The following is a 51,623-nucleotide window of genomic DNA, read 5'->3' on the forward strand; positions in this document are numbered from 1 at the left end:
AGCTTAGTGCCGTTCAGTGGGTTTGGTGGGTGATGCAAGCACCGCACTGGCATCGCTGACCGCGTGGCGCACAGTTAAATTTAGTAACGGGCATCCCGGGACACACCTTTTTTCTGCAATTCTGATTGGTTGTTGTGAAAAAAACCTGGGGATCCCTAATCATGACCTTGTCCTGGTCAGCACAATTCAAGGTTTGCTTGTTGGCAATTTGGATGTGTACTGTGTTCATTTTACAGCTTCGTACTTCTCTGAAATAGGTCTATGTACCTTAGTTCCAGTTTGTTACGTATGCGGGAGTGTATATGGGCCAACTGGTTCTAACTGGTTCTCTCTGAAAACACGCTTGGTGGTCATGTGACGTGCAGGCAGAGTTATGGTGGAGGCCGAGTGTAGCTCATGGCTCAGATTGCCGCGAAACGTTTCAACTGATCTTCTTTGGTTTTTCGCAGGCTGTGGGAAAATACAGCAAGTGGTTGAGAAGAGGATCCTGCATCGAACGACATCATTCTTCGTTCGTGCCTTTCCTCCAACATCTGTGAAAATGGGTGTGAAGGGCTAAGTGGCAGCTTCGAATATCGAGCTGTCATTGAAAACACGCTGCCTGCCCTAGTAGTCAACAAACCCAAGGCCAAGTTAGTAGTACATGTTTTACATGCTGGCTGATCGGAAAACGGTGATGCAAATGAAGGAATTACCTTCAACGCCTTCCTCTGATTCTGACCTGAAACTTCGAAAAGATCTGAAAAAAAGGATGGAGGCTGCTCTTTCGGTAAGTTGAGTGCGAGTGTGGTGTGCCAGGTCACTGACTTGTAGTTTGCATTTGTATAGATGTGTTATTGAAGTGATTGCTAAAGATAAAAAGTAAGACAAGGTCTTGAGCGCTTCTTCCTGAGTGTTAAATTTGTCTGACACTCACAATATCTTCTTCTTGTCGTTCGCTGTTAGATCGTCACACAATATGAACAGTGAGGAAATTGACGGTAATTACTATATAGTTAGGCCTGAATTATGTGAGTGTGAGATCGAATGTAGGAATGAATTAAATCAAATAAATGTCAATATTTAACTAATTTAGTAATTAACCATATTTTTGTGTACATATTTCAGCACAATAATACATGGGGATGTGGGATCGCATTTAAAGGCACACTCAGCTTCACGTAAACCATCAGTTCAGTCTGGTCACAGACACTGTCAGGCTTTTACACACAGTACAAACACCCTTTGGTGTAAACATTCATCGCTTGAGAACATCCTAGGTGCCCTCCGTAAAAAGCATTTTTCAAAGAATTATTTTTGCGTGGCCAGTACAATTCGGAGGTTTGAAAGTTTTAAAAAAGGGAGCCCGGAAGCAGGTCACGCCATTCAGGCAGCATACGCCGATTTCATTCACTGATTCAGTTATTGTGTGTTGTTATTATGGTGAACTGTAGTGATGCACAGATAAATATGGCATTATTTTATTAAGGCATTATTTCTTTACGCCCTAAATTTTTTTTTTCGCCATAAAGATGCAAGCAAGGCCTTATTTTAAAAAGGTCTTATTTTTGTAAGTTCTTATTTTTCGGATTTTTCACCCTTTGTGCCAAAGATAGTTCTTAGAACAGCTAGGCTAAATCAAACTTCGTTTCATATACTGTTTAGTATTGGTAATATATACTGTACCAATAGTGGCGGGCTCAAATGACCTGGTGGACAAGGCGTCAGTTGGCCTCCTATGCGCAAGGTTGAGTGTTCGAATCCCGACCGCACTTGGTGGGTTAAGGGTGGAGATTTTCTTATCTCCCAGGTCAAGTTATGTGCAGGTCTGCTAGTGCCTTATTAATTATAGTGCCTTCATGTGTACACGCAAGCACGGGAAAGAACCTGTAATCCATGCTAGAGTTCAGATGGTTAATAAAAAACGAAAATACCAAGCATGCATCCCCAGAAATTGCCTAAATGGCGGATTAAAATTGGTCATACGCATAGAAACCCACTTGTGCAAAAATAGTGTATGTGGGAATTTCAGCCCATGAACGCAGAAGAAGTAAGAATGAGAAGTTTGGTCTTTGATGACAGTTTCTCACATTCTGCAGCCGTATGGACTTCTGATTTGTGTGTTGCAGTTGCACATACACCATTTATATGTTATATTGATTTAATGCTGTTGTGTTTACAAATTACATGGGTTATCTCACTTTCAGCTTGCATACATTTAACTTCTGAAGCAGTAATTTTGGGTCGTATGTTATGCTCTTCAATAAAGTATTTGTTTTTCAGTCACCAGTAGCAAAGTCATTCATGGCAGGAGCATTGAGTGGGTCCATCTCCACACTGCTGCTCCAGCCCCTTGACCTGGTCAAAACTCGACTTCAAATGTCAGTCAATATTGGGTGAGTGTTCTCCGTTACCTCTAAAATGGCACAACTCCTGTCCTTATACTAGCTCCCAGGATATTGAAGTTTTATTGATTTAACTTTGGGACTAAAAACAATGGACACAGTATTGTGTTGAATTTATTAGTATTACATCAAAGTACATGTAATGAAATTTCACTTTAAATTCTTTTTTAACCTCCTAACAGTTTTTGTCAATTCAAATTTGATATAATGGAACATGAAATGGAAGACAAATGGACTTTGCAATACATTTAGTTAGTATTGTTCCCCTTTGCCTACAGTATGATTGCTAACTTAAATTATACAATCTGCTTTACCAGATTTCAGGTTCTTAACTTTTGACCTGATGGTCCTGCCATGCATATTTGTAGATAGATGTTTGGCTGAAATTTAAATAGGGTAGATATAAAGATAGATTTACAGCAGTAAGTACAGTGTTGTTTTGTATTTCAGCATAGCCCTGATTACCCTTCATTGTTATTCCAATCCCAGCCACTGGCTGCAATAAAGTTAGAAAGAATACATATGTATGTACACTTAAAGTCACAGTGCGCCTCCCGTAAACCATCACAGATACTGTCAGGCTTTTACACACAGTACAAACACCCTTCCATTTGAACGCTCACCGAACGGGAACATCCTAGGTGCCCTACGTAAAGAGCGAGCAATTTTCAAAGAATTAATTTTGCGGATTGTGTCAGAGACAATCGGACCGTGGTGCGTTTTGGCGCAAGACTTAACTTTTAAAATCTAAATAATATAATTGACAACTTGTTACACAAACATTATTAAATCATGAAAGAATTATTTTTTCTTCCAAGACAAGATCAGTACAATTCGAAGTTTTAAAAGTTAGAAAAAAGAAACGCCCGGAAGCAGGGTCACGCAAGGTCGTGGTTCTTGTAGCAGACGACGGTTTATGTCTATCGCCAGTTCCTCTGATCAGTCAAAAGCCATCGCGAGAGTTCTTGTGAACCACAGCCATTTGTTTCGTGCATAGTCAGAGGTACATAATAACGTGCTATTGCAGATAAGCTCACAGCGAGTCGCATTCAAATTACTAACTGATGACTGCATTGTGAAAAGGGGAAACTGTATCACACGGGTTCACAATTGCTCTGGGGTAAGATAAACCACGCAAAAATAAATTCTTTGAAAATTGCTCGCTCTTTACGGAGGGCACCTAGGATGTTCTCAAGCAGTGAGTGTTTAAATGAAAGGGTGTTTGTACTGTGTGTAAAAGCCTGACAGTATCTGTGATGGTTTACGGGAGGCTTACTGTGCCAGGCATGGGAATTGTCCGCCGAAAGGCAAATTTCCGCCGAATTGTTTTTTTTGTTCCGCCAAAAAAAGCAGAAGTTTCCGCCGAAAAAAAATGAGGGGGGCAAAAATGGTTCTAAATACTGAATTAAATGGCAAACTTGGAGCTAAGATGACACCAAATTGCACCATTTGGGTTCTTTGGAGAGAAAACATTTCCGGGGGGGCATGCCCCTGGACCCCCCTAGTAAGGCTAGGTGCTTCGCGCCGTCAACTTTGTTATTACTTAAAAATTTTCATCCTTTTTTACAATTTTTAATTCCCATGCCTGTGTGCCTTTAAGGTAAGGAAACCCCATGGATTTCGCGCAACATTGCGGTTTTTTGTGTTCGCGCTACACACCAGAATACAAACTGATTTGCACAAAACTTGCACGGTACATACTTGAATTATTAAAGGCACAGTAAGCCTCCCGTAAACCATCACAGAGCTCCCCGAGCGTCTACATACAGTACAAGCATACTTCCATTTGAACGCTCACCGAACGGGAACATCCTGGCTGCTTTCTGTCGAGCGTGAGAAATTTTCAAAGAATTTATTTTCGTGGACTTGGGCTGCTACAACAATGGCGCCTCGTTTTGGTGCTGGACGGCTGTTATGATACCGGAAATCACGCCCGGACAGTAAGCCTCCCGTAAACCATCACAGATACTGTCAGGCTTTTACACACAGTACAAACACGCTTCCATTTGAACACTCACCGAACGGGAACATCCTAGATGCCCTACGTAAAGAGCGAGCAATTTTCAAACAAATTTTTTTCGGATTGTCTCCATCTCAATCGGACCCATCCTGAACTCAGGTCAAAAATGAGTTACTTCCCTTCAACTGGCGATAGCCGTGGAGCGATGATTATCAGAATGATTCGGACCGTGGTGCGTTTTGGCGCTAGACCTAACTTTTAAAATCTAAATAATAAATTCTCAGCTTGTTACACAAACATTCTTAAATCATAAAAGAATTCTTTTTTCATCAAGACAAGATCAGTACAATTCGAAGTTATTGAAAGTTTGAAAAGCCCGAAAGCAGGGTCACGCAAGGTCGTGATTTTCATAGCAGACGACGGTTTATAGGCAGTCAAAAGCCATCGCTAGAGTTCTTATGAATCACATTCGTTTTTTTCGTGAAAAGTCAGAGGTACATAACGTGCTATTGCAGATAAGCTCACAGCGAGCCCCATTCAAATTACAAACTGACGACTGCATTGTGAAAAAGGGAAACTGGATCACACGGGTTCACGATGGCTCAGGGGTAAGATAAACCACGCAAAAATAAATTCTTTGAAAATTGCTCGCTCTTAACGTAGGGCACCTAGGATGTTCCCGTTTGGTGAGCGTTCAAATGGAAGGGTGTTTGTACTGTGTGTAAAAGCCTGACAGTATCTGTGATGGTTTACGGGAGGCTTACTGTGCCTTTAAGGAACGCAGGGTGCACATTTTCTTTATGATATCTGCAGAAACAATTTCATAACATCAGATTTTTAGGACCAAGTGTTGTGGCGTCAACGTTAATGGTCGGAGTAGCGTTACACACATGTGATCAAAACTATTCTTCCGATTGTCACCACATTTGGCTGAAGTGTTAAAAAATGACTCCTCTGCGTTTTGTTCCTCCAGCTTTCTGACAAATGCACAAAAAGGTTGTTTTTGACCAGCCCAAACAAGTACCAAATAGAAAAACCGTAACAAAAATGACAACTTTCTTCAGAATTCTTATTCAGAGGAACAAAATGTAAAACAATACATGAACAAACATCGTGCCAAATTTTATGACAATCGGTTGAATAGTTTTGAAAATATCCATGTAACCGCAACGCATGCTACGAAAAACGTGATTCTGAGAAAATCGCGCTTGAAGTTGAACGTAAGTTATCGGTGGTGTATTTTCAGTGATTGATAGCATATCGTCATCGCACAACACTGTGACTTGTCTGAGATCCTTATCACCTCGTCATCAGCTTGCTCAAAACTAGCAACAGGAACTGTTTGTGTTACTTTGTTATTTTCTTCTTGTGATTTGTCCAACTTTTCGTATTCGATTGGGAGGTGGCGGCATGTAGATTCCCGATGTTGTCTGTGTTGTGTCTTCCGAGAGCAAACATAGCAATCCGTAAACTTGACGCTGCGAACACTTTTTAGACCTACTCATACGGAACTACTGTAATCGTAGCACAACAAGTTTTCAGATCTAAAACTGTACAAGATATGCACATGGAATATTTAGATTCAGCCCGCAAATGTACTATGTAAGACACGCTCTGTTTTGCAAGTGGGGCTTCATACCCTTTCACACATCAGCCAGTCAAAAACAAGGTTACCCACTTACGGGCGACAGCAGACGAACACAAGCAGCGTATGTAGATCTACAATTTCATACTTGAATCATCTTCCAGAGTGGTTTTAAACGAAAGTTATGGCGATTTGAAAATAATGAATATATAATGAGGCCAGAAATGATCCCAAAGCAATCGGTACAACAACAACAAAAAGTTTTAAAAAAGTGCCTTTTTTGCCAACAATTCACATTTTGGTTATGCTCAACTGAAAGAAGTGTGTCATAGTATCATAGTGTCAAAACCCCCCCAAAAAAACTATCAACAATTTTTGGTTAATTTCCATGGGGTTTCCTTACCTTATTAATTCATCTATCTAGCCACCTGTAAATGCATGTCATGATTTAAACTGATCAAGCTACGTTTTTATACTCTGGCAGTTGATCCAACTTGATGTAAACTGTGCGCAGGTGCTCATTATTCAAAGATGTCCTCTCGCCAGAGAGGCCTGATGTTTCATGGGCGGCTGTATGCTTTGGTAGATTCTCATTAGCTTTGGTGTGGAAAGTTTGATTGTTTGAAGTGGGTAACATCATCAACATATATATTTATATATATATATATATTATGTATGTTTTTTTTAATGTTCAGGTCCAACATGGGCATGATGAATGTGGCCATCAGTGTTGTCCGACAGGACACGTTTTTTGGACTCTGGCATGGAGTCTGGCCGGTAATTGAGAGTTATATTTTTGTTAATTGTGTAAACAGTTACCTTTAGCTGTTAATGTTAGCTGTGTGACATTCTCAACCTCAGTAACAAATGGCTCTGAAGTGCAATATTCTCAGAAAACTACACTTAATCACAATCACATGTTCCCTATGTTGTTTGAAAGTTTGTCTCTTTTGTTTCAACTGGCTGCATCCTTAAGACCCTGTTTATGTGCTGGGCCCACCTTGCATTTACGTTTTTCTTTAGGTCAGATGTCTCGTTATGGAATGTTGAGTTTCATTGTCTGCAAAACATTGAACTGCGTCGTGTATTGACACAATATTTGTTGGAAAAAATGAACGTTGAAACTTCTCTCCGTGGTATGGACTCCTTTTGTTTTTGCTTGATGCTGTTTTAACATTTGCAGAATTTGCTACAACTATCAATGCTTTTTCTTACAGATCTTTTCTATTATTATGAGGCTTTCCTAATTTGCACATGGGAATTGTTTCTATGAGTGTGTGTTTTTTAAATATTGATTGCAGTCTCTAACCAGATGTGCCCCCGGAGTTGGAATTTACTTTGCCACTCTTCATTATCTGAGGTCAAATTTTGGGTAAGTAGTATGACTAGTAGTGGGAGAGCATTTTTCTTTTACCTTTGAAAAGAAATATTAAAAAGGTGTTGAACTTGAAAGATAATTTGTCATCTCTGTGTATGAATGGTATCGTAAAAGCAAAATGTACTTGAATATATTAAACTACTGAACTGTTGGTATTTGAAATCATTCAGTAGTAGTCACTAGTTGAGTGTTCTGCTTGAGTTTTAAATCTCGGCTGTTCCTGTTCTGTGTTCAGTAAGCTGTATGCCATCCTATGATTGCAGGAGTTCAAATCCCAGAGCCCTGGAGTCACTGTGCATGGGAATGACTGCTCGTTGTATCGCAGGCTTCCTCATCTTGCCAGTCACTGTCATCAAAACTCGTTACGAGGTGAGCAACTGCACAAATTGCCACGCTGTTATGCAAAGCTAATAATTGCTATGCCAAAACAAATATTAGGGTTTTTCTTGGGGGGGGGGGGGGGGGTCCTTAATTTTAGTGACTAGTCCAGTATATCTTGGCCATATTTCCAAGTCACAGTTGGGTCGAGTTTGGGTCAAAAAGTATACAATTGTCGCTTGCTTCAAGTTTTTTTTTTCAATCTAGAGCATTTTGTATCTGATTCATATCATTTGCTTTTCTTGTTGTTGGAAAGCTGCCAAATTTGTTTGAGCTTACATCTTGATCTTGATATATTACGCCAACAGGTCCCAAACTTGGGAATATTCGTTGGCGGGAAATTGGGGAGAGCACTTGGTGTTTTAATCAGCGGTTGGCAGTTTTCCTCTGAATTCGTTGACCGTTGACGACTGGATCGTGTTGTCATCAAGGTTGTTCCAGTCAATAACTGTTCTTGTGAAAAAAGAGTACCTGTACACTGGTGTTTTAGTACACTCCACAGTAAAGCACTGGCTGTTGTTTCTTGTAATATTTCTGACTGTGGCTGATGATGTAAAGTCTTTGTTCACTCGTTGTTTCACTTGTCTTTTTGGCTCACGTAAGTGTAGCCTATGCGATGCTAACTTTTGTCTGTCTGTGCGTGCGTATGTATGTATGTCTGTGGTAGAAACTTTAACATTTGACTGAACACCGAAATACTAATTTTACCTGGTTATTATTCAAGCAACAGCTTCAAAGTATTGAAGCAATGATCAACATTTCGTTGGCACGTATGTAGTTAAAGTGTGTATCCAAAGAAAACGGGTGGTGGGGGGTTTTGGGGGGGTAAAAACAGCTGACTGGTTTGTGTCGTGTGTGGTATGTAGTCAGGGGTCAAGGTTAGGTCAGATCGCGTGAAGGATTGTGGTATAGAATTAGATACAGTTATCACCGAGCTGCAGTTCGCCGATTAGGAGAAGACGATTTCACATTCGGTTTCGTAGCTCCAGAAAAATAGATAAAGAAGATGCCAAAGGAGATTTCTTACATGTTAATCTGCACAGCGTGTTTCCAGTGTCTGCGCGAGGAAGCGCTGTCGAAAGCGCAGTGTCGATCTGGCAGTCGTGTCGCCGTAAGTAGGCTACAGACAGACAGATCTAGATCTAGTGTCTGTCTCGCACTCTTGCACCGTGTCACCTATGCTTACTGTGTGTGTGTATGTGTGACGGAGTGATTGAGTTTGTGTTACTGTTTGTCGATTTCTTACGTGAGCCTTGAAGGCTTCACCTCTTGTTGATTTTTGTTGCTGGAGAAATTTCTCAGGGGGTACTGCGGGGACCAGCCCTCTGACCACTTTGAACAGAAATGTGAGTCTCTGTTGTTTCAGGCGTTCCTGGAGTGGGGGAAGCTGTAGTCTGCTGAGCATCTCTGAGACACATCCTGGGTTTCGGTCCCTGTAGTTTTGGGTAATAAATCTGGCTGCTCGTCTCTGTACATTTTCCAGGCTGTCTATATCGCCTTGTTTGTACGGATCCCAGACGAGACAGCTGTACTCCAGGGTTGAGCGGATGAGGGACACATAGGCAGTACGTCTACAGCTTTGGGGGCAGGAACGGAGGTTTCTTCTAAGTAGGCCGAGGGTGGAATTGGCCTTTTTGACGATTTTGTTAATGTGTGTGGTCCAGCTGAGGTCATCAGTAAAGGTGATGCCTAAGTAGGGGTTGCTATTGACTTTCTCAAGAATGTGGTTGTCCAGGTTGTAGAAGAAGCTGGACTTGTTTCTGATGCTAAGGATATAGCATTTCTTTGCGTTAAAGCGCATGCCCCAGGTGTTCATGTTCATTTTTTCAATTTTCCTTTCCTTTATTTGTTCCGTCTATTACTTATCAGTGCTGACAACTTGTGTGCAGAGTGGAACATTCCATTACCGTGGAATGGCAAATGCATTAGCATTGACATACAAGAATGAAGGATTGAGAGGTAAGTTCAGAATAGCCCTTCAAGATTTACTACGTCTGACATTGTGCATGTTTTGGTTTCATTTGATTTAAAGCAAAGCAATCCTATTTCCTGTAACTGTTAGTGAACAAAGATCATAAAATGTGACATGTCATTGAAGGGTAAAAAGTGTGCACTTAGCTCATTTGATATTGATACTTGCTTGGTTTTGAGATTGAAATTCATTGTTAGCATTGGCATAATTTTGGTATGCTTTGGCTTGGAATACAGTGGACACACTTGAGGCTTTACTGGCAGATTGAAAATACCTGATGACATATAAGGATACTAGATGAATACCCGGCTTCGCCGGGAAGAAGTAGAGCCGAATACCCGGCTTTGCCGGGTGAGTGGCGCACCGTACGCGATTGACGCCACACGAAGGAAGGGAGATAAACGCGCAAAACACTGGAGAAGATAAGGAAGAGTTACTGGGAATGGATGTACAGAAAAACCATAAAAACCAAAATTGGTTGTTCAGAGCACGTGTTGAAAATTTTCATCGACCAGATTGTGTCCGGGGTGTACCTGAATATGCCCACCAAATGTGAAGCAGATCCATCGAGAACTTTGGCCGTGCATCGCGAAGTGACAGACAGACACACACAAGCCGTATATAGATATAGATATGGGTCGTTTTCAAAAAATGTCGCCAAATGGGTCCAACTTTTTTCAAAAATTTTAGGTCTGGAATGTGCATTCATTTATTAGTTAAAAACTGAAGTAAGCCACCTTAATGACGAGTATTAAGAACAATATCTTCAAAATGGTAGAGCTACTGTTGACGCGTTTCACAAAAAATGTCGTATGCATGGAAGTTACATGATGTCTGCAATTAGCGTATATTCTGCGTATTACTTGACACTGTCTTCATTTATGTGGCTGCATGCTGCCCCTGAATGTAGTTGAATGTAAAATGTCTAATAAGCATATCTTTTCTTTAAAATGTCACCCAATCTTTTCCCTGCCTAGCTCGTTAGGGGGATATTGCGCGCCCTTGAACTTGTCTCTCGAGGAACGTGGGACGCATTCTTACGATACAACAACAAAATCGCTTTCTCCGGGATGAACGGAGAAGAAACATTCTGAAAAGAAAATTAAAAGCCCGCAGATAAACTACAGAGACAGGCAAATAATTGTCTACTGCTGCCAAAGACGCTTTTATATTTGAAGCAATAACAACGTCACGAAGCTATTCTGAGTTTCGTGGTGAGCGGGAACGCTCATTCACTGATCCTGTCATAACAATAGTCAGATTCAGAAAACAAAACCAATATGACTTACAGTCAATGAACTATTTTATTCAGCTGCTAGTTGCGATTGATGTTTTCGCAGCAATGTTAGGTGCTGACCAGAGAAATCAGCTTAAAATCTCGACGAAAACGAGCACTTGCGACAGAGCAAAGTATGTTCTCTTTCATAATAAGCTTAGAGGATAAGCTTATATTTAACCGTCGCGCAGACAATAAAATAGATCTAAAACTGATCAGATTTGTTAAAAAGTACCCACTGTGTAACCCAATTCAGTCTGGAAAATCCAAAGATGTGTCACTGAAATATGCAGTTTAAGACATGACCTATACACAAGTACGTGTTCAGTGCGCACAGTGGAAACTGGCCCCAGAATCGTAACAGCAAGGACCGTAACAGCAAGGACATTTTGGGTGTTTTTTGTGTCGCAATTTCCAAAGCGACGTCGCTTTGAAATAAACTTGTGTGATTCTTGATCTGGATCAAAATCTCTACAAACTGTGAGATTTTCAGAGTTTGAATCGAACTCTTTCAATTTGAAAGTACCGTAACAGCAAGGACAACATTTTGAGGGACATCTCACCTTAGTTGAAAGGCAGCAATATTTTGATGTTTTTCATGTCGTCTGCAACTGTATATCTGTAGTTAATCAATTGATGAAAGAATTGTCTTTCTTTAGATCTAATTAGATCTGAGTTTGGCGATCCACATTTTTTAGTGTTATCAATTTTCTTCAGTCGTAACAGCAAGGACATTTTTTGTGGGACAAAAGTTTTTTTCGTATTATGCACCCCTAAGACCAAGTTTTAATGAAAATTTTAACTTTAGCAAAAAGAAACCAATAAAGACTATAATGTGACCAAATTTCATGATTATCCGATACTGAAAAACAGAAAAAATTGATCTGAAAGACTGGTTGGCGACCGTGAGACACTCGTTTTTCGGCACCCTTGCGTCAGATAACTCACGCTCTACAAACCATATTAACATAAAATTGTATTTTTGATACAGGAAGTTAATGACCCTTGGACAACGAACAAAATGATACAAAATGTTGTCTAGTTTGTTTTAAGATGGGACGACTGTGCAGAGCCAAAGTCCGGGGACAGCTTTCGCGACATTTTTTTAAAACGACCCTTATCAAAGACATGAGTTCAACACTTATTTGTCTTCTGTGGAATAACTAACTGATGAGTTCTGTGTTAGGATTTGCTCTATACAGTAAACAAAATTGTCATCATTTTCACGAGTTTTCATTCACAAACACCTGGGAAATAAATCTCATGTTCCCCATGCAATAAATCGAGGTGGTGAATGGGTTTGAGCTTTCAGGTGAAACGTGGATTGTCAAAGTAAAAGCCAATCAGGCTGATTGTTTGATGTATGAAACCATCGCGGCTTTGGTTTTGTGTTTCCGAGGACAACGATTGTAAGCATTCACTCTCAAAGACCCAATCAATGTTGATAATTACCACGGTGACTCATGGTCAATTTGCAACTTATCTCTGTAATCGCAAAATCCACAACGAAAAGTCATAAACACTTAAAAAGAAAAGAAATATGCTCAACACTTACTGAACTCACACGTATGATCGCAGCTCTGTACATTTTCAGCCTGGAAGAAAAGCGTCAACAAGCTACGTTTGACGTCACATACAAGGTTGACGTGTTATCTCGAGCTACTGTGACGATGCTTTGTGGCCCGGAGTTGGATTCTAAAAATTCGTCTCCCTGTGGGTTATTGTGCATTTTGTTGCACAACCAAAATGATGACAAAAACGATGTTTGGTGGCTTGTCGTCAGACCAGCATTTTGTTGTTGGTCCTCGGGGAGCATATCGCCTTTTGTCTCATATTTATCAACCGCGGCCTTCGGCCTTGGTCGATAAAGATGAAACAAAAGACGATATGGTCCCCTTGGACCAACAAAAAAGCTGGTCTGTCAACAAGCCACCAAGCATCTTATAATACCCCCTCCCCCCCCCCCCCCCCCCCATTTTAAGATGTCCAAATGACTGAAATGATCAGGTCATTAAAAAGGAGTCTTAAAATTGGGGTCAATTTGCAGGGTTAATGAGCAAACATTTGTTGGAATTGGGGTTGTCTTAACACTTTCTACCCCACCTATGTTGACCAATTTTTTTTTAGCCGAGACCAGCTGTGCTGCAGCAGGTCACTCATAATTGTAGTAACTGTGTATCAACACGCTGGAATGCAGGCGTTAGATGGACGTTACAGGAAGAGACTGAAGCTAACAGTCTGAGCGGATATATCCGTACCTGGTCAGATAGAGCCATATAAGTGGGTAAGATAATATCCGTACCTGGGAGACAATGAGTTAAAGGGGGTTTGACTGTGCAGGTTTGAGTGCAGAATTTATTCATGCATGACAGTAAAAATATTCAACTCGTAGACTTGATTTGGTGCTCACTTTCAATTGTCGCATATAGCTGGGAAATGGATGTTGGAGATATACAGTGTTTTAGTCTTTTACTGAGCGTAGTTTACTGGAGGGGAGGGATTTATTTTAACAAAATTTATATTTATATCATTGCATTAAGTTTCACATACTCAACCAATAGGATGTCAAAAATGTATAGGTATATAGTGAATGCTTTTTGTCTTATTGCAGGTTTATACAGTGGCCTAGCACCCACCTTGTTGCGTGACGTTCCTTTTTCTGGTATCTACCTCATGTTCTACACCTATCTCAAGACCTACAACCAGCCTTGTAAGATCTCCTTTGTTCTTAATTTCGTTTTACAGAGGGGGGACAAAAGTCATGCATAGTCGAGGTCGACAAACTACAAACTAAATTTTGGGGCGTAAAACTTAGTTTGGTCAGAACTAAACAACAGAGCGTCACAAAATTTTACATAGTTGTAGTACATACATTTCTTGTGTTTTGACAGTACATGGTATGACCATTTCGTCTTAGAAGTTTCTATCTGTCGTTTCTCATTTGTTTGCTGTGTACTTGATGGGTTAACCTGTATGAACATGACCAGGAAAAGTAAATAAGCTGACAATGAGTTGTTAACAACTTAGTGTACAGGTGAAATAAGCTTAATAATCTCAATCTAAGAGAAACTTAGGGAATATCAATAACTGTTCAAACAGCTTGAGTTGCGCGCAAGATTGAATAACAACCCTTGATGTAAAAAGTCTTATTCTTAAAAATGATCTCTTCCTGAAGCTTAAAAATATATAGTTGTGTTAAGTTTGGATCAAAAACAAGCTGAGAACTTTATAAAGATAAGGGCGCTTTCTTGCTAAACATTAGCGCTATTGTGCTATACTAGGCTTGTCACTTCCCTCAAGACATTGTATAGGCCATGCCGTTTTTGTTTTTTTCTAATTGCTAAGGCTTTAAAATCTTGAACTCTTTTTCTGTGTTTCTCTTTTATTTCTCTCTCTTTTTCTCGCTCTCTCTCTCCCACTCTATTATTTTTGTCACTTCGTTCCACTGCAAGAAGCTTGTGCTCAGTATGCTTGTGAGCACTTGCTGGCGCCTTAGTGTCTGTTAGTAGTTGGGGAATCACCTGGCCTAGGCAATTAGACTGACACAATGCCTAAAATGGACTGCACAGCCGACACTGATGGCAATAAAGGTTGATCACCCACTATCCAAAGGTTGCGAGCAGGACCTGCTTTGGTAGCATAGTGCCTAAAGGGTGTCAAGTTTGATGTGCGATGGGGTGTGAAGGTTGAGGCGTGCTGTACAAGTCCATGAGAAAAAACGTGCTTCACAAAGCAAAACCGGGATAGCAGACGACATTTTTACATTTAGTCAAGTTATGACTAAATGTTTTAACATCGAGGGGGGAATCGAGACGAGGGTCGTGGTGTATGTGTGTGTGTGTGCGTGCGTGCGTGTAGAGCGATTCAGACCAAACTACTGGACCGATCTTTATGAAATTTGACATGAGAGTTCCTGGGTATGATATCCTCAGACGTTTTTTTCATTTTTTTGATAAATGTCTTTGATGACGTCATATCCGGCTTTTCGTGAAAGTTGAGGCGGCACTGTCACGCCCTCATTTTTCAACCAAATTGGTTGAAATTTTGGTCAAGTAATCTTCGACGAAGCCCGGACTTCGGTATTGCATTTCAGCGTGGTGGCTTAAAAATTAATTAATGACTTTGGTCATTAAAAATCTGAAAATTGTAAAAAAAAATATTTTTTTATAAAACGATCCAAATTTACGTTCATCTTATTCTCCATCGTTTGCTGATTCCAAAAACATATAAATATGTTATATTTGGATTAACAACAAGCTCTGAAAATTAAATATATAACAATTATTATCAAAATTAAATTTTCGAAATCAATTTAAAAACACTTTCATCTTATTCCTTGTCGGTTCCTGATTCCAAAAACATATAGATATGATATGTTTGGATTAAAAACACGCTCAGAAAGTTAAAACGAAGAGAGGTACAGAAAAGCGTGCTATCGTTCTCAGCGCAACTACTACCCCGCTCTTCTTGTCAATTTCACTGCCTTTGCCGTGAGCGGTGGACTGACGATGCTACGAGTATACGGTCTTGCTGCGTTGCATTGCGTTCAGTTTCATTCTGTGAGTTCGACAGCTACTTGACTAAATGTTGTATTTTCGCCTTACGCGACTTGTTAAAATATTATCTTTAGAAAGGTGTGTCGATTTTTGAGCACTCTTTTGTGTACGCATGTGCACGATATAGATCCTGAGTTCAAAGCCTCCAGGCTTGGAAACATGAACACGTCCATGCGGACAAAGAAAAAAAATGGATATTGCCATACTGTATGGCAGTTCTCTATCCCAGGGAGAGAACAACGCGAATTTCCCTGAGAGTAACATCACAGGACAAATAGATAAGATAAGTTATCCTTATCCTTGCAGCAGCTGCTCACTGTGGGTTTGACCAAGGGCTTCATGGAACTAAGGGATATGTGATAAAAACAGGGTCTCAATCAAAGGTACCCATTTTGAGTGTATGCAAGGGTATTAAAGTAATTGACTGTTGTTATTTATCATGTTCTGCTTGTCAACAGGTAGGTGTTGCACAATGTTTTCAATGTATGACAGGGTGTATGTTTAACTCGTGTTTCATCATGTCCTTTCTGTTAACAGACAAAAGTCACAATGGAACACTGTAGTTTATGAGGATGTTGAACGTTTGATTGCATGTTTCATGTTCTTTTTGTTAACAGGTAGGTTTGGGGCTGGGCTGGAACCACTGGTAGACTTCTGCAATGGGTTGTTGGGGGGTGCCCTGGCTTCCTTTGTCACGCAGCCAGCTGATGTCATCAAAACCACCATGCAGCTCAACCCAGAGAAATATCGCCACTTCAGGACGGTCCTCCCCTACATATATCAGGTAAGTTGGTGTTTTTAAATGACTGGGTTATGCTGAATGCAGCATTGAATTTGGCTTGAGGGGAGGAGTTGGAAGGAGGCATCATTGTAGCTTTCATGCTTTCAGGTTCAGGTCAAGTTTGCCTGGGCAAGGGAGGGGTGGGGGTAACAGAATGCAAATAGCTGCAGTTTACCTATACGTGTCGCTTTGACGTATCCTGTATGTATAACATCATCACATAAAGCTTTTTTTACTTCACACATTTTCCAAGTTCAACATGTTGCACAATAGCCATTGCGACGTATAAATGGATTCCGGAGAGTGGTTGTGCTGAAGACAGATGTGTTTGATTCTAAATTTTCTCCGTTTGTACAATTTCAGCATTGTAAACTAACATGAAAAGGCGTAGGCTAAGCATTATTGTAATTCAATCAAGTTTGCGTTTTAATGAAACAGATCCTGTGATTGGTCAGAATGCCCCAACTCATTAAAAATTACCGGTGACTAATTGTCGATAGCCACTCGCTAAAAAATCCATTAACAACCTGCTGGCGAGGCGCATTGATACAGCCTCAACTAGTCTCGGTTAGCTTTGAGGGTCATTTTACAAGTAGGAAATATGAAGGCCAACGAAATACCGAGACCATAAGGTATGCGAAGTGATGACGTCGAATACGTGACGTAAGTTGATGCATGAATTCTTCCGGACTACGTCAGTCAATTCCAAAGATCGCTTTTGTGATGAAAAGAATTTGTTTTAGAGTTTGCTGTCCAGAAACCCGTCAAAAAAGAAGGGAAAATGTGTGTGAAAGAAAACAAAACAGGAGCAGAGTGATACGATAGGAATACAGAGACATATTTCTTGGGACTTGACCCTTGCAGGTAGGTGGACTGAAAGTAGTGTGTGAACAGAACAGAACCAATTCTGTCTGTTTACAACCGCATGAAAGCAGGAAAGAGATCGTCGTCAGATTGAATTACAATAACATTAACATGCTTCCATTTGAAACTTCGAGGTCTTCATCGTGGATTGACGCCCTCCCAAAGTCTAATTGAAGCCCTCCGTCGCTTCGCTCCGTCGGGCTTCAATTAGCTTTTGTCGGGCGTCAATCCCCGATGAAGACCTCGAAGTTTCAAATGGAAGCATGTTAATGTGTAAGTAATAAGTTATTTTTTTTCCTTTCTGTGGGATGGTAAGAAGGATAGAATAAAGAGAATAACAGCGTATCAGTCGTTCAAAGATGGGGGGCTCAAAATGGTGGATTTTAAAGGTTTTTTTTCAACTCTGAAGATTTCCTGGTTATAGCGAGTCCTTTTGTAGTGAAGGAAAAGTAACAAAACTTTTACAAGCTCTGTGTCCACTTGTGCATAATATTCACAAGAGAGGAGGTGAGTTTGGAAACATATTGATGCAAAGAGTTCAGAATCCTTTCTGGAGAGATGTTTTCAAACATAAGTATTTTGCGTGTAAATGTGTCCCCATCTCCTTGAGTGATTTTGCCTCAGAGTCAGAGCGGCTGTATTATAATGTACATATTTGCATAGATGAAAAGTTTATTAAACAGGAATTGGATGGAAAACAGCATTACTACAGTCGGTCACTTGATAGGAGCCGATGGCTTTTTTTTCATATAATGATTTTAAATTGAAACATCCAAATTTACATCTGAATGTTGTTTTTTTAGAGCGTTATATGCTCGGTTAAGGATTACCGTATTTGATGGACTACAAGCCGCGACTTTTTAAAAAAAAAATCGCATTGCGGCTTATAAAAAGATGCGGCTAAAACGTTACCTAAACTTGAATAGCATTCACCTAATGGAAGTCGCCGCGGATTTTCATTTCGCTCGATTAGTGATTACCGGTACTTTATTAGCTCTCTACTCAAGACTCGGCGCTTTTCTCTTTCTTTCGCGAATCTTCGTTTGTCAACAAGTCGTCGTGACAAGATAGCGTACAGAGAAACACCGGATGTATCAGGATCTCGCGCGCGCGAGATTTCGTTTTTTTGTGTCTCACGATAGTTGGAGGAGCGAGAGAAGCCATGTTGTGTTTTCGTCTGCTCGAAATGTGCGCACAAGTCGTAAATCATCCCAAAAAAGCTTATTCCGGGCGGGATTACATGTGTGTGTTGGTTACAAATTGTGTGTGGGATTTTTTCTTCAAACTTTTTCACTTTTCTTCTTTGTTTCACTTGTTTATTCTCGGAGCCGATTTCGCCAAATACCGTACTTTCGTTTGCCTGGTTGTTTTGATTGATTGACACGATCTGATTGTATTTTTTTCGACGGCGGCTAATATAGTGACGCGGCCTATACGTGGCTCGTCCCAATTTTTTTTTAAAGTCGGGGGTGCGGCTTATAAAACGGTGCGTCTTGTAATCCGTCAAATACGGTATCAGAAAAGATTAAAGCTGGATGCAGAATCTATTGTGGCCCATTTTACATACAGAGGGAAAAGATCTTTCTTTGTGCCTTATCCCATGGTTTTTTTTAATTTTTAATTTTTATTGGCTTACTTTTCATTACTTCTGCCTGTTTTGCTTTTTACTCAGCTGAAGTGTTTTGTTGGACAGGTGGGGGGCATACAAGGGTTCTGGCGAGGCATAGTCCCACGAACACTGCGCCGAACACTCATGACGGCCTTGGCGTGGACAGTTTTTGAAGAGGTTGGGTTTTATTATACTTGTTTGACACCTGTTTGATCTACTGTAGTACATATATACATGTATCATATTTTGTGGACTACATGTAAACCCCCCCACGCACACACACACACACTTCTTCCATAAAAATTAGGGATCAATGGATATTCTTGATATATAATATGACAAGCCTGCTCATTGATATGTAAAGGTTGCCTGCTCACGTTCTTTTAACTTTTATAAGCGTCATTACATCATACAGACAGAATTGTTCTCACAGGTATTCAGTGAATAGTGACTGCAGCAGGGAAACTTTTCATTGGCATAAAGGCAGATTTGATTTTCATTATCCCATGACCTGATACTTACTGTTTAAATAATTGTTCTTGCATTAAAGTTAGAACGTTTTCTTTTTCTTAAAAAAAAGAAAAAGTTTTCCCTTCTTCTTTTTAAACGAGCAGTACTTGCTAATGCAGAGGCTAGAAACCTCTATGGAGGCTAGTTCTCTGATTAGAAGTGTAAAGAACCTTTGCTTTGTGGTGTATGATACACACTTTTTAGGTCTTTTGTATTTAAAGATTTTTTTTATGTGGCTTTCAGATAATGAGACGCTGCAGTCTGAAGTAAAGATCATCAGGAGGCCCTCTTCAAGTCTGCATTTGACCATACCTAGTCCGAATGACCATCTCATCTGGTCGTCTCATTCACACACACACCTCTTGCTTTAGCAGCTTTTTATACCAGCCCTTCTAGTGTTTTGCATTAGACTTGACACTTCAGTGATGTGTAACATTACAAGCTTTGCTGCTTCGGTCATCCTTGTGTCTTTACACAAGTGTGGCATTACGTGGAATTTGTTTGTCATCAACTGCAATTGGAGTACTTAATAGTACAGCCGTACCATGTACAAGCAGATCATATGACATTTTAAAATGCAGTGTAAGAATAGCCACACATAATAAAATTCTCACCTTTTCCCCTGTTTTGCAGGGAACACATGTCTTCATCTTAGATCTGAGTAGAATGAATTAAACCTAGCATGATGAGTGCAGGCAATGTATGCAAGATGAATGGGATCAGTTCGAATTAAAACAAGGGCAGAGATCTTGCAGTGATATAAACCAAGAATGAGTGAGTTCAGTCTGAACAAACTGGCTACAGCAGACTGGTCCAGAGTTGCATTTGAAAGCTGCACATCTCTGGAAATGTGGCTGCAGAGACGTGTTGTGCGTGTATAGGAGAATTTTTCCGGTGGTGACATGGAAGAGAGGCGTCTGTGTTAAATATGTGTGGTGATGCTGATACTGTTGAGTAAAGACATACATTTTGGTGGCATCTTTGAGCATATTCTGCACTTTGGGTTATTTGTGTGTTGACTCCCACTTCCATGATAGTTTTGTTTTTTTATTTCTGAGCAACTACAAGCCATAAATGTCACAGATTTATTTGCATGTTTACTCAGATGTTTTGATTACCTGTTGCCAGTAAATACATATTGTTTGTCTGTCTCCGAGAGTTTTGGTTTATATTTTCTTGACTTTCAGAAAACAGTCTTAAATAGTTCCCTCCAGAATTTGGGAGAAGTGTTTAGTACCATTTTACAAAGTGGTAATTCTGGCTGCATAATTGTTCAATCTTTTCCATCATTAAGCATGGTTTTGCTTCATTCCCTTTTATTATAAACCTGATTTTTTTTAAACATGATGGCTGGCCAAAATTGTGCGCAAGTGCTATACACACAGCGTACAATCGACCAATGTTGTCAGTTGTAGGTTCCTTCAACCATCTTCCATCAGATCGCTCTATATGTTTGTGTTTAGCTTGGAATTTATTGGTGAAAAAGATGCGAGATTGTGACTGTTCAAAATCATTGCTACAGTTTTGTTGTCTTCTTTGTAGTTTTTGGCTCACGTAAGTGTAGCCTATGCGATGCTAACTTTTGTCTGTCTGTGCGTGCGTGCGTGCGTATGTATGTATGTCTGTGGTAGAAACTTTAACATTTGACTGAACACCGAAACACTAATTTTACCTGGTTATTATCCAAGCAACAGCTTCAAAATATTGAAGCAATGATCAACATTTCGTCGGCACATATGTAGTTAAAGTGTGTATCCAAAGAAAACGGGTGGTGGGGGGTTTTGGGGGGGTAAAAACAGGTGACTGGTTTGTGTCGTGTGTGGTATGTAGACCAGGTCAGGGGTCAAGGTTAGGTCAGATCGCGTGAAGGATTGTGGTATAGATACAGTTATCACCGAGCTGCAGTTCGCCGATTCGGAGAAGACGATTTCACATTGTTCGGTTTCGTAGCTCCAGAAAAATAGATAAAGAAGATACCAAAGGAGATTTCCTACAGGTTAATCTGCACAGCGTGTTTCCCAGTGTCTGCACGAGGAAGCGCGGTCGAAAGCGCAGAGTCGATCTGGCCATCTGGCAGTCGTGTCCCCGTAAGTAAAGTAGGCTACAGACAGACAGATCTAGATCTAGTGTCTCACACTCTTGCACCGTGTCACCTATGCTTACTGTGTGTGTGTATGTGTGACGGAGTGATTGAGTTTGTGTTAATGTTTGTCGATTTCTTACGTGAGCCTTGAAGGCTTCGCCTCTTGTCTTGTTAAGTGTTGCTCGTTTTGTGTTCTGTAAATGTATGTTGTGGTTTGTTCTAAACACATTCTCTCTTGATCTTGTTTAGGGTTTGCATTAATGAACTGTTCAGACATTTTACTATTCCCATGATGAGCAGGCTTGTCATGTTTTTCAGTGTTCATTATTTTCTGACATTGTCACATCTGGTGAATTTCATTCAGAGTGAAAAGTAAGATCAATATTGATCTTGTTTGTTTGCAAATTATGTGAAACTATGGATGATTTTAAGGATGTGTGAGTTCTCATTGAACTCTGCTGTCAACTTTGTTTTTTTTGTAAAAAAAAATATGTTAAGTAAACCATTTCCAAATAGATGCTTTCTCCTGTCCCATGTCTTTCCAGCTATTTTGCTTATATCAGGAGGTATCTGAACCATATTGGGTCTGCAGCTTCTACATTTATGGTTGTACATTTCTTATTCATTTGTACATAAAATTGAAAAGATTGAACTGCGTATGCATTTGTACATTAAATTTTAAGAGTATACAATGTAATGTGCAATCTGTGCAGTCATTTCACTTATCCCTGCCGGTGCAAGTTTATTTTTTTTCTCGGCTGAATCATGTGCTTCTATTAGTGGTACTGCTGCTCAGTTTTCAGAGCTATGCAATTACAGTTGAGAATATTATGGATTAGATTCTGTTATGTTGTTGGAGTCACTGCGTGCGGTGAGTGTGTGTGTGTGGGTGCAGCTGTACAACCATGTGCTTCTATGGTATAAAAAAAAGTACAGAATTATTTGTTTCATGGTACCCCTCATAATGGACGCAAAACCTCCCCTTTTCGACTGCTCATGCGATGGACACCTGTATCAGTAGAAATGACATAACACAAGATATACTCAAGATAGCAAAACAAAACAACCTGTTCTGCATAGATAGTTGATTTGGCTTTCTCCTCGTATGCAAAAGTTGCAAGTTGTGCCTATTCTGAATTTTGGTTGATCTTTAATCGTACCATACGTTTTAGTCAGGTCGATTTTGCAGTTACATGTACCCTTCTTTGGGCGGCGGTCACATGCCCCCTGTAATAGAAATCTTTATCCGAAACATGTACCATATAACCAAGTGGAGGGCTTTTCATGGCAGTGAAAGTTTGAATGATTTGACACAGGAATGAATGATTTAGTTGGGGTACAAAAATGGGTGCAATAATTGGTTTGCCAAGTTTAGATTACAGATACAGAAGATCAGCAAGATACACAGATGTTTGAGAATAATAAAACAAATTTTTATTTGAAACTTTAAAGCATTCCTTCGCTTTCTGCAATAAAATGAAACTGAAAGCCAAGAAAATTTGTCATGAAACTTGCGCTGTGCTAGTGCTCCAACTCACGAACCTAGTCAAGTGATCCTTATGATTACAAACCTGAATTCACTGTAAAACCATTTGGTGATCTTCACATTCAGGCAACCCAGTGTTGTGTTCAAGATCCCTTATTGGACATGATTTATCAACAGTTCATTGTCCTATTTACCAAGACAGACTTCTGTGTCTCACTTCTGGCCAGCAGCTTATGTAATTGATGGCCTCAGGGTTGGGAGAGGTGACATGACTCGTTTGTTACCGTTCTCACGAGATCATTTACCGGACAGGGTGTCCGTTCATGAGAGGGACTGCTGTAGCAGTAAAACTAGTGTGATACATAAGTAATTAAATTATCCACTTGACTATATTCACAACAGGGACTTATCACTCTTCCTTGCATGTTTTTATGCCTACGTATTTTCAAATACTCTGCAACACATGTAACCCAAATACAACATGTGCCCGTACAATACCGCTTCTTTTATGAAAACATTGCTTTAGCCATGTTGATTTTAATCGACCAATTTTCTTGTGTATGCTGCTAATAGCATAGCATTAGCAACCTGAAAAGTTCTCAAGTCTTGGTTAAGAGCAAACTTGGCAAAGTAGATAATGCAGACATGACTAGCATGTTGAGTCCATGTTCCTGTGTCTGTTAATGTTATAATACATGGGCTACCTGGTATTTGGGGGTCTTTGCCCCCTGGCATCCCGCAGTGGGGCACTGCGGTTATGAAATTAAAAGCCCCTCCTGTTTTTGGAACCGCAGGAGCTTTCTAGTTTGCTGTTAGGTAGATTTTTGGTTCCTCTTTCCTGTCATGCTCTCTTTTTCTTCATGAATTCTTTTCTTTTTTCTGCCTTCTTGCTCATTCACCTGTATTTTTTCCAAAAATCTCTTCTCTTGCCGCTTGTCTCGCGATTCATGTATAGTTTAATCTGTTAGTGTTCTGATGTAAGTCCAGCAGTAGATAGGTTAAGCCTATTTTAACATACTGGAAACTGGTAATCTTCCAGTAGGTATTAATTTAGTTTTACTAAAGCCTGCTGGGACACAAGTAATGGGTTAGTGCATTTGTAAACAGGAATCGCTTGACAAGTGGCCCCCTTCATCCCCCCCTTCCTCGTCCTGATATGGCTCTGCGTAGTCGGCTGGACGTTAAGCAACAAATAAACAAACAAACAAACAAACAAGCCCCCTGGCAGCATTTGGTAGTAAGAGTTCACTGTCCTGCTGACCCAGGTCAATTCCCATTCCCTTCCTTCCTGACAGGTGTGTTACAGTTTACACACCACCAGTAGTGCAGTACACCCAATGTCAATAGGCTACCGATAGATCTCAAAGATTTAACTGACCAGCCAGGAGAGTAACTTAATGAAAGTTGTAGCGGTGATACAACAGACAACCGGCCTGCGGTCAGCGATGAATAGGCTTCCCCAGGTGGTGTCTTGTTTTGCAATGTTCTTCACAGAAGTTGCCCTCACTGAGATTTGTGAGAAATCTGTTACGTGTGACTTGATGTTGTCCAACTTTACACATTTTTAACTGGAAGAACATTGGTCAAGTTAAACAATATCAAGTCACATTTTTTAAATTTTTGCATGGGTTTTATTTTGTCAAAAATTTGGAAAAACACAGAAAGACATAAAATCAGGCATTTTTAACTGGAAGAACATTGGTCATTACATTTAGTCAAGTTATGACTAAATGTTATAACATCGAGGGGGGAATCGAGACGAGGGTCGTGGTGTATGTGTGTGTGTGTGTGTGTGTGTGTGTGCGTGTGTGTAGAGCGATTCAGACCAAACTACTGGACCGATCTTTATACAATTTGACATGAAAGTTCCTGGGTATGATATCCCCATACGTTTTTTTCAATTTTTTGATAAATGTCTTTGATGACGTCATATCCGGCTTTTCGTGAAAGTTGAGGCGGCACTGTCACGCCCTCATTTTTCAACAAAATTGGTTGAAATTTTGGTCAAGTAATGTACGACGAAGCCCGGACTTCGGTATTGCATTTCAGCGTGGTGGCTTAAAAATTAATTAATGACTTTGGTCATTAAAAATCTGAAAATTGTAAAAAAATTATTTCTTTTATAAAACGATCCAAATTTACGTTCATCTTATTCTCCATCATTTGCTGATTCCAAAAACATATAAATATGTTATATTTGGATTAAAAACAAGCTCTGAAAATTAAATATATAAAAATTATTATCAAAATTAAATTTTCGAAATCAATTTAAAAACACTTTCATCTTATTTCTTGTCGGTTCCTGATTCCAAAAACATATAGATATGATATGTTTGGATTAAAAACACGCTCAGAAAGTTAAAACGAAGAGAGGTACAGAAAAGCGTGCTATCCTTCTCAACGCAACGTACTACCCCGCTCTTCTTGTCAATTTCACTGCCTTTGCCGTGAGCGGTGGACTGACGATGCTACGAGTATACGGTCTTGCTGCGTTGCATTGCGTTCAGTTTCATTCTGTGAGTTCGACAGCTACTTGACTAAATGTTGTATTTTCGCCTTACGCGACTTGTTTTATGTATTTCTGTGTTCTTGCAATTTTGTTACAAAATAAAACCCACCATATTATCTGCCCATCAAACTCCGAACACTCCCCTCCACACTATCCTCCACACTATCAGCATTTACTCACCAGTGTTCTTTGAATGATCAATCTCTTTTCTTTTTGAGTCACTTGAGAAAAAGTGACTCTATGTAATCGGTCAGTGTTAGTCGGCCGGCCGTAGACACCACCTTAACGTTGGACTTTTCTCGGAAACTATCAAAGCGATCGGGCTCATATTTTGTTTAGTCGTGACCTCCAATGACCTCTACACTTTAATGATGGTTTCGTTGACCTTTGACCTTTTTCAAGGTCACAGGTCAGCGTCAAAGGAAAAATTAGACATTTTATATCTTTGACAAAGTTCATCGGATGTGATTGAAACTTTGTAGGATTATTCTTTACATCAAAGTATTTACATCTGTAGCCTTTTACGAACGTTATCAGAAAAACAAGGGAGATAACTAGCCTTTTCTGTTCGGCAACACACAACTTAACGTTGGGCTTTTCTCGGAAACTATAAAAGTGACCGGGCTCAAATTTTATGTGAACGTGACTCATTGTGTTGTGAATAGCAATTTCTTCCTGTCCATCTGATGCCTCATATAATATTCAGAACTGCGAAAGTGACTCGATCGAGCGTTTGCTCTTCTTGTTATACTACTGTTTATTTTTCTCCTTTCATTGTTCATATAATTTATTCTTCAAAGAACCACATTTCTTTCACATCATAATATTATCCAAAACCGACAAGATTCAGACTTAAAATCTACCAGAAGGCATTGTGCGACAACATGACAAACAGGTAAGAAGCATGTCAAGGTCAAGTGCTGTACATTTTTCTCTCAATGTCGTTTAATAAAAATGGACACATGAAACTAGCCAAACACTCAGTTTAGAAGTATTCTACATCAAAGTACCCACTAAATGTACACTCTTATCTCACAGTTAATGAAGCATTGACCTGTAATCTGACTTACCTCTTATGTGCAACAATATTTAATTATGTCTTTAGCAACATTCAAATCAAACTAAATGATACCCACAACTTTTTTTCTGATTAGTAGAAATAGAACACACAGTGCATGTACTGTCACATAACAGTAGTCGCACCATATCACTTTTTGTGCATAAACGCAACATGAGCTGCATTGCAGTTAAAAAGCAGACTGAGTCTTTTAATTCCATCTACACTCCAGTCTGCTGACACAACGCCCCTAAATGATGAAGGCTGCGAAAGCAAGCAACAGCTACCAGTCTCAAGAAAAAGCTTTAAACTCAAATTTTCTTTAGAACTGGGCTCAAATAAACTCACACACACACACACACTCTCTCTCTCTCTCCCTCTCTCTCCTCTTATGATTTATGCAAACATAGTACACTCAATTACACAACAGTTTGTCCAACTTTTGCCATGCATGTGAACAACAATAACGCCACAAGTCGGAAATCAGAAAGTCCAATTTCATGGGATTGATTATGCAGCGAGAATAGATTTGAGGTGAAATAAACGATCCCTTCGTGATGACATTTTAAAAAGTTAGTTTGAAAAATATCACAGTAATACTTTGAAAATTACACTGATCAACAATTCATATATTAATAAGTTGAAAAAACACTGATTCAATAATATATCTTAACAAGAAAACAATCCTGTTGGTCAGTCACACAGTCTGTACATGAGCTGTGTCATTACTTGCATCTATTTTACTCTTTGGAGTTCCTGGAATACAAATGCAGGCAGTTGGTGGAAGTTAACTAAAATGCAAATCCAAGGCAAAACCACTTCACATGAAAGATGGCTTCATGACGACTGGAGAACGATTGAACACAGTAACACCACAGGTGAAGCAGCGTCAGTTGTTAAGGCGTGTTGTTTCAGTTGTCACCTTGGTCGCCCCTTCACCACAATTGGGTCATCTGGCCCACTGCCGTCGTCATCTTCAAAAATGCACAAAAGACAAATATATTTTGTCACATGAGCAGGTGTCTAGCCATTGTTTTGGAAGGATTTACAAAACATGTACTCATTCATGCAAACCTACAATAGACCAACAATAATTAGAATGCTTTGTGCATATTATCATCACACCCAAACAAGCTCTTTCTCACTGAACGGGCATGAAGCAGGCTATTTGCACTGCAACTGCAAGTTTTATTAGGAAAAAGGTATTGCAATCACATCTAATTTTCTCTTTGACACTTCACAAAAATTGACTGGATTAACATCACTAGGAGTAAGGAATGAAACATTTTTACAAAACTTCTGGACTATAACTAGAATGTTATTTTTTTGTTACATCTCAACTGAATATAGCTACTTAATGAAGTTAATGGGATACTCTTACGTATGTTCACAAGGTTTGCATGGGACTCCCTTCTACGTCTCTCACAGCCCAAGGGAGATAATCATACTCTAGTACTGATCAGTAGTGTAACTGCTCTCTGCAGTTTTAAAAAGACAGAACAACATTAAAATGACATAAGAACTAACTTTGAAATCAAAGGCATACGATTTAAAATGCGACTTCTTTCCCATTCCCACCCTGCCACCCCCAATCATAAGCAACATAGACTGCTGCGTACCATCTTATTCAAGTTTTACTGATAACTCTTACCACTTACCATCTTTCGTGATCTGTTCTAAGAAGGCCGTGCGTGATTTCTGCTGTTGGGAAGTGGCTGCTGGTCCTTGTTGAGTATAGTGTGACACAATACTATACAACAGAGGACTGAAACAGGAGATAGTAATTCTCTTTAACAGTTCAGTTCACAATAAAGAAATAATTCAATAAGTATTATAGTGGTTTGTGGATGGGTGGCACGGAAGTCAAACTTAAAATTATATGTTTCTCACAGTAAAATGGTCTTTTTTGAAAAAGCATACACTTCAAACTTTTTTTTATTGTACAGCATACACTTTAATCCATCAAATATCAAGTCACACAGCAGTCGTGCATATTTTCAGAGAAAATAAATTTCATACTCACACAGAACGTGAAGGTGCATCCTCTACCACATTCAACTCTGTTCTCAGGAACTCTCTATCCAGTGGTTCCTTTGCCATGCCTGATTCTGGTTGCAAAAGAGAACCAAAAAAACAGCACAATCAAAAACATGACAATTGATTTTGCAGCCAAAACTTAAAAGCCCATAGAAAAAGGTACACTGTGCATTTGAATGTAATCAAAATACCAAGAAGCATTCAAAGTGGAGTTTTTCATATCAGTACTCAAGCAGCACTTAAACAATCAGATCATGCAGCATACAGTGAAAACAATGCATTTAGTCAATCTGTCTGCCGTAAAGAATGAAACTGAACACACTGCATTTTTTTTTCCACCAAGATTATTAATTCATGGGCTGGCCAAAACCTTGCAGCCAAGACAGCGGTATTGCTAACATAATAAGCTAAGTGAATCTTATTTACATAAAACAGGTTTTCTTAATTTCTGAGAATTTTTTCAGTCTAATCACACACAAAAATTATTTCAAGAAATAATAATAATAAAATATACAATTATTTTTTAATCTGTAATTACAATTTCAATTATAACTTTAATTGAAAAATAAGTTAATTTTTAAGCTTCCGCAATCCCATAGTCCTGACAGAGTCAAAGCTTGTTTGAGAAAAAAATTCAATACATTTGATTGACACATGGGGTTGCCACAGTGGGGCTCTGGCTTTTTTCATTAGACAGATAAGATGTCATGGAAAACATTTATCAGGAGAAAAAAGAAAAAAAAGAAACACACAGGATATAATATCTCGCAGAAAAGAAAAAAAATTCATATGTAAAGTTTTATAAACATGTGTACAATAGTTTTCTGGGAACTGCGGTTCAAATATTGACTAAATGTAAACATGCAGTTTGCATTTGATCTGGTCCAGTTTCCATACCACCTGTTCCCACCTTCATTCTATTACCTGCTGTTAAAACAGATGCTGTATACTGATATTTATTGAATTCCAGGTAATCTCGGATCAGCTCATTGATGAGGATGTTTTCATTGCTGATCACTGGTCTGCCCTCTGCCGGACGGTCAATAGCACTGTATACCTCCGCTCGGATTCTTGCCTTCACTTGATTCAAGACCCCTCTCTGCTCCAAACTCTTCTTAACCACTGTAACATAATCATAGACACATGAAAGCAAAACGTTCTCACAATCACTATCTAGTAGTAGTACCTTGTCCAAAGTTTGATCAGCAGCACTGCTTGGTGCGTTTTCGAATAAATCGAATTTGGGGGATAGTCACATACATGTCACGTGAGTATAGGTGGCTGTATTTACTGGCGCGTTTTGAAGACTTCTTGCATGGGTACCTTCTTGATTATTCAGGCCTCCCTTTCCTAGTTTGATATCTTACTATTAATTGTCTTCGTCTGCCTCCCCCCCCCCCCACCCTCAGTAATACTACTAGTGACATTAAAACTTCTGTGCATAGGGTTGGATTTAGTTTAGTAAACAACAGTTATGGCACTGGCAGACATGTCTGTACACGTCGACATACATTTTTTTTCCAGATGATGTCAAAATTAGAGCAAAACGCTTTCCTGCTATATAAAGCTAGTGTATCAAAATGTACACTCCTTTAAACACAAAGCTTTGTTTCAAGTAAATGCAATGCTATTCAGTATTCAGCAAGTGAGAAGACCAGTCAGTAGCCAAGCAAGATGTCTTTTTTAGAGCACGAACAGAGTAAAAGTCAGCGACAACAAAAGCGGCATCTGATGCAATAGATACAGTCGCTAAAAAGCATCAATGTGACTGGGATGCCTTGTGCTTTGACATTCGTTGAATATTAGCAACAAAACAGCATGCGGGAACGACTGTACAATCGGGTTTACACACAAACCTTCAGTCAGTTCAGAATTTGACGCCATTTTGAATTCCCGCTGTTACCGACAACTTCCGGGGATGTTTCGTAATGAGCAGAGATTTATTTCTCATACTAATAAATATCGTTTTACTTCAAGCTAAAACATTTCAAAACTACGTAGAGCAATAATTTTTTTCAAACTAAATGCTACGTATAATCACTTGCTCTGAACCAATTTTTGTATTTCTTTTGTGAATACGCCTGGACACGTTTCAATAACACCTCCCCTGCCGCGTGCTCAGCAACAGCATCGTCTGCTAGTGTTGCTTTCTGATGGCACAGTGTGTGTGTGAGTGTGTGTGTGTGTGTGTGTGTGTGTGTGTGTTTCTTTTAGTGTCACTGTGTGTGTGTGTGTGTGTGTGTGTGTGTGTGTGTGTGTGTGTGTGTGTGTGTGTGTGTCTCTCTCTCTCTCTCATAATTTACAACAATTAGTAACGATTCCAACAAGAGTTACAGCTACCTCATCTACGCTTATAGACCATATATGTGTGTCAACCCAGGCTAACATTATTGAAACCTCAGTTCCAAGTATTGGTTGTAGTGATCACTTTCCAATATGCCTCACATGGTCGAAAAAAGGGGTTAGAATCCCCAAACGAAAGCATAAATTCATAACTTATAGCGGGCTATTTTCAAAACTGACTTGATAAAGAATCATTCCTTTCTGATTTAAGTTGTACAGATTTTTCAATAATTTATAATCATACTGACCCCGATGAAGCATTTGAATTATGGTGCAACTTGTTTATAAAAGTATATGATAAACATGCACCATTCCAGGGCCGGATCTGGGGGGGGGGGGGGTTCCTGGGGTTCCGGAACCCCCCCCCCCCCCTGGCCATCCAATGTACCTCTCAGAGAAAAAAAAAATGTGGACTTTTTATGGGGGCGAGGACGCCCCCATTCTATACGGATAGTTTCGAGGTTGACCATGGGCAGCGCCATTTTGTTGTGAAATACGTCATCAGTTTGTGTACACAGGAAGTTGTGACATCCGTCACCCTATGGGAGGGGTGACGTCAAAATTGTTCATCTGTAGAAAGTTGTGAAATCCGTCACCCTATGGGAGGGGTGACGTCAAAATTGGTCATCACAGAGTTTGTGTAACACAGGAAGTTGTGAAATACGTCACCCTATGGGAGGGGTGACGTCAAAATTGTTCAACAAAAACATGATATGTCGCATTGTGCAGGGTCAACTGCAACAAACTCAAACCGAGCCATTCATACCTAGCTGTATTTGAGTGACTTATATACCCGACATTTTTATTTCTTATTTTTAGCACAGGTGTAGGAAAAATCATGAACCAAAATGTTATTTATTTTCTAATTTAACATTTTTTTTACAAATATGACCATGGTCTTTTAAACATACAGTGACATTAAACATTGTTATGTTAAAAAAAAGAAAAAAGAAAAAAAGCTTTTGTGCACAAATCAGAAAATACATTGTACATTTTACCTGCAGGCCAAACCGTGAGTGTCTGTGGCAAAGCCCGACCCAGGAAATTGCACTGATTTTATATTTATATCAGAGGGAAATTGTCAAGAACAGGCGCTTGCATTTGGATGTGTCCAATGATAGTAGGTTTGGTTGTGATCAATCAGAATAATGTAGGAATAAAAATGTATGACAGTTTAGTATGATGACATGTAATTCACATATGCTGAAATATGATATTATACATCATGTAATATTATTATGGCTGTTGCCATGACCATGAAACCCAACAAAGGTTTAATGTAATGTAATTCAAAATACCAAAACCGAGCACCTATTAATCTCGTCTTTGCGCGTGAAGATTGAGGCCGTCTGCCAGTAGCGGTTAGGTCATACAGTGGAACCCCTCTCTAGCGACCTTTAAAATGTTGACAAAAATCGGTCCTTGTGGAGGGGGGTCCTTACAGAGGGAGGGGGGCGGAGTCAGGGGGCCACAAAGAAAGTCAGATTTAAAAAAAAAAGAAAACAGAGAAGTTTGAGTTGCTGACGACCGTTCCCTCTGAAAGCAAACTGCTTCGATTTCATGTTTGTCCTTGGTGTCCACCAGTTCTGGTGCATGTACTACCCTGGCCAAGTTTCCTCTCAAGACATCAAAGAGACCGCCCCAGTATACTCTACAGCCTCTGGGCGAACCACCTCTCATAGCTAAAACTGGGTCAATGACCCCTGGGAAGAAGGTCAGTGTCTATAAAATTTTACTCCTAGGCCTGCAGCCAGGGGGGGGGGGGGGGAGTATACCGGTACCATTTGAGAATCAGACCAAATGAGAATTGAACCATTTGAGAACATCCTTTTTTTTCAATCACTACATCGAAGGCCTGCGGCCCGGGGTTCACATGGGTTGGTTTGTTTGTTTGTTTCAAACCCACACCCATATACACACATTTCCCATTTAAACCATTTGTCGGCCCCCTGTCGATATTTATCGACTAAGTTCCTTGGGACCCCTGCCTTCAGTTGGAACCCCCCCCCCCCCCCCCCCCTCAAACGAACTTGGTCCGGCCCTGCATTCAGAACCTCTCGTGTGCAGCAACACCCAAAACCAAAATGGCTTACACACGACATTCAATGTGCGATTAATCACCGCGATTTTCTTAAACGTAATGGCAGAGAAGAAGAGTACAGAAAGCAGAGAAACGAAATAACGTCCATGAAACGTGCTGCTCGCAAAAAATATTACCGTGAGCTCGCTGCATCAAATACGAAACAAAACTCAAAACCCATCTGGAAAGTGATCAACCAGTTGACACGTAAAGAAACCGTAACCGTAAAATCTTCTGTCATTGATGTACCTGCGGATGATCTTAACATTCATTTCACTTCTATTGTTGAAAAAATAATTACAAATGATAGATCAAAACAGAATAATCTGGACAAGTTGTGTTTCAAAAAATACTGATGATTACACATAATTTAGACATCCCCTTGTTATCTGTGAGCGAAGTCTTCCATTATCTGATATGCTTAAAACAATCTGGTACTCATGGTCTAGATAATCTTGATGGGAAAATTTTGAAGTTGTCTGCCCCTTTTATTGCAGAATCTCTGACATACGTTTACAACTTGTGCCTGGACAAATCTGACTTTCCCGCCAAATTAAAGGAGGCAAAAGTAATCCCGCTATTCAAATCAGGTAACTCTTCTGACCCCGCCAATTACAGACCAATCTCGATTCTTCCTGTTTTATCCAAACCACTTGAAAAACACATATATACACACTTGGCCGCACATTTGAAGAAATACGACCTTATTCATTCAAATCAGTCAGGCTTTAGAGAAATCATTCGTGCCACATGCACACAGCATTAATAAACCTTCTTGAAAACTTGCTTAGCAACATTAATAATAATTAACTCTGTGGTGTCCTATTCGTCGATTTTGCAAAAGAAGTTCGACGTCATTAATCATGAGTTACTTTTAAGAAAATTAGCTGAGTATAGATTGTCACCCCAAACCCTATGCCTCCTCTCATCTTTCTTAGCCGGACGAGAGCAATCCGTCTGCGTGAATTCCACTATGTCAAGTAAAGGACCGGTGTTTTCTGGAGTCCCCCAGGGTTCTGTCCTTGGACCACTTCTTTTCTCTCTGTATATTAACTATCTTCCTCAGTTTTAGTGTTAATGATGATTGTGAACTATTTGCTGATGATATGACCATACACACTCAGTTCTGATAACAAATTAGACAAAGTTTATTTATCATTGCAGAACAGTGTAGATGGTCTCATTAATTGGACGAAATACAACCACATGAGTCTTCACCCCCAAAAGACCAAATACATGTTAATTACAACAAGGCAAAAAAGACAAAACATCAAGAATAATCCTCATTCCTTATTAATTGGCAACGATGCAATAGCGGAAGTAGGAGATCACAAAGTTTTGGGAGTAAATATCGATAACAATTTATCTTGGACCCATCATGTTAGATCGTTGTGTAAAACCATGTCGAGGAAAATATATTTGTTGAACAGAATAAAACACTTTCTTGATCCACACTCAAGGTTATTATTTTATAATGCATACATACAAACCATCACGGATTATTGTTCGACCATCTGGGACTCAGCCAGTGTAAATATTTTAAAACCACTGTATAGTCTACACAGACGAGCACTAAAATCAGTTCTATTAAAACAATCCAGTCTTGTTTTCGACGATTATAAACAACTTAAGATTTTGTCCTTAAAAGAAAGATTTAAAACAAATAAAGGTGTGCTCCTTCACAAAATCCTTTCCGGCCATGCACCACGTGCTTTCATTACAAAATTTAAAGCCAAACCAAGCCGAAAATTCAACGTCCCCATTCCGCGGATAGATCTCTTTAACTTAAATCAAGTTTAGCTTATTCTGGCAGCGTTTTGTGAAATTCTCTCCCGGAATCAGTTCGAGTCCCAACAAATCTCAATACTTTCAAAAAACACCTCTCATTACATTTAATGTCAAATTACGAAAAGTCACAGTGATGGAAGACTTCGTTCTGATTATTTTCATATTGATCATATTTGTCCATAAAGCATCAGTGTTTCATAACGCAGGAATGTATGTATAGCCTACAACGTGTATATGGTCACTAGAGGAATACCCGGCTTCGCCGGGTGAATCACGAGACAGAGACAGACAGCGTGGCGGTTCACCACAATCACCTTTGAAGGCGAAGTCCTCTCAAACGGGATTGAGAATTTTAGAGCATTTCTAAGCCCTATATTAAAGGCACAGTAAGCCTCCCGTAAACCATCACAGAGCTCCCCGAGCGTCTACATACAGTACACGCATACTTCCATTTGAACGCTCACCGAACGGGAACATCCTGGCTGCTTTCTGTCGAGCGTGAGAAATTTTCAAAAAATTTATTTTCGTGGACTTGGTCCAACAACAATGGCGCCTCGTTTTGGTGCTGGACGACTGTTATGATACCGGAAATCACGCCCGGACAGTAAGCCTCCCGTAAACCATCACAGATGCTGTCAGGCTTTTACACACAGTACAAACACCCTTCCATTTGAACGCTCACCAAACGGGAACATCCTAGGTGCCCTACGTGAAGAGCGAGCAATTTTTAAAGAATTAATTTTGCAGATTGTCTCGAACACTTTTTGGACCCATCCTGAACTCAGGTCAAACATGAGTTACTTCCCTTCGGGTCTCATTCTATCGATGTAAACTGGCGATAGCCGTGAATCGATGATTATCAAAATGTTTTTGGACCGTGGTGCGTTTTTGCGCTAGACCTAACTTTTAAAATCTAAATAATAAATTGACAGCTTGTTACACAAACATTCTTTAATCATAAAAGAATTCTTTTTTCATCAAGACAAGATCAGTACAATTCGAAGTTGTGAAAGTTTGAAAAAAGAAAAGCCCGGAAGCAGGGTCACGCAAGGGTCGTAGCAGACGACGGTTTATGCATATCGCCGTTCCTCCCACAGTCAAAACTCAGACAAAAGCCATCGCTAGAGTTCTTGTGAACCACAGCCGTTTGTTTCGTGCATAAAAACGTGCTATTGTAAATAAGCTCACATCGAGTCGCATTCAAATGACTAACTGACGACTACATTGTGAAAAGGGGAAACTGGATCACACGGGTTCACGATGGCTCAGGGGTAAGATAAACCACGCAAAAATAAATTCTTTGAAAATTGCTCGCTCTTTACGTAGGCCACCTAGGATGTTCCCGTTTGGTGAGAGTTCAAATGGAAGGGTGTTTGTTGTGTGTGTAAAAGCCTGACCGTATCTGTGATGGTTTACGGGAGGCTTACTGTGCCTTTAACTGTTATGGCTTCTCAAAGGCCAGAACATACAGACAGACAAAAGCCGCCAGACCTTAAACAGAACTCTACAATCCACAGGTGTTGCCTCCACACACACACACACACACACACACACACACACACACACACACACACACACACACACACACACACACACACACACACAGAAGCCGTATATATCTATATATATAAATATAGAGAGATAGATGACAGTGAATTGGGAAGATGAACAGAAAAACCAAAATCGGTTCAGCGCTGCGCGCTGAGAGCACGTGTTGAAATTCTCATCGACCAGGTTGTGTCCGGGGTGTACCTGAATATGCCCACCAAATTTGAAGCAGATCCATCGAAAACTTTGGCCGTGCATCGCGAACACACACACACACACACACACACACACACACACACACACACACACACACACACACAGACACACACACACACACAGACACTAGTCGTATATATATATATATATACTAGATGATTACCCGCTTCGCCGGGTACCGGCTTCGCCGGGAAGAAGTAGAGCCGAATACCAGGCTGCGCCTGGGACCCGGCTTTGCCGGGTGTACGCCGGCTTCGCCGGCGCACGAAGAAAAGGAGATAAACGCGCAAAACACTGGAGACCTTCTAAAAATAGTAACGTGCAGTGACCTTCTAAAAATAGTAACGTAGTAACGGGAATATGGATTGACGCCACACGGAGGAAGGGAGATAATCGCGGCTGAAAACACTGGAGAAGATAAGGAAGAGTTACTGGTAGTGGATCCCGACAAAAAAAAACAACAAAAAGCGGTTCAGCGCGCACAGCGCTGCGCGCTGAGAGCACGTGTTGAAATATCTCATCGATGAGGTTGTGTAGCTGAATACGGTGTCCAAATTTGAAAAAGATCCACCGAGAACTTTGGCCGTGCATCGCGAACAGACAGACAGACAGACAGACAGACAGACAGACAGACAGACAGACACTAGTCGTATATATATATATATAGATATAGATAGAAGATGTGAATAGTTTTTCTGCCTTTTTTTTTTTTTTTTAACTGCCATGCTTATCTTTTGTAATTGTTTTACGTTTGTATCTATATCTATATACGGCTTGTGTGTGTCTGTCTGTCTGTCTGTGTGTTCACGATTCACGGCCAAAGTAGTAGTAGACCCCGGACACAATCGTGGAAAATTTTGAACACGTGCGTGCTCTCAGCGCGCAGCGCTGAACCGATTGTGGTTTTTCTGTACATCCATTCCCAGTAACTCTTCCTTATCTTCTCCAGTGTTTTGCGCCTTTATCTCCCTTCCTTCGTACGGTGAGCCGGGTATTCGGCTCCACTTCTTTCCGGCGAAGCCGTACCCGGCGAAGCGGGTATATACATATATGTATTTAAGATTAGAATAGTTCCTCTCTGGGCGAGGGCTGGTTGAAAAGAAGCTCGTTTATATTGCTTATGCCACAACCCTCGTGAAATAAAATTTGATTTGATTTCATTTTAGTGTGTGTGTGTGTGTGCGTGTGTGTGTGTGTGTCAGTGTATGTCAGTGTCTGTATCAACGGCCTCAAAAATCAGTGAAACAGACTTCAATACCACGACCCTGTCTGTGGGACCGACAACAAAGCTGGTCACTGAGTCTGACAACTTGTGGCAAGGCAAATATCTTCTTTGGCTCAAAAAACCTTCGCGGCCGATGATTTCAAACTTAAACTTAAAAAGAACACACTTGCAAATGATATCGATCAGCTACTTCGATCAGTTGGTTAAAAATCAATTGGCATTGCAATCAATCAATCAATATGAGGCTTATATCGCGCGTATTCCGTGGGCGGTACAGTTCTAAGCGCAGGGATTTATTTTTTATTTTATTTTTTATTTTTATGCAATTTATATCGCGCACATATTCAAGGCGCAGGGATTTATTTAGTGCCGTGTGAGATGGAATTTTTTTTACACAATACGTCACGCATTCACATCGGCCAGCAGATCGCAGCCATTTCGTAGTGTACACGAAGGGACCTCGGTTTTTCGTCTCATCCGAAAGACTAGCACTTGAACCCACCACCTAGGTTAGGAAAAGGGGGATAAAAATTGCTAACGCCCTGACCCAGGGTCGAACTCACAACCTCTCGCTTCCGAGCGCGTTACCACTCGGCCACCCAGTCCACAGTGGAATTGCAGTGGAATTCAAACCTATTGGTCTCTGATAGATTAATGTCAATTAGATCATGAATGCGACACTGTGTTGTTGGTGCCGTACAGGCTCAGAACACCGTGAATGAGACTGATAGTTCCAAAACTTGAAGGGATGTGTGCATTAAATGACCATTGGCTTTTACTGAGGTGTCACGACCACTTGGTTATCACGGACATTTCAATTGTTTCGATCTGCGTCAGTGACACGAATGTCTATGTGCATTTTCCCTTCCGTTTACGGAATGGTTTATCATTCTAAAGGTATAAGTGAACATTGATAATTCCACTGTCAAATATTTGCTGACAGACTGGGACTCCGTGCCTATAATTGACTGAGGACTGCCTCGCACTCTGTAGCAATTAACTGATCATGTGACGGGCCTACAAGCCCTATCAAGCGGCCTGTAAACACTGCGCCCACATGAATGTGGTCGCTCACATACACACACACATACACGCACGCATACCGTGCACACGCACGCACAGGCACACGCACACACACACACACACACTGACACACACACACACACGCACACACACGTCTTGGGTTACCATACTGTATACAGAAACGTGTGAGCTTGATTTCCACTGATCATCAGTGTTAGGCTACTCTACGTGCACTGTCACACTCCTTAATCAGTTACAATAACCTGCGTGCGGGAAGAAAAGCCAGCAAAGTACTGACAGGATAGGCACTCAGGCCTTTGAGGAGACTAAGACATATTTTTTGTAGACACGACAGGTACTGACTGATACAGCTAGCTTCACCGAATCAACTCAAATAAGAAAGATGATAGTCACAAGAACACTCATCACAGGTAAGAAGAAATAAACTTGCCTTGTCTTAGTGTTGTTGTTGTTGTTGTTGTTGTTGTTGGTGTTGGTGTTGTTGTTGTTGTTGTTGTTCACGTCGTCGTCGTCGTTGTTTTTTTAAGTTTGCTTTTGTAGTGTTCTGTTCTTGGGTCTGTCAGTTTTCTTTAAAGGCACAGTAAGCCTCCCGTAAACCATCACAGAGCTCCCCGAGCGTCTAAATACATAGAGATTACACAACGTCATCGAGTGAGGGACCGAAAAATATTGAAACTCGAGGATGATTTTTTTGTGGTATCAACCGAGACCGTAGGTCGAGGTTGATACCACACAACAAAATCATCCGAGAGTTTCAATATTTTTTGGTCCCTCACAAGATGACGTTTGTGTAATTTGTGTATACAATGATAAATTGATTGTATACAATAATCAATCTCTATACCTTCCTGTCACTGGAAGCAGCAACACTTGAAAGCATAAGTTCCCTTGACAAACGTCATTTATGATTGGCGTCATCTATGAATGACGTCACTGTCTAGACAAGACAAGTGCCGGTATCGGCAAACCTTGTCGCGGCAAAGGCGTGCCTTGATACCATTGAGATCATAGGAGATGCACAGCAGTGCCGATACCAGGTTTCTTTAGCTTCACTTTAAAATGATATCAGAACGATAGTTATTCACTTGAAAGTGAACACAGGAGAGTTGTATACAGTACAAGCATACTTCCATTTGAACGCTCACCGAACGGGAACATCCTGGCTGCTTTCTGTCAAGCGTGAGACATTTTCCAAGAATTTATTTTCGTGGACTTGGCCCTGAAGAACAATGGCGCCTCGTTTTTGCGCTAGACCTAACTTTTAAAATCTAAATAATAAATTGACAGCTTGTTACACAAACATTCTTTAATCATAAAAGAATTCGTTTTTCATCAAGACAAGATCAGAACAATTCGAAGTTGTGAAAGTTTAGAAAAAGAAAAGCCCGGAAGCAGGGTCACGCAAGGGTCGTAGCAGACGACGGCCCGGTTTATCAGTCCGGCAAATCGCCGTTCCTCTCAACAGTCAAAAGCCATCGCTAGAGTTCTTGTGAACCACAGCCGTTATTTCGTGCATAAAAAAACGTGCTATTGTAGATAAGCTCACGTCGAGTCGCATTCAAATGACTAACTATGACGACTGCATTGTGAAAAGGGGGAAAACTGGATCACACGGGTTCACGATGGCTCAGGGGTAAGATAAACCACGCAAAAATAAATTCTTTGAAAATTGTTCGCTCTTTACGGAGGGCACCTAGGATGTTCTCAATTGGTGAGTGTTTGAATGAAAGGGTGTTTGTACTGTGTGTAAATGCCTGACCGTATCTGTGATGGTTTACGGGAGGCTTACTCTGCCTTTAAAGGTACTGAACTTGTCAAATCCAGGTGCACGGAGCCCCTGGGGCTTTTAGTCATACCTCAGGCAGCTATCCTTTAGAAGAACTACCAAGTTTCATTGACTTGCACCCAAAGAGTCAAGAACTGCGATTTTTTTTCGAATTAATTTCGTACTCGGACCCGGCTGGTCTTGACCTATTTTTGGATCTAAATTTAGATCAGGTAGATCACCACATCATGCACAAAAAGACACGTCACTAGCAAACTATATCAGACGTCATCATGAGTTTGTGTAAAACAAAATCGAGGCCGGAATCACTCTGTTGAATCGAACTCCGACCAAACACCACGTAATAACTAGGTTAATTCATGCACTCGCGTGAACAAGAAACTGTCGAGCTTCACAGATGTCGTCGTTGGGTAGTTTTGGGTTTGTTTTACTACCATAGGAGGATTTTTGAACTGTAAATGCACTCAGCTGCAACAAAAACGCAAAACGAAGGCTGTGAGCTGCACTGTGCCTTTAACTGTGTCTGTGTGTGTGTGTGTGTGTGTGTGTGTGTGCGCGCACGCGCGGGCGCGTGTCGTTTCTGAGCATTTTCATAACTCAGTATAATTATTTTCCTTCTTCGCGATGTTTCATTGTGTTCCAGCTGTGGCATTTCTGTTGTGGAGACAAAGGGCAGTGTACGCGTGCATTCATCCTGATCTGGCTAACTGTACAACAGTTTACACCCAAAGTCTTGAAGGCTCGGTCATCACAAGCAAGGACCAGTATTGTAGGTGAGAATGAAGAATTAGTGAGTGGATCCAACTGATGCGTGTTACTGTTAGATCAACCACTGAAAAGGCTGCTGATTCTACTTCTCAATATTAGAATACCTTACACCCCAATCACACGCATACGCCGCTCCTACTACGTTCTAAAATTGTCCGATCGAGAGAGTGGCCAATCGTAGGCCAAACGTGGGAGGATCTCCATGAGCGTGGTTTGATCGGGGTGGGGTCGGGAAGCTGCACGCTCTCCCCACGCTTGCAGAAAAAACAAGTCGCGTAAGGCGAAAATACAATATTTAGTCAAGTAGCTGTCGAACTCACAGAATGAAACTGAACGCAACGCAACGCAGCAAGACCGTATACTCGTAGCATCGTCACTCCACCGCCCGTGGCAAAGGCAGTGCACGTGGAATTGACAAGAAGAGCGGGGTATTCGTTGCGCTGAGAAGGATAGCACGCTTTTCTGTACCTCTCTTTGTTTTAACTTTCTGAGCGTGTTTTTAATCCAAACATATCATATCTATATATTTTTGGAATCAGGAACCGACAAGGAATAAGATGAAAGTGTTTTTAAATTGATTTCGAAAAAAAAATTTTGATAATAATTTTTATATATTTAATTTTCAGAGCTTGTTTTTAATCCGAATATAACATATTTATATGTTTTTGGAATCAGCAAATGATGGAGAATAAGATAAACGTAAATTTGGATCGTTTTATAAATTTTTATTTTTTTTTACAATTTTCCGATTTTTAATGACCAAAGTCATTAATTAATTTTTAAGCCACCAAGCTGAAATGCAATACCGAACCCCGGGCTTCGTCGAAGAGTACTTGACCAAAATTTCAACCAATTTGGTTGAAAAATGAGGGCGTGACAGTGCCGCCTCAACTTTCACGAAAAGCCGGATATGACGTCATCAAAGACATTTATCAAAAAAATGAAAAAAACGTTCGGGGATTTCATACCCAGGAACTCTCATGTCAAATTTCATAAAGATCGGTCCAGTAGTTTAGTCTGAATCGCTCTACACACACACACACACACACACACACACACACACACACACGCACACACACACGCACATACACCACGACCCTCGTTTCGATTCCCCCTCGATGTTAAAATATTTAGTCAAAACTTGACTAAATATAAAAACCGTAGCCGGGTCGTTGCCTACAGAAAGCGTGACAAAGTCTTATTAAGAACGTAGCGGGAACGCCATTATCGTACCAGCAGCGTGGTAGCATTGTGGTTAGATCTCGGTGGTCGTGATAAAACCACATATCAGGTCCGTTCATCTTCGCCGTCAAAATCCAGCACATGGCAAATAAAATAAAAACTACATCAAGACTGTACTGCGCCACGACCCGGCTACGCTTGTTTTGTGCAGTTCAAAATAAGCGTAGGGAGAGCGTGCAGCTTCCCGATCTAGCAGATCCCACCCCGACCAAACCACGTTCATGGAGATCCTCCCACGTTAGGCCCACGATTGGCCACGCTCTGGATTTTGACGGCGATATGCCCCGATTTGATAACTTTTTCAGATCGGCGTGATCGGCATGTAATGGTCGTGCCTAAGGACGTAGCACTGTGTGACGGGGCCATTAGCGTTGATCAGCAATGCGTTGAATGCAACATGCGATATACTGTTTGCGCGAGAGTGTGTGTAGACTCGAGAGTGGGCTGAAAAAGGGGGTGGGGGGGGGGGGTGGGGGGGTGTTGGTATCGTAAGCAGTAATTGGACTCTAAGTCACATCATGTTAAAGTATATGCGGCGTTTAAAAATGTAACATCCTGTGTATGTGCCGTTGTTTTCCTGGACAGAGTTTTGCGGTCATATTACACCTGTGTAGGAGGCATTTGTGGCACGCTTCCAGAAGACATGATAGACTTCATTGTCGACGCACAGACCCATTACTTTGATTGCGGTAAGTCATACCATTGATGGCAGCATATACATATACTTAGGAGAGTTAATGTGTGCATTATTATTTCAGTGGCAGTGCACACCACTGGCGCCTTTTGACGGTATTCCCTATTTTCCTAATAGAGTAAAAAGTAAGCCTATCTTTGGTCAGCAATTGCATAATTATTCTCTCTCTCTCTCTCTCTCTCTCTCTCTCTCTCTCTCTCTCTCTCTCTCTCTCTCTCTCCCTCTCTCTCTCTCTCTCTCGCTCTCGTTCTTGTCAGACAGACAGCAAAGTACTTATCTGAATCAATCACTCTTGTAAACAAACAGTAAGGTTTGGAGTTCCACAAGGTTCTATTCTTGGTCCTTTACTATTTTCTATCTATATTAATGACCTACTATTATTTGTTAAATGTATGTGTGAACTATTTGCAGATGATACTACAATTCATTCTAGTCACAAAGATCTAAGTGAGCTAGCAAGAGTCCTCCAAGAAAACATTGATCGATTGCTGGAATGGTCAGAACTAAACCATATGTCGCTGAACCCAAATAAAACTAAATGCATGCTTCTAACCACTAGACAAAAACGACAAAATCTATCATCGAGATTTCCTAAACTACAAATACAAAATCAAGATGTAACTGAAGTTGATAACCATAAAGTGTTGGGAATAACCATATATCAGTTATCAAAAATTAAACACTTTCTAGACCTACGCACACGGAAACTGGTTTTTTCAGGCATATATTTACTTAACTATTGATTATGCGTCCACAGTGTGGGACTCTGCAAGTGCAAACACTTTGAAACACTTGTGCTCTTTACATAGACGAGCTGTTAAATTAATTCTTTTAAAAAAGGCATCTCTCTCTACGTCTGATTATAAACAATTAAAGATTCTTCCTATCAAATTAAGATTTACCTGTAACAAAGGTGCAATGATGCATAGAATGGTGCAATGATGCATAGCATGCACCTACACTCATTGCCTCAAATTTCAAACTGATCAATTCAAGAAAACTAAACAAATTAATTACCCCAACCCCTAGAATTGACCTGTACAAGTCAAGTCTTTCTTATTCTGGCGCCATATTGTGGAACTCCATTCCTGATAAAATGCAAGTCAGTGAAACATCGATCAAGGAACTCTACATGCTGTTCTCTTGCAAACAACTACAAGTCAATCATTCTGTGATAATATTTCAGCATTGCTTGATATTCATAATGCTTTTTGAAATGTCTTTTTAATTGTTTGACACGTTAATTATGTAAATTGTATGTTGATTAACTTAACTTCTATTTCTTCTTGTTATTAATCGAGTTACCCTCAATGGGCGAGGGCTGGATGAAGAAAAGCATGTTTACATTGCCTCTGTTACCCTCGATAAATAAAATTCAATTCAATTCAATTTTCTCTGGCACGCTCGCGCTTCTCTCGCTTTATGTCTCCATTAATTTTCTCCACTTCCTCCTCTCTGAAAGGTATGGTGGTGGTGGTGGTGGTGGTGTGTGTGTGTGTGGGTGTGTTTCTGTGTGTGTGCGTGTGTTTCTGTGTGTGTGTGTGTCTGTGTGCGCGTGCGCGTGTGTGTGTGCGTGCGTGCGCGTGTGTGTATGCGTGCGTGTGTATGTGCGTGCGTGCGTGCGCGCGCGCATATATGTGCGTGTGTGTTTGTACAGTTCTGTGTGTGTATGTGTGTGTGGGTGTGTGGGCACGGTGTGGGTGTGTGTGTGTGTGTGTGTTTCTATCTGTCTGTTAAATTTGTCAAGTGTGTGCTTGTTTGTGACATAGGGGATTGAGCTGGGTTTTTGTTTTACTAGTGGTTGGATTGGGTGTTCAACTGCATTCTGACTGAAACGTTATTTGGTGTTGTGTATCTACAGGAATAAGCAGTTCGCCAGTTGCCACATCGATGTCGCTTCCTTTGCTGCTGATGACAGTGCTCCTGCCAGGCTTGAAAATTATGTAAAGTGGTTCGGAACTCACAGCGACATAATTGTTTGTGAGCAAAAATCGATAGCTTTATCAGTGACCAGCTGGTGAGTGAGAAAGTCTGCCGGCTGAAAAGCCGTGTGGCAAAAGTACAGATCTTTTCCCTGTTCGTGTTGGGCACACGTAAGTCAGTTCCTTCCGCATGATCCGAAATTAGTCCACGATGCCGGACAACATATTGTGCACATATAGACCACGATCATATATTTACTGATTATTGTAAGCAGAGGAACAATGGTGCCTGCGCGTGATAGCGATAAATAAAAAGACCAAAAAAATACTTTTCCGGCGTGTGAACGAAATAACGGCATTTGCGGTTTCGTCTTCTTTGTTCACGCGTGTGTACAGTATTTTTCTTTGTTTATTTGCTTATTCAAAGCGATGAAATTTCTGTATAGCAAATGTAGACATTATTTATTTATATTATTATACCAGTTGATGAAATAAAGCCATGCAGTTTCCGAGTGAAGCAGGTTGAGTAGCCATCTTTCTTTAATTTTCTCTCCGTCCTTACTTAGTAATCGGATTTTCTAAAGAAGCAAGTATGCGTATATATGTGAAGGGGTAGTGGTGTGCGTATTCTGCTGACGTCGATCCGGCAAAGATATTTTATGAGGCCATCGAACACAAATTATGTAAAAGCAGACAGATACACCTAGACGTTACTTATAACTGTGTGATCTAAACTTCAAATGAAGCCATTATTAAAGGCACAGTAAGCCTCCCGTAAACCATCACAGATACTGTCAGGCTTTTACACACAGTACAAACACCCTTCCATTTGAACGCTCACCAAACGGGAGCATCCCAGGTGCCCAACGTAAAGAGCGAGCAATTTTCAAATAATCAGTAATTTTGCGGATTGTCTCTCAGACAATCGGACCGTGGTGCGTTTTGGCGCTAGACCTAACTTTTAAAATCTAAATAATAAATTGACAGCTTGTTTCACAAACATTCTTAAATCATAAAAGAATTCTTTTTTCATCAAGACAAGATCAGTACAATTCGAAGTTTTGAAAGTTTGAAAAAAGAAACGCCCAGAAGCAGGGTCACGCAAGGTCGTGGTTCTCGTAGGAGACGACGGTTTATGCCTATCACCAGTTCCTCTGAACAGTCAAAAGCCATCGCTGGAGTTCTTGTGAACTACAGCCCTTTGTTTCGTGCATAGTGAGAGGTACATAATAACGTGCTATTGCAGATAAGCTCACATCGAGTCGCATTCAAATTACTAACTGACGACTACATTGTGAAAAGGGAAAACTGGATCACACGGGTTCACGATGGCTCAGGGGTAAGATAAACCACGCAAAAATAAATTCTTTGAAAATTGCTCGCTCTTTACGGAGGGCACCTAGGATGTTCTCAAGCGGTGAGTGTTTAAATGAAAGGGTGTTTGTACTGTGTGTAAAAGCCTGACAGTATCTGTGATGGTTTACGGGAGGCTTACTGTGCCTTTAAGCAATACATGTTGGGAATATCGTTGTGGCCTGTGCATGATTTAGACTCATCCTGAACTCAGGTCAAAATGAGTTCGGCTCATTCTCTCCCTGACAGGATGCCTTGAGTTTCCTTGTCTGGCAAGGAAACCGATTTTTTTTAACATATTTAGAGTTTTTTGTAATGTATTATTGATATCTTCTTCTTGTCGTTCGCTGTTAGATCGTCAGTCCGGACATAAGCAGATTCCCGATCGTCGATAATGATTTTTCATGGTGTTTTGTAATTTTTAAATTACAAAGGAATTGATATGTAAGACAGTTTCAAGCGAGCTATTTTTCGCGGCTGTATTTACTGTGCAAACAACTCTAAATATGGCAAAAGTGTCACGTGATAATCAACCGTTTGGTTTCAGCGCTCACTGGAGCAGACGATTTTTTCTGTAACCAGTTGACAGTGATGAAACCATGCATATATTACGGTCTGCTTCCGGCAGCAGTCCCAAAATTCAGTTTTGACTTGTTTTGACCTTAGAACGATGTCTTTATCATAACTGTGAAGAACAGAACGGAGATCACTGTCGAAGTCGGCCAATCTGCAATCATTTTCGTCTCGCGAACACTGATCTCAAATTTAGATCAGTGCTCGCGAAAAACATATGGGAGATAACTCTGTATTTTTGTTTTGTTAGATTCGCGTAGGACTGTAGCGTCCGGTCAGAGAGACAACTGGCAATAGCCGTGGAGCGATGTTTATCAGAATGGATTTAGACTGTATCAGTGAGTTCCTTTACCCCATGATTAGGCCTAAAAAAAAAAAAATAGGTGTGGTTACGGTAACCCGACCTACCCTATTTTTAGGGGCCGACCCTATAACTTTTTATTACATTTGTCAAAAAAATTAAAAAAACACAAGAAAACAAGAGGCGAACCCATCAAGGCTCACGTAAGAAATCGACAAACAGTAACACAAACTCAATCACTCCGTCACACACACACACACACACACACACACACACACACACACACACACACACACACACACACACACACACACACACACACACACACACACAGAAAGAGCATAGGTGAAACTGTGCAAGAAAGCGAGACACTAGATCTAGATCTGTCTGTCTGCACATGTAGCCTACTTGCAGGGACACGACTGCCAACTAGTCTCGGCCCGCTCAAAATAATAATGACCGAGACTTTCAGTACTTCCTTCGCGTGACGTCTAACCCTCTTACGTCATAATGTGACGTCAATGTAATGTGACGTCTTCAAATGTTAGAGTTTCTACCACAGACATACACACGCACGCACGCACATACGCACGCACGCACGCACGCACAGACAGACAAGTTACGATCGCATAGGCTACACTTACGTGAGCCAACGAGTGCAGAAAACGCAATGAAAGCGAAAGCGCCCGAGTCCCACACTTATTTCCCTGTCAAGTAGGTTTAATTTGTACACATTAGAAAAAAAAGTTTAAAAAAAAAAGTGATTGCCTACCTTCCTACCCTATATTTTTTGGCTATGTTACCGTAACCACACCTATTTTGTTTTTGTTTGCCTTAGGAGTGAGGGGAAAGGACCAAGGCAGCTTGAGCAACAGCCACTTTGACTAGACTGAGTGTAACCGAAGACTAATGTGTATGTAGGCCAAACTTTATCAACACACTGACCTCGATCAATGCCGCTGTCACGATTTCATCTTTCGCCTGTGTACATATTTCCCCCTCGACATATACTCAAGACTGAAATGTTGTTTCCTGGTAAAATTAAGAAGTGAAATTATTTATGGACGAAAAGCATGTCAGTTTCTTGCATGTGAAGAAAATTGGTGGTAAAATTTAATAGATTTCACCCCCAAAATTGAATTCTTCGAAAACGTGTACCGAGTGGTTACGTCCCTTGAGTAAGAAGGAAAACATTTTAGGATGAATCAAATTTCTAAGTTAAATAAAACAAATTGGTTGGACAAATTTGGCCCCATGAATGTAAGGTAGGGGAAGGGCTCCTAATATGGACCGGCTCCTAATATGGACCACCTCCTGTTCTGACAAACTAACGGCGCTAGAGCGCTCAACTTTTTTTCATTGGCTGTATTCACCCTATCTGGACAACTTGCACATGTCAAAACAGTTGCAGAAACACAAACCTCAAAACCGTTAGCCTTTTTCTCTTTTTTTCACTTTTGGCATCCTTGTTTTTGCTGTGTTGAGAGCATCCCTGGTCGTGTCAGCAGCTTCCTGACGGCTTTCACTGCTGGCAGTCATACAAGTCCCGGGCTGGGACTCAGGCGCTCCGTCCACATCAGTGTTGTTTTCCTTTGTCGCTGTTTCTGTAACTCACTCGGTTTTACCAGTTAGAGTTGTTGGCCCTAAGCTGAACCCCCAACCTGGAGGACCAGGGTACACATTTTAGTCTGGCCTCCACCTCACGCGGATCTGTTCGGCATGGTTGGACCTACCAGGGACACGAGGTCCCCGCCGACATAGCTCCGGAGGTTGTCAAGGCACCCAAGCCCCCACACCACGATCAAGGTAAGTGCACCAGGTGGGGGACTTTTGGCATGGTTCACTCTAAATTTGCCGCCTAAAACGGACTCGTTTCTGTCCACAGCCAACGCTTTTATAACACAAACATTGCTTTTTATGACAGCTAAGACCGTATTTGTTACAATTTAGCAGTCTTGACCCCGAGTTTCTACTGTAAAAAAAAAAAAATTAGCAAAATCTCAAAGTATGTGTGAGTCCCCTAATATGGACCACCTTCAACAAATCGAAGAAAATAAAAGCTAAAGCCTATTTTCATTAATTCATTAAGAAGCTTGCTGGAAATAACCCAGAACTCGCCCTCGAGATTTAAAAAAAAAATAACAAATAGTTTTCTTTTCGTGGAAGTTGATAATTTCACTTAATTTCACTCTGTTTTTGATAAGCTTCTTTAGTTTCCTGATGTGCTTCAAATAATGCTCTCATCAACCCGAAACAGATAAATCTAATGCATATTTGAATTAGTCTGACTTGCACACTAAGTTGTTTCATGTTATTTTGAAGTATAGGGGGCTTTTTACAGTGATTCGTGAAGGCCGCTTCATTGGTCCATATTAGGCGCCCAGGCTCCTAATATGGACCCTTTGTGATTTTTTCTGTATTTAATTTTTGCTGAATATCTATCAAAGCTATTTCACTCTAATTTGGCCTAACGGTTAACCTAAGAGAGAAGGACTACCAAACACAAAATGAAACTTCTTCGTAAGAAAACAAGCAAGTTATCAGCATGAAACAAAAAGTGGTCCATATTAGGAGCCCTTCCCCTACACAAGGTCGCTCATCAGTACTATCGAAGGGTGTTTTTTTGTTCAGTGTAGAGTTTATACTAGATCAACGAGGCCGAGAAGCGAAATATCAACACGGCGAAAGATGAAAACGTCACACCGCCTCCGTGGTGTCAAAAGTATGGAGGCCGGCGTACGCTGAGTCACTCACTCGCGAAGACTAAAGACCGACTTTTTCACGAAAGCTCGTAGACAGTACAAAGATTGACAATCTAAAAAAGAAGGAGAGAAAAGATAAAAACAACTAAAATAATCAACGACAATCTGACCGTGTACTTTCTTCATATTTTTCTTACCGTGTTGAATACACAACAATCAGCAGGTTTTATATAATAAGTATCGTCTGGGGTGTCGTCAGCCGTATACAGTTATCCACAAGCACCGTCAGTGCAAAAAAAGCTTTCATTGAAGGACAATGTGTTACAGCATGATGGTCAGCAGTGAACGGAACACACACACAGATACACACAGCCAAACCGACAGGACACACACACACACACACACTCACATACGTACGTTACAGTGACTGAATCAGCCTGTGTGTGTGCGCGCCAGTGTGTCAGTGTGTGTGTGTGTGTGGGTGTATGTGTGTGTGCGTGCGTGTGTGTGACGTGTGTATACCCAGCTGAAAAAGTACCACACGATGTACTATAGTATACTATAGTAAACTATAGTAAATGTACCCTGTACTATAGTAAACTATAGTAAATGTACCATGTACTCTAGTACATATTGTAGTACATGGTACTTTGTACTATAGTACTGTGTAGTAAATGTACCCTGTACTATAGTACTTTGTGGTACAGTAGAGTACTTTGTACTTTGTACTATGGTACTTTTTAGTGAATGTACCATGTACTACAGTAGTACTATAGTACCTAGTACTTTGTACTATGGTACTTTTTATTGAATGTACCATGTACTACAGTAGTACTATAGTACCTAGTACTTTGTACTATGGTACTTTTTTGTGAATGTACCCTGTACTACAGTAGTACTATAGTATGAGGTACTGTGTACTATGGTACACTGTGGTACTTTGTACTATGGTACTTTGTACTATAGTACTACAGTACATAGTACTGCGGTACTGTATAGTAGTAATAGTATACATGCATTTTGTGTTTTTATTTTTATTGTTTTATTAATATAACTTATCAGCTAAGCATAACAATTTTGTTGTTGAAATTAAGTTGATTAAAAAACATTGTTTTTAAAATTGTGTTTTATATCACCAGTTGTGCATGTAAACGTGTTGTGTGTGTTTTTACAACTGAGGTAGTCGTACATATAAGATTCATTATGTTTTGTGCGTGCGTGTGTGTGAATTAAGCCGTTTGTTGGAGATGACATGAGATATTTTCAAACTTGTTAACTGTGCATTTGCAAAATACACGTAGGAATACTTTGTGCTCACACACACACACACACCACACACACACACACACACACACACACACACACACAGTCACACACACACGCTCGCACGTGCACACACACAAACACGTGGGTACGCACATATTCACTTAGGAGAAAGGACTTTTGTAACGTCAGATTTACATAAGTATAGTTAGTTTTTTGTAAACAGTTAGCATCAAATGTGAAATTAATATTTCATTAACGTTACCTTGGAACGCTTCTCACAAAAAAAGTTTTCAAAAGAGAATTTAACAATTGCTTTAAAAGTTAAAGGATAAGGATAAGATAAGGAT

General features: G+C 40.4%; 2 protein-coding genes and 1 long non-coding RNA gene across 3 annotated transcripts; 2 read left to right on the forward strand and 1 right to left on the reverse strand.

Moving 5' to 3' along the window:
- The first annotated feature begins 329 nt into the window (after positions 1-329).
- On the forward strand, positions 330-22,167 carry LOC138955486 (mitochondrial glycine transporter B-like). The gene is made up of 10 exons (XM_070327082.1): positions 330-769; positions 2,263-2,375; positions 6,625-6,706; positions 7,231-7,301; positions 7,571-7,676; positions 9,575-9,644; positions 13,545-13,643; positions 16,107-16,273; positions 18,828-18,920; positions 19,497-22,167. The coding sequence occupies exons 1-10, from the start codon at positions 644-646 to the stop codon at positions 19,521-19,523; spliced, it is 954 nt and encodes a 317-aa protein (XP_070183183.1). The 5' UTR covers positions 330-643; the 3' UTR covers positions 19,524-22,167.
- A 3,903-nt stretch (positions 22,168-26,070) lies between these two features.
- LOC138955530 (centrosomal protein 20-like) lies at positions 26,071-30,371 on the reverse strand. The gene is made up of 5 exons (XM_070327120.1): positions 30,282-30,371; positions 29,350-29,547; positions 28,412-28,496; positions 28,047-28,153; positions 26,071-27,362 (listed from the first exon to the last, which is right to left on the reverse strand). Exons 1-5 carry the CDS (start codon positions 30,307-30,309, stop codon positions 27,307-27,309), a joined length of 474 nt encoding a protein of 157 aa, XP_070183221.1. The 5' UTR covers positions 30,310-30,371; the 3' UTR covers positions 26,071-27,306.
- An 8,479-nt stretch (positions 30,372-38,850) lies between these two features.
- Positions 38,851-45,598, forward strand: LOC138955558 (uncharacterized). The gene is made up of 4 exons (XR_011452267.1): positions 38,851-39,079; positions 41,099-41,228; positions 43,051-43,154; positions 45,021-45,598. It is a non-coding gene; the product is annotated as an uncharacterized lncRNA (long non-coding RNA).
- The last annotated feature ends 6,025 nt before the right edge of the window (positions 45,599-51,623 follow it).

This window comes from Littorina saxatilis, linkage group LG2 (genome assembly GCF_037325665.1).
Source record: "Littorina saxatilis isolate snail1 linkage group LG2, US_GU_Lsax_2.0, whole genome shotgun sequence".
Lineage (NCBI taxonomy): Eukaryota > Metazoa > Mollusca > Gastropoda > Littorinimorpha > Littorinidae > Littorina > Littorina saxatilis.

What these genes read in the sequence shown, in the direction of transcription:
- LOC138955486 (XM_070327082.1), top strand. Translation starts at nt 644, where the DNA reads ATGTTTTACATGCTGGCTGATCGGAAAACGGTGATGCAAATGAAGGAA. An exon ending in TCATCAAAACTCGTTACGAG is followed by an intron (nt 7,677 to 9,574) that starts GTGAGCAACTGC and finishes ACTTGTGTGCAG; the next exon opens with AGTGGAACATTCCATTACCG. An exon ending in CAAGACCTACAACCAGCCTT is followed by an intron (nt 13,644 to 16,106) that starts GTAAGATCTCCT and finishes TTTTGTTAACAG; the next exon opens with GTAGGTTTGGGGCTGGGCTG.
- LOC138955530 (XM_070327120.1), bottom strand. Translation starts at nt 30,309, where the DNA reads ATGGCGTCAAATTCTGAACTGACTGAAG. An exon ending in AAATTCTGAACTGACTGAAG is followed by an intron (nt 29,548 to 30,281) that starts GTTTGTGTGTAA and finishes ATTATGTTACAG; the next exon opens with TGGTTAAGAAGAGTTTGGAG. An exon ending in AGCATCTGTTTTAACAGCAG is followed by an intron (nt 28,497 to 29,349) that starts GTAATAGAATGA and finishes TTTTGCAACCAG; the next exon opens with AATCAGGCATGGCAAAGGAA.